This window comes from Lycorma delicatula, chromosome 1 (genome assembly GCF_047948215.1).
Source record: "Lycorma delicatula isolate Av1 chromosome 1, ASM4794821v1, whole genome shotgun sequence".
In the NCBI taxonomy this organism is placed as follows: Eukaryota; Metazoa; Arthropoda; class Insecta; order Hemiptera; family Fulgoridae; genus Lycorma; species Lycorma delicatula.
The window spans coordinates 398,232,985-398,283,925 of record NC_134455.1 but is presented as its reverse complement, the minus strand read 5'-3'; the positions used below and the strand labels follow the sequence as shown (position 1 = coordinate 398,283,925).

At 31.2% G+C, this 50,941-nt stretch overlaps 1 protein-coding gene across 1 annotated transcript; it reads right to left on the bottom strand.

Moving 5' to 3' along the window:
• Positions 1-4,939: 4,939 nt before the first annotated feature.
• LOC142318480 (uncharacterized) lies at positions 4,940-49,442 on the bottom strand. Its single transcript, XM_075355065.1, has 10 exons — positions 49,330-49,442; positions 41,498-41,634; positions 37,670-37,819; positions 33,540-33,694; positions 29,301-29,447; positions 26,134-26,230; positions 20,553-20,836; positions 15,169-15,285; positions 10,943-11,116; positions 4,940-6,094 (listed from the first exon to the last, which is right to left on the bottom strand). The coding sequence occupies exons 2-10, from the start codon at positions 41,632-41,634 to the stop codon at positions 5,433-5,435; spliced, it is 1,923 nt and encodes a 640-aa protein (XP_075211180.1). The 5' UTR covers positions 49,330-49,442; the 3' UTR covers positions 4,940-5,432.
• Positions 49,443-50,941: the final 1,499 nt, after the last annotated feature.

Sequence of the window (50,941 nt, the reverse complement as noted above, 5' to 3'; positions counted from 1 at the left end):
TATTTTATACAGTGAAATAAATATTGTGACAAAAAACAAGTTAAATAACTACAAAAATGTTATCATTAATAATATAAAATCACCTACATCAATTTATAAACAATTAACAAAATAAAAATAATAAATAAATAAATTAAAAATATAACAACTAATAATAATAAACTTTATATTAGAAATACTGTATATAGAAAATTATATACAAATTAAAAAAAAGTTAATTATTTCATACAGCTAATTGTTATTAAAATATATATACTAAACTTATTTTCTAAAAACGTTTAGTATTTTTTTTTTTACAAGGTTTATTAGTCATCTTTAAAAAAAATTGACATTCTGTTCCTTTATAACGTTAAATGACATACGTTAACAACTATCAAATAAATACAAGCAGTCATTACGTTATAATATCACAGATTAGTTTCCCAGACTGAATAAATACTTAAAATTGGATATAAAATTATATAATAAATAATTTAAATACTTAATCTATTTCAAATCAAATAACTTCATAACAAATATTTCAACTGATAATGAGTAAATATAATATCAAAATAAATAGCTGATTAATTAATTAATTTCAATTAATAAATTGAATATAAGTAGTTGGGGATAATAATTGTTTGTTAGTTTCAGTGGTTATTTATATATATATCATCTCGCAGGGAGATGATAAAAACAGAGATTTGATCAATTCACGGAAGATGACAAGTCAGGATACAATGAAGCTGTCTACTGGCCATATAAATAGGTAAAATATACATATATAATTTTTAATTTAACATTAATTAGACGAAGTTAGCGAGCGAATGTTATGTTTGGTTAGGTTATACTGATATAGTGCGCAACATGACATTACATGGAATCAACATAACTACGCTTGCTAACCTTGTCTGATTAACGAGGTTCTTTATCATGCCGCTTGTTCACAATTACTTACTTCCTTTAGAGAAATCACCCAGAGTTATAATTTTAACATCTTCCATCTCCTTAAGGAGATGATCGTTCATCTCCTTAAGGATTTGATCAAATCTTTGTTTTCATTGTTTCCCTGCGACATATATATATATATATATATATATATATATATACAGAATAATTCAAAACTATGTCAATCCCTTGGGAGTTGATTCTACACCAAAAAATAGGAGAATAAAGTTCATATAAACTTAGACCTGAAAAGGCTTTGGCAAGTTATGGCTAGTAAAAGATTTCACCTGGATTTTGGTTCCCCCAAGGAAATTAAGATTTCTTGAAATTCCAAGAAGGTATATTTAGTTGTTTCTTATAGTTTTTAACCTGAAAATATTTTTAAAAAATTGGTCTCAGAATTGTACCTCCATTAGTTTTAAAGATATTTGACATAAACACAAAAATTGGGTGTAAAAAGTAACATGTTTTTGGATTTAATGTAAGAAACCTTTGTTAAATAGTTAATTAAATTTTTTTTTTCAATTAGAAATGTAGAAAATTTAATTCTGAATAGATTTATGTAAATTACTAAGTTGAATACAGGATACTGAAATTTAATTTTATTAAAAAAAAATTAACAGCATAAAATAAATACTTCTGTTCATGGGCTGGAAAGAGCTTTTAACATAAAATGCAATTTAACTTTGAAAACAACAGAAAAATGTCATTAAAGATTAGTAAAAGCATTACTAATTATCTTCAAAGTTGTTCAAAGTGGCCCCCGTTTTGTTCAATACATGATTTTGTTCGATGAATCCATTCTTTTCTAGTGCGTCTCATAATGTTAGGAGTACTCTTAACAATTTCTGCATCTTCTATTATGAGATTCCTTAGCTCATATGGTGTGATAATCCGTTTTGAATATACAATTGAAATCCATCTACATAGAAAAGAATCTGATGGCATGAAGTCACATCATGATTGAGATTTCACTGATCCGTTTTGACCAATCCACTGTCTACCGTGTGTATTATTTAAATAATCCTTTATACTATTAGAAAAATGAGGAGGTGCTCTATCATGTATGAACCACATCTCTAACCTGTTTTCATAAGAAATATCTTCCAATAGGGTGAGTTTCCAAAAAGTTTAAGTAAGCTTCTCCTGTAAGCCTCCATGGTACAAAAAAAAATGGACCGACAAAATCATCACCTAAAACACCAAACCAGACATTAATTGAAAATATATGCTGGAAATGTTGCAGTCTCATGTGGGTCCATCCACATCCACCGAAATATGTGTTAAGAAAATTTACTATTCCATTTCTTGTAAAACATGATTCATCAGTTACTAGAATATGACCTTCAGGAAAATGCGATTATTTACCCATTTTCTAGTTAATCGTCTGCAAAATATCTTCTGTTTATTATGATCTTGCGGTAATAAGCCTTTACCCATGTTTCATGAAACGGGTACAACTGTGCGTTATGAAGTCATGTTATTTTTTACCTTCAATTTTTATGTTTTACATCATATCTTTAAAACTAACGGAGGTACAATTTTTAAACCCATTTTTAAAATATTTTTGGGTCAAAACCCATAAGAACTCACCCCTTAATTTATCTTCCAGAAATTTCAGAAAGTTTTAATTTCCTAGGGGAACCGGAATCCAGGCGAAATGTTTCGCTAGCTGTAACTTGCTAATTCAGGTTAATAATAGTTTTCAGGCCTATCTTTATATGAATTATTTTTCCATTTTTAGCTACAGAATCAGCTATCCAGAGATTGCCATAAGTTTTGAATATATATATATAATATTTATTTGATCAACCTAATTACAGAATAATAAATAAAGTAGAATGACACTTCCTTATTCCAATATGTATGCAAAAGTGCTTTTACGAATCTCTCACATCATCAGTTATCAGTTGCATTAAATTACTTTTACAAATTATTCACAACAAATTACATATTAAAATTAAAAATTATTTTTATATTATATTTAAAATTTAAACATTTTTTTAAAAATTAAAATTAAAAATTTGTAAGTTAAAAATTCCATACATAGAAATGTAATGTCAATTACTAAAATTAAATTAAAAATAAACAAGTAGTTTAATTAAAATAAACATGCATGTGGTCTTGCTAGCCAATGTTACATAGCCATACAGAGTTGAAATATTATAAATTAACAATGTCTGAAGAAGTGCTGCTATCTACAGCAGCTTTTATAATCGTGTCATCTTCATACTCTGAAGGTTGATCAAATTAAATTTACTTTTATATATATATATATATATATATATATATATATATATAGAATCTTTCTAAAATGTCTAAACCCCTATTATTTATATTAATACTGTATTTTTTAATTTCCAATATTTCTAAATTTGTTTTAATATCAGATATTGAATGTGTTATTAATAAGATGATCAGAAACATTAGAGAAACCCAGTTTTCCATTTTTATAATATCTAAAATGTTCATTGAATCTAATTTTAAACGATCTAGTCGTTTTTCAAATATAAATATGGTCACATTCATTGGATTTTTTTTTTTATAAATTCCACTCAAATTGTATAAACCATATGAATCAGTATGTTTATTTTTTTTTTAAATGTATTAAATGGTTATTTGTCTGGTATGCAGGCTTAAAATATATTTTTATCATAAACCTTTGTTATATTTTCAACAATATTATCAGTAAATACGTATTTTAAATATACATTGCCAATTTTTTGTGTATTACTTATTGGTATTATTTATATATATATATTAATGTAAATATGTAAAAGTATTCAATTCCTAAACGTGCTGATCATCCAGTTAATGATACCATCAGCAAAATGGAGCTGTGAACCAAATAGCTAGGATTTCCATGAAAATTTTGAAGGATTTTTCCCCCAATTATGTAATATTTGAGAATGTACATATCCCCTGGCCATCCCCAATTACTCATTCAGGGTGCACATGATTTCTTTCTACGGAGGGGATAAAGAAAAAAGTCTTTCCAAATACCTTAACCAAAAACAATTGAGGCATTAAAAGTATGAATTAGGAAAAAATTGCTCAGTCATTTAAAAAAATATGATGAATAATTTCTTTACTAAGTGCTTACAATAAAATTGAGGTTATCTGATTGATGTTATTTTTAACATCAAAATGCTTCTATATGTACTTTTGTTTGACACAAATAAATTTTTAAAAAATCCATTTTTAATTGTTTAGAGTACCTTTAAAATGGTCCATTTCACTCATATCACCTTTACTTTTAACAAATCGGTTGCAATATATTTTTTTTAATAAATATAATTTTTATGTGTTCCGTTATCCAGTATTCGCATTTCCACTGGTGTGTTATGGGACACCTGTATCTTACAAGCTTTTGCCTCTTCTAACACTACTTATCAGTCATTGATAGAACTATTTGTGTTACTTAGCATTGTTAAGAGCAGTACAAATGTCTTATCTTGTTTAGGCTCCAAACATACTGATCCTACATGTCTGTTATTGCAACAAATTGACAATAAATTATAAATTTACCTTTTTTTTTACCAACTACCAAGGAACTGTAAAACACAGTACGGAAATCAAGTGGAAAATAGGACTCCAATTAAATGATAGTACTATTAATTATTAGCATTATTAATGCTATGAATGTTTATTACCATAAATGCTAGTGACAGGACATATGTAACTAGTACCGCAATCAATATGTTAATCAGAAAGCAGTGTAAGAAGGTATATGGCATTTAAAAAGGTTTGTTTTGAATGAATTAATGTGTAATATGCACATGCTAATGTAAAAGCATTTCTATTATTTTTTTCCTTATTAATAAATGCAAATTTTAGCAATTACTACTTTATAATTTAATATTTTTATGTTCATAACTTAATTTTTTCTTTCTATAATTTAAATTACTATATTTTGAAGATTTAAATAAGTTTTTGTTTAAAAATTTTTTTTTTTTATTTTACAAGAATCCTAAATCATAAAATATATTAATAAATAAAAATTGCAGCGGTTAAAGTTATTGTCATTAAAACTGGTTCTCACTGATTACTGAAGATTAATCATTCAACTACCCCTTACATAAAATGGAATATGCTACAGGTACTTGATGAACCTTCCATTCTGATCCATAATAAACTTCAAAAAATGGCATACAAAATAACTCAAAATAAAATTTTATTATTTGAAAATTACATAGCACTAACCTCAATGATAAAAAGTAAGTAATCTATGTATAACCTTGATAAATCAATTATTGGGGGAAAGACTAATATCTACTGTAATTCCACATTTATTACAACTTTCCAGAGATTCTTCATACATTTACGTGTAAAAATCTCAGCTTACTTGCATATTAGCACCTTATTTAAAATTATAATTTTACTTTTAACATATTAACTTACACCACAACCATATATACAAGTTGCATCAGTAAATTCAGTTTGGGAAAACCGTATTAAATACTACACATTTTTACAAGAAATGACAAAAATTGCAATGAACACAATTAACAATTCGTATTGGAATGTTTGTTAACTTTTGAATAAAGTTCACTGTCGACTTTATAGACGGTTTCATAGTCGGGTGATGTATCATCAGAAGTCGACTGAAGTTTTTCGTAAGGCGGTTCATCTTGTTGTTCGAGACTTTCATAATTTGGATCCGAACTAGAACCTGTACAGACACTTTCGTAATTTGGATCGTAACCAGAATTTGTATCTTTTCTCGATAAGCTAGCGTAATCCGGTTCAGTCTGTAACGCTGGATGAAGGGAACTGTTTTTATTGACGGTCGCGTAACACAATTCTATATCGATTAAAGGACTATCTTGCGGTTTCAATTCTTCATAATTCGGCTCTAAACTACCACCGACTCTAGATACTCTTTCGTATCCGGGGATAAGACTATCGTGACAGGGTTCACTGCTATTGTGCAACGTTTCATAACCGAGAGAAGCCGGTTCTTCGATTTCATGATCGATACTGCTGATCGATTGACTCGATCTTCGTTTTTTAACGACTTTAGCGTACATGTCATCGATTCCAGTCGCTCCACTACTGCTAGATGTAGACGGATCTGGTGGCCGAGGTAACGGTGAATTGGCTTGTCTTTTTTCCGGCTTTGGTGAATTTGGACAAACCCCTGAACTAGCTGCACTAGAAGAAGATGCTGCGTAAACAGTTAAGATAACATTATTTAAGAACAATAAAAATTATATATATAATATAAAATACATTTTACATAAATAAAATCAAGATTTAATACTTAACAAAGAATAATTATATTTAAATAATCAGAATTTAAAAAAGTAAGCTGATAAACTAACTCGGCTAAAACATTCAGATTTATTTTTTTGAAAGTGAATAATCTAGTAATTTTTTCTCATTAAAAAAATATCATAGCACAAGACTAAAAAAACAATAAATTAAGGTAAAAAATATAATGAAAATGGCCCTAAAGATACAACACAAAATGCAACAACCATAAATTAAAATGTGTTAAAGACTCATGATCCACACTGATTAATCTGCGATGAAAGAAATCAAAAAAATCTATCAAACATTAAAATCATTATTAAAAATAATCAACAAAATGCAAATAATGAGAGGATATAAATGTATGAAAAAATAAAATATAAATAAGTTAGTTATTCATTTATGAATGTAAAGAAAATTTGTTTGTTATTTAATATTTTGGTTAAGATCACCGCTCAAAATGCTGTCAGTTCTTAATGGCAGTTAGAATCTATACCATAATGATATAAGACATCAATCAATCAAGATATAATGAACTAGAACAATCAGCATATTGTGGATCACTAGACAACACGAGAAATTTATACATTAACTAAACAGATCCAAATGTAAATGTACAGGATGATTTATTTACGACGACTATCTTGTGCAACAACAATTTCCTCAGTAATTTTAAAATCATTGCAGTTTTTACTTGACTCAATGATTTTCTAATTTGTCCTCAAATCTTGCATCTTTAATTTAACATACTTTCTGACATTGCCAATTGATGAAATTTTTTTTAAGGTTGAATGACAATATAATATTTCACCATTACTTTTCTAAATATTCCCTGTACGGGGGTAAATTAAGGGTGTGGGTGTAATAATTTAACATACTTCCTGACATTGCCTATTGATGACATTTTGCACAGTTACTAAGGTCGGATGACAATACAATATTCCACCATTACTTTTGCAAACATCCCCCTGTACAAGAGTAAATTAAAGGGGCAGGTGTAAAAAATTGCAAAATGGTGATGCGGGATTTTTGGGGTCTTAGATGACATATCTGATGGCCATTTGACATAAAAAAAGTAACAAAAACTTAGTATGGCATTTTTTGTGGTTTTGAATTTGATAAAATTTTGTCATCACTCACCAACACATACACACACACACACACACACACACACACACACACACACACACACACACACACACACACACACACACATATATATATATATATATATATATATATATATAAAATGTATGATAATAATTTGATTAAAGTATGACAAAGAGTATAAAGCAAGTTTTTAAAAATTTTTGTAATATTATTATCACTCACTTTCTCTTGAAAGCTCATAAAACATACAAGGGAATAGAGCACATGGTTAATGAATGTTGGAGTTTTATAAACAGATTGTAGAGATTAACCTAGGTAGCAATTAGGCTCTGATCGAAGATAATTATCGGAGAACTAATGTTGTGTTAAGGTTTACTGTTACTATCAAATGGGTCAGATCCATCTACTGGGTAGTAAGTCAGCTTCGCCGGCGAATCCTATTTCCATGATTTGACCTCTGGACATTACATGATGACACGTGGGTTGTTATGTAGCAGGGTAGAAGAGGGTGAACATGTGAGTTCTCAGCGCCTATAGTTCACTTAAGGAAACGAAATCCTGAGAGAAAAACCCTGCTTGTACAGAACCTAGAAGAAGTCAAACCCTAAACAGATTGACTGTACAGCCAACCGCATGAAACTTCTTCACGACTAGAAATTCAACAAAAATTGACGTATTTACATCATAATTTCTAATCAGATAAACAGATATGCGTTTAAAATTATAGATAGTTACGCATAAATTTGATACTTAAAATGTACTTCCTGAGTGACAATGCATAAAAAACTAAATATCTACCAGTGATTTTTTATATAACTATAACTATTGTACAAAATTCAGCAAATGTACTGGACTGTATGTAGTTCCTCTGACTAACTGTGAAAACCGAACTATTGAACCACCTTCTTTTGATCTGTCAGCACATATAAATTTTGCAAGGAAAAATCATATCCATTATTTCTCATTACATTCCAACACATTCTAGTAATAGCAGTATCTCTGATAAGTTGCAGTCAATTTTAATTTACGACCGATTAAAAAATATCACGATTCTACTTCAGTGTTAAATTTTTTTTTAAATCAATTCATGTAAAACTAACATATACATCTGATCAAGCACTGCATGCTATGAATATACTAGAGAAAAAGAATATTAATGCAAAAAATTATACGTCTATTATTAATAGACGTATAATACGTCTATAATAATATAATACGTATTATATAATATAATATAATACGTCTGATACCATTAAGTGTATTACCATTTCTTGAATTGCTTTTCTGCATACATTACAGATCTGTAAAACAATTTTTCTATCACCCTTAGTTTTAAATAAATTACACTTCAAAAAAAATTAATGGAAAATACAGTTAAAATCTGTAAAATTTATAATGTTGCAAAACCTGTGTTAGAATGATTTTGCTGATACTTTTCTTTTATAAAAATAGCATCATGCACATCCTGAATTAATGTCCAACAATAACTGACTAGCATGTTAGTATTCCATTTCGCTTTATAGCAGCTTTCCATCACCGAAATGTCTTGGTGGAAAAGTTCATCGTATTCGTCAGTTACATTTCCAAGGTTGTCCGCTAAAAAATCCAAATGTGAGTGGAGGAAATGTACTTTCAAAGACATATTACATCCCACAGCTGTATATGAAGTAAGAAGCTGATTAACAATATCGTGGTAATTGTTGGATTTTTGTTTGCAGAGAAAAGTTTTTCTTTAAATGAATCCCAACCTGCACTTTCTACATAATTTAACACAGTTAAATACATTATCTTTGACCAACTCTCTTATTTGAGAATCAAAAAATATTCCTTTTTCAATTTTTCCTTCACTTACATTCGAAAATTTCTGTCTGATATATAAAAATCTGGGATTATTCTTCTTCATTGCTTTTACAACATTTTTCATTAGTCCTAGCTTGATATGGAGAGGAGGTAAAAATATATTTTTCGGTTCAACTAAGGGCTCATGAATAATATTTTTCCCATTTGGAATTAAGTTGTCTCATTTCTTCCACTCTTTGGTAACATATGTTTATCACTAGCTCAGCTGTCCCATTCACAAAGAAAACACATGCACTTAGTCTTAACCGCATGCCTAACAAAATAGCTATAACTTTCAAATCACCACATATGTTCCAGCTATGTTTTTTATAATTTATTTTTTCACGAACGTCTTTCATCAACTCTTTCAAATTAACATTGGTATCGAAGAATATTTGTTACCGTTGTGTGGTAGAATCACTTTTAAACTATAATTGGAGGAATCTATGAAAAGGCGCCAGTCCTCAGGTTTATGAACTTGTTCTAAGTGCAACATAAGCTCATCTTATTTGTGCAATAAACCAAACAATTTCATCAATAAAGTACTGAGAAAGTTCTTTTTGTCGGCTTCTAAAGCCCAAAATTTTTTTATTTTTTTTCAGTAAATTCCAACCTTGCAGTCTTGATGCTAACAGTTCAGCTTGATATTTTGATAAATTTAAATCCCTATTCAGGTCATTTAATTCACCTTGTGATATAACATGTGGCGTATCGGAAGATATTCAAAATCAATATCATTGTTGTCTTCTTCGGTACTGCCTGATTCTTCATCGCTGCTTTTGAAACATACACTCACAGATGCCTCAGGAACTAGAATAATTTCACTGTGAGGTATAGGCATGATTGCAGATTGCAATGAAAGATATTTTACAGTATGTTTACATTTTTTAGAAGTTCCAGCCACACTTGTTAAACATAAGTATTCACGCCAAACCACAGGCACACCAAATGGCAAAGCTTTCCACGTACCTTTCAGCCATCCTCTTAAATATACAGAAAATTTAGTGCGTAATAGATGAGGAGTCCACATCTTATCCGGATCACCAATTTTACACTGAAACTACAAACGATATGATTTTTTAATTAATGGTTTAATGTTTTTGCTATTTGATTTTATGGTAAACTCACAACATGCGTAACAAAAGGCATCCACATCATTTACACAAGTTTGAGGCATTATGACACTGCACTGTTAACAAACTTACGACAGCAATAAGACTGAACAAAATTAATTCATTCCTAAATTCAGTGCTTAATACAAACAACACAACTATGTTTTCAGCTACATGTTTTGACCTCGCACACACACGATTAATCTTGTACATGAAGGATCACTCTTCAGTTTTAGATATGATGTCGTCATATGTGACTATAATATGATTAATTCTTTATCTAGTATTGTTTATAAATTATGTTAACAAAGTTAAACAATAAAAAATGAGCTAACAAAATATGATATAGGAGCTTAAAATGCTAACTATACGTTGAAAAATGAAAAAAAATCCTTTAATTAAAATTTTTCAAAAATTGTGGGTGATAAAAAGATTCTGAGTTCATATTCGTTTTTGGCATCAAAAAACAGATTTTAATTTGTTTTAATGATGCCAGATTTTAATCATGTATTGCATGTTAGGAAACAAAAATTATGTTTATCAGTAGTATTTTTCTTTACTTCAGATAAGAGAAAAACCATAATTAAGTTGAAGAAGATTGAACATATCAATTAATCAATTAGATACAGTTTTGTTTTCCACTATTATTCCATAATACATAATCAACATGATTGCAGATATATATGATTGATGTTAAATACCTTGACGTGAATGCTCATTTTTAAGAGAGCTTATAGGATTAGACGAACTAGTTGTATGTTCAGAATCCTCAATAGTAGCTAAAACTGGTCTTGTTGGTCGGATCTGCGCATATGTTTCACTTCCACTTGTGTATACTGCCTGATTTGGTTCTTCAATGGCAGCATACATTTCATCTGTAAAAGAAAAACATAATAAATAAACTTTCATTCAGTTTTGCTACTATAATAATCATTGATCTCAAAATTATGAAATAATTAAAAAAATATATATATATATATATGTGTGTGTACCACCTTCAGGGTGTGCCTACACCATGGCTCTGTAGCTAGGCCCTCCAGGCAGGTTGCCCGGGTGTGCAGCGTCTCAGAATGGGATTATTAGGTGTCGATTATTGATTACCTCTTGCGAAAAAATAATTTTTTTTGAATGATGAAAATTGATATAATGAAAGTTGAATTAGCAATTTAACTCTAGAAATTGATACTGATGAATCGGGATTTTCCGCTAGTGATCGGTACATTCCGGTGCTTATTTTTGGTTATAGAAAAACTATCACATAAATAAATAAAAAATATGTTAAAAAGTTTTTAAAACACCACTCTTAAATTAAATGAACTAAAAGGTAAAAAATAATTTTATAACGACATCTCAGAATGGATTTAACTGTGAAAGTCACAGTTTTAAGTTAAAATTTTGATATTTTTGCTAATTTTTTCAAATGCATGATGAATGACCTAAAGAGTGGGATGCAAACTCGTATAACAAAGACTTAAAATTACATATCACAATCAAAGCTTGTTGTTAAATACATTCTAAGATAACATCCTAAAATTATTTTTTACCTTTTAGTGCGTTTAATTTAAAAGTGGTATTTTAAAAATTTCTTTTACATATTTTTTTATTTTCTACTTATTAGTGTGTTTAATATAAGAGTGATTTTTAAAAAAGGTTTTTTATATATTTTTTTATTTTATCCTATTTTAATCTTCAGAAGTTTATACTTTACTGCTGCGCTAGCGCACAGGTTTCAGTGTATTTAGCGAAAGATCGGATCGGTAGTCCGTTTTAATATGGGTGAATGCAATCAAAACACACGGCTAAGCGATTTAATTACCAGATAACCAAGATCCAGTCAATCAAGAGTTACCCGATGTATTAAACAGTTAATGCTTGACCTGCTGATACATACACCATTTGAATCGTGAAAATCGGACGAGCAGTTGCTTTGATATTACAGTGGTACCGCCTTGCATCCCCTCCTCAATCTCCGAATAGCACCTCCTGGGACACTTGAAAATATTATCATCTGACAGGTAGTACTGGGAGCGAATGGAATATTGACAAGGGAGGTCGAAAAACATTTACAGAATACTAGGACCGACTGTTTGAGATATTTGCAATTTTTATCAGAAAATTTTGATCCGGTTAAAAAGTAATAAATTTTCCCAAAACTTTGATATATAATATAACAAGTATATACCTGAACACCACAAGACATGTACTAACGAATCAGGATTTTCTGCTAGTGATTGGTACATTTAGTGCTAAGCTAAGGGGGGGCGCACACACACAAATACTGTTTAGTAGGGTAGCATATTTAAAATATAATTATCGATTAACAAAGTTAAGAATGATGAGGTAACATATAGTCAAACAAATTTTTAAATCGTGCAAGATTTCTACTTTGTTTTTCTACAAGCTATTTCACAAAGAAGGAAATCCAAGTAAGATAAATATATTATTAGAACATTTGATTTTTTACTATTTAAAACCCGTTTGAAAACATAAATATTGCAAAGAAATGTAAGAAGATGAGTACTAATGAGGATGAGTATTTTGAAGGAGAATAAGATGTAAGCAATCAAACGCATTTTTTTTTTTTTTAATAGTTTGGTTTTATCTTATGGAGAGCCTTCTTAAGGATGGTGTTTTTCTAAAAAAAAAATTGTGTTATTTAAACTGTTCTTTTCAGCTTTGAAAGAAGCAGAAAGGAGTAACAGTGAGAGTAGACTCCCTCTTACATTCCCTAACTCCTTAAAAAAAAAAAATTTTAGAGAAGTCTCATTTTTAAACATCATCTGACTGTTAATAATTCAGTCCCTCCTCATAAAATATAAAATACTGTCATAATCCAAACGTTCGTTAAGAAATCTTTTGCTTGCGGGACAATAAAAAACATAAAATCGTTTTTGAGTTTGTCATCTTGCCATGAATATTAAACAAAAACACATTTCAAATAACATAAACCTGAAACAATGGAACGTTTAGAAAAATTCCTTTCTTAATAATATATTCAACTCCAAGGGACATATAAAAGGCCCAATTTATTTTGAAGAGGTTCAAAATCCTTTGCCTTTTTCCAGTAAAAGATTACTGGAAAGGGTACAAGACCATAAAACCAGTAAAACCCACAATTAAAAAGGAAAAAGTTGGCTTGTACCAGAAATTACAGTGCTTGTGGTTATGATGACTGGAAAATGGTAATATTCAATGATGAACTGCTCTTTAGTGCAATTCATACTCTTGAGTCCAATGGATCATCACTCCCATTGTAAGTCCAATGTTCAGAAAAGCTATTAGAAGCTGTGGTCACCAAATGACTTCCTTGTACTTCAATTAAATTACATATACACACTTTTTAAAATGAAAAGTACATAAAATTTTATTTCATTAATAACTTGTGATATTTTTTTATTATTACTGAATGATTATTTATTGTAATTTTTTTTTTACAATCAGAGTTTAATAATTATTAATAAATCAAAATATTAAAATTTAAAAAACAGGAGATGAAGTCCGATTCAATATAAGATCCAAATATTTTGTTAATTAAAATTTTATTTGGTTATAACTCTGGAACCGATGAAAATAAGTACCACTTATGAAATATCATTGAAAAGCTCTCAATCCGCACTACAGCGTGGCAGTGGTGGCCCCCAGGGCCCTGCAGTGTCAAGTTGGCATTGGTCATCCTTCGCCGGCACAGTTGAGGCGGTTCTACCCGAGTGATCCCACGCTGGGCAGGCAACTGCTACTGAGTCTGCCAGCCAGGGCGATTGAAGCTCAGTGAGCTGGAGGGGAAGGTAGCGTCCGTGTCCAGTGGCTCCCTCGGCAGACCGGCCAGGCCTGCTGCTCCAGCAGAGATGTTGGCATCTGCCATGAGGTCCCACGCTGAGGCGACCAGGGAACTTCTTTTTCTTCTTGGTCTTCCCCAGATGGTGGTCGACAATGAATTGAAAATTCACTCTCATGCATACTCTTTTACTGGAGCCTGAGAGGTCCAGTAAAACTACAGTGTGGCTGTAGTGCCACTGTGGCGGGAGAACTGCGCGGTGGGAGTGATGTTTGTATCAGTGCGTAGATATACTGTGCACCAACTCACATTATTGCTACCACGTTTGCCCACCGATATTAAATTAGTCATATACTTGGTAACAATACATACATACATACAGATGTCATGCCGAAACTAGTCAAAATGGATTCAGGGATGGTCTAAATGGATATTTCTATTGAAATCTGAAAACCGAAATTTTTCACGATTACAATACTTCCTTGTACGAAGTACAAGGAAATAAAAATGAAGAACCAGTGAGACACGAACATCTTCAGCAGGATATTAAATTCCCTAAAAAAAATATATTTTGGGGCAATTTCATACCTAACGGGCCTGAAAGCTCAGTACTAGTGGAAAGAATAATTATTTGATAAAATACATAGAAATTATAAAAAGTAAAATCGTACCTTTCATTCGAAGATTTGTGTCAGATAAAATACTTTTCAACATGTTCCTTCCCCAACCGTAATTTAAAACTAATCATACTTCAAAAAAGCGTTTGGAAGAAAATAATAAAAATAACCTTGATTGGCCTGGAAATTCTCCAAATTTAGACCTGACTGAGAATTTATGGGGAACACTGAAAAGACACCTCAGCAAGATGGACGCTCAAAATGTGATTAATTGAAAACATTTTAAAGTATGATGTGACCAAAGAAAAACAATTTTTTTTTTTTAAATCAATGGCACAAAGAGTAAAAGGGGATTATATTAAAGCTAAAGAACATATTTCATATAAAAATTTCAATAAAAACCGATATATTTAGAAACTTTTTCAGTTGTCCCAATTAATTTACAATTTACTATGTCACTATGCCATGTTAAATAGCAGGCATGTTTTGAAATATTCTTAATAGTTGTTTATTAAAGAAGTAACAGATTACTTACCAGAATCATCAGAGACAGTGGCATAATGAGAATCCACTAATTCCTGCCTGCGTGCATGTATACGTTCTCCTATTATATTTGACAAAGGCTCTCTGACACTTATACTTGTATATCCCTCTGAAAATGGAAAATTACTAACTTAAAAATATAGGAAATTTGTGATTTTTTTAAAATTAGAAATCAATAGTTTGTCGTTCATAGTTTGCCAAATACATGCATGATTTTGCAATGATACTCACTGGCAGAATTTTAAATTTTAAAAAGATTTTTAATGACAAAAGAGCCTTTCATTTATGTTGTTTACAGTAAACAACACAAATACAAACAGGTATATTAGAATTACCAAAATTATATATAATAATTTAGTATAAACAGTACCGTATGCTAAACTAGATTTCCAACAAGTAGCAATAAAAAATTTACATTAATATCATTTACTTTTAACAGAGGTCAACCAATCAACATTATAGTCTAAATGAATAAAATATTCATATATTTTATATTCTATTAACATAAACCAATAAGCACAAAATATTTAGATAAGACATTTCTTACCTTAATTTTAAAATGATAATACTTTCACAGGATGCCGCATCCTCAGTCAAGACTTAATTCATTTCATTTCATTAATTTTTTTTCTTTTTCAATCATCTGATTGGTTTGATGCAACACTCCAAAATTGCCAATCTAGTGCCAGTCATTTCATTTCGGTATACCCCCCTACATCCTACATCCCTAACAATTTGTTTTAAATATCCCAAACAGTGCCTGCCTGCACAATTTTTCCCATCCCTCCTGTCCCTTCAATATCAAAGGGAATATTCCAGGATACCTTAATATGTGGCCTATAAGTCTGTCTCTTCTTTTAACTATATTTTTCCAAATGCTTCTTTCTTCATCGATTTGCTGCAACACCTCTTCATCTATCACTTTATCCACCTGTCTGACTTTTAACATTCTCCTATAGCATTGCATTTCAAAAGCTTCTAATCTTTTCTTCTCAGGTACTCCAATCAGCCAAGTTTCAGTTCCATAAAAAGCTACGCTCCAAACATATACTTTTAAAAATGTTTTACTGACATTTAAATTAATTTTTGATGTAAACAAATTATATTTCTGACTGAAGGCTCGTTTCGCCTGTGCTTTTCGGCATTTTATATCGCTCCTGCTTCGTCCATCTTTAGTAATTCTACTTCCCAAATAACAAAATTCTTCTATCTCCATAATTTTTTCTCCTCCTATTTTTACATTCACTGGTCCATCGTCAATGTTTTATCAAACTTTCAATTGCATTTATTTAATGTTCAATATATATATATATATATACACACACACACGAGGTGCTACCAAAAAGTTCAGGGAATTTTACCATAAAACTAAAAAAGCTTACCATAACTTATAATTTCTACTGTCTCATTCAAAGTAATCCCCCTTGGGCATTGATACAGTGATCCCTGCAGTTCCCATGATTCCATGCATCCCTGGAAGTCTGCAGGTATAAGTGTTCGAAGCACGTTCTGCGTTTCTTCCTGAATCTCCTCAATTGCGTTAAAACGACGGCCTTTAAATTGAAATTTTGTTTTCGGAAAGAGAAAAATGTTGCACAGGGGAAGGGGGAAGGTCAGGCAAATAGAGTGGGCAGGGAATCACTACTGTCTTTTTGGAAGCCAAGAAATTCCAAACGGCTGGTGATGTGTGCGCGGGCGTGTTGTCATGGTGCAGAACCCAGCTGTTTTTACCCCACAGATCTGAACATTTGCGCGTAATGCTTTCACGTAACCGCTTCAAAACTTCACAATAGAACATCGAATTGACAGTTTGAGCAAGAGGAACAAATTCCTTATGGATAATGCCTTTGATGTCGAAAAAACAATCATCATGGGCTTCACATTGCTGCGAACTTGGCATGCTTTTCTTGGTGACTTCCACTGCGAAGACTGCTGCTTAGTTTCAGGGTCATACCAGTACACTCTCATCACCGATTATGATGTTGGATTTGGGGTCATCTCTTGCTGAATTTTTCAATTCCCTACGGACAGCTACGCGATTTTGTTTCTGGTCGCTGTTCAACAGTCTAGGTACTAATTTTGCAGCAATGCGTCTCATGTTCAAATTGTCCGACAAGATGCGTTGCACGAACCCATATGACATTTGTATGATTGCACAAACATCATGGATTGTTAGTCTACGATGTGCAACAATAGCCTGTCGCACTTTCGCCATGTTTTCTGGTGTTGCGCTTCTTGATGTCTTCTTGAATGCTCATCGTCATCGACTGTCATTCGTCCATCTTTGAATCGTTTGTACCACAAAGAAGTTTTACTTTTACTCATGTTCAAAGTCATACTTTTAACTCATAAAAGTTTTACTTTTACTTTGGAAGCATTTGTCACCAAATGCTTCCAAAAGCATGCGATGAGTTTCTGCACCAATTTTTTTTAAGTATGAAGCAAAATTTGATGTAGGTTCTTTGCCCTTTAAAATCTGCCATTTAGAACATCGCCGAAGCAGTAAAACACAACGTTACACAATCGCATGAAAGTCAACAATGCAGCCTCTCACCGTCACAAATGTTGGAACACTGACTCACAAAGAGTACTGTTAGCCACATCTAGCGGCAGCAGGTCATACCAGCAATGGTTCGTGCGTGAAATTCAATTCCCCAAAGTTTTGGGTAGCACCTCATATATATACTCAAATCTATGAATAGCGAAGCATTGCCGGGGCTACTAGTAATCAGTAAAACTAAATATTTTTCTTTCAATCTTATTTAATGTAATTTAAGTTAAACAATAAATAAAATTTATTAAATTTTACCTCGCATTTTAAAATACATGTTTACAGTATCTGAAGAAGACAAGATCAGTATCTGAAATCGACTTAAGGCGAAATCATTAAACAGTTTTTTTATAAATCATCAATAAAACTAAAACACTTTTCTTTCAAACTTATTTGTTTTAAAGTAATTTAAGATAAAACATAAATAAAGTTGATTAAATTTAATCTCGAATTTTTAAATTCATTTTTACACTATCTAAACAAGACGAGATAGGTATCTGAGATCGACTTTAGGTGAATTTATTAAATAGTTTTATTATAAATCTTATATATGGTATATATAAAAATGAATGTTTGCTTGTTGTCTCGTGTGCGATCCTATACCATTCACCCAATTGCTATGAAACTTTGGTGAGTTGTGCACAAGCCCATGAAGGTTTCTGAATTAGTTTGTAATCACTAGGTGGTGCTGGAGTCGAGATACTTCAAAAAATTGTATTTATGCTCCTATTTGGTTCATATTCATAATATGTGTTATACTCATGGAAGGAATACATCTGCAAAAATTGACCTAGTGGTGCTGGGGGTTTATATTGAAAAATAAAGTTTGGAATGGCTTATGATGGAATGTTAGACCCAGATACATAGATTTTTTTTGACTGAAGCAATTATCACAATTGTTCTTTAATAGCAGTAACATATTGATTGTTCATAGTTACATTTAAGGCATCAGGAAGAAATGCTGGTAAAATTGAGGAGTGTTAAAGTTAAGGAAAACATATAGAAATTTGTGATAACACAGAAGCAAAAGTAATTTTGTTTACAACATTAATGTATTGTCCTGGAAAAGAATTCTGTACAGAAGAATTGAGAAGAGAGTGGAAGAAGTGTTAGGGTTTACTAAAACCAATTTGGTTTTAGGAAAAGTATAGGGACAAGGGAAGCAATTTTAGTGCTCAGATTAATAAGGAAGATTAAAGAAAAAACAAACCGACATACATGACATTTATAGACTTAGAAAAGGTATTTGATAACGTACACTGGAATAACTATAGAGATACAAGATCAATTGCTAACATTTACGGAAACCAAACTGAAACAGTAGTAATCGAAGAACATAAGAAAGAAGCTGTAATAAAAAAGGGAGTTCGACAAGGATGTTCCCTATTGCTGTTACTTTTAATCTTTACATAGAACTAGCAGTTAATGATGTTAAAGAACAATTTAGATCCAGAGTAACAATGCAAGGTGAACCAAGACAAAGATGCTACAATTTGTTAATGATATAATAATAATTCTAGCTGAGAGTAAAAAAATTTAGTAGAAACTATGAACGGCATAGATGAAGTCCTACAACAGAACTACCATGTGAAAATAAACAAGAACAAAATGAAAGTAATGAAATGTAGTAGAAATAATGTAGATGGACCGCTGAATGTAAAAATAGGAATAGGATGATGCCATTCACTTACCTCCCGTTTTCTCTCTGGTGTGTAATACAAAATCCATGTTTCATTGCCAGTAACAATTGAATTAAGGAACTCATCACTTTTTTCGGTGTAGTGCATAAAAATTCCACAGCAGATCCAATTTGGATTTTTTGTGACTTTCCGTTAAGACGCGCGGCACCTGACGTGCACAAACCTTTCTGAAGCCTAATTGGTCATGAACAATGTGACCGATTACAACTCTAGAAACATTAGGAAAAAGAAGGGCCAGGTCAGAAATTTTTGAGCGTCGATCTTTTCTGATTTCATCATTGACGCATTTTAACAAATCTTTAATGATTATCGAGGGCCTCCCTGAACGTTCTTCATCGTGCACATTAATCCTGTTATTTCTAAACCTTTCACATCATTTTCAGATGTTTCTTTCGTTCATTACATTACGATTGTAGACAGCAACCGACTGCCTATGAATTTCAGCCGTTTTAACGTTTTGATGGTTTAAAAAACATATGACTCCATGTATTTCACAGTTGGCGACAACATCAATTTTCGTATTCATTTTATAACATAATAACTCACACATAATCAAAGATACTAACAACACGACAACTAACAGACAACAATGCAATGTGTACATTACTAGCATGGCCATGAACGACACAGATTCGCCAAGCTTAAGGAGAGAAATTTCCCAGTGGTCTTTACTTTATAGATATCCCTCATAATTTACATTATTAATTACTATATACTTTGTTTTCATACAATCTACCTCATCAACAACAAAACAAACTTAAATTATTATTAAGCGCTAAAATAGAGATTATTTACTAATTTTCCTTGCATATTTATTTAAGCTTGAAATTTTGTTTATGAAATCCGGTAGAAACAGAGCAGCACAAACAACATTCATACTTAAATGTTACTTCTTACATCTAATTATAAAAAGCCGTTAAAGAAAATAAAACTAAGTCACTAATTAAAAGACTTAAATAAAGCAAAGCATAACAGAAATACATAAGCTTCCTACATCAAAATAAACCACAAGTGTCATGATGTATTTACTTCAAATTAAAAAAAAAAACAGCACACTATAATACATTCAATAGTACATTTGTTATAAATACGGCCAGTAAAATTTATAAAATGAAAGGTACTCACTACTTGAATCTTGTGAATCTCCACTGAAATGTTGTGGCTGGGTGGAGGGGCCAACAACAGGTGCAACAGAAGATGTCACTACAGTACTTGTGTCTGTGGTAGTAGGCAATGGAGGTGTCATATACGGGAGCTCTTGGTTAGCAGGTATTCCTCCTGCAATCGCTGTAGCAGCAGGTATAGTACAACTATCTAGGCCCGGTAAAGAATTCTGTGATAAAGCTAAAGACTTACGTGTCCGTGGCGGTGCAACTGGGCTAGCCACTCTGTCTTGTAATACTGAACTCCTGGCAAAAACAAAACAAATGCAAATTAATCAAAACAACGGTATAGTTTTTAGATAAAAAAATAGGTACTTCATATAAATTAGAATTACCATACCATAATTATAACCTGTGTTAACTATATAATTATAGTAACATTTTAGTAAATCTTAATATTTTACTAAAATTAAACATATATTACAAATATTTCATTAATAAAAATTTTATTTGGCTAAAACTCTGCAACCAATAAAAATAAGTACCACTTATGATATATCGTTGAAAAGCTTTCAATGAGGGCTTATTACTGCAATTAAGAAAAAGTACAAAAAAATTCAAACCCCCACTTTATTTAGAGGACTGACTGTATACACATTTTTGCCCAGTTGATTGTAATCAAAAGGGAAAATGCACAACTAAATGTTATAAAAGTCCTAAATATAAAATTTCAACATTCTATGGCTAATCTTTTTTGAGTTATGCAAGATACATACGTACAGAAGTCATGCCGAGACTAATCAATATGGATTCAGGGATGATCTAAATGGATATTTCCATTTAAATCTGAAAACCGAAATTTTTCACGATTACAATACTTCTTTACTTTGTACAAGGAAGTAAAAACATCGAAAAGTAGCTAAAACACCAGAAGCAATATTATTTCCAAAAATTGATTAAGAGATGCAACACCCTTTCTTTCTTACCTAAAACTGAAAATCCACCCTTTTGACACACACACTGCGACAAGAGTTTTTTTTATACTGGGACAGTTTACAATGGAGAAGAAATTTCAATTTTGTAAAAGTTAGCAAGAACTTGTGCCTTACATGAGTTCTTGGAATATTAAATTATCTAGATTTCCTAAAAAACTTGTGATGGAATTACATTCAACTGTTTGAAGAATATTTGCAACTTTAATTTCACGTTCAAATTCAAATTAAGGTAAAATATTACTACTAGGAAGAATACCACATTCATGCGTGCAATTAAAAATTCTACTACATATTTTACAGTCTGGAAATTCAGATGTCTACACCTGAATTCTGAAATTAAAGCTTAGGCATTTCCATTGAAAAATCTGCAAAAGTAAAGCAAAGCTGTTTATCAACAAGGGTGAATAAATGATGCATTATTAAAACAGTTGAAATAGAACTTTCATTTTTATAAAAACCAACTGAAATTTAAATTTTAAACACTGATAAACACGATTCAAAATCAAATTCTTATAGTCACAGATGAATTCAAATTTTAAACAAAAATAATTGTTGGGGCATATGCGTTTGGATGTGTATGTGTGATTGCATGTTCTGTTAGTGTAGAGTGGGAGAGAGAGTGCTGGAGTGGGGAGATTGGGCAGGTCGGTGTGGTTAGGTAGTTAGTTAGTGAACGTTGTAGACTAGGGCAGTGCTGAATTCATGAGCACTGTGTGTGTGTGTGTGTGTATATGTGCATGCATCTGCATGTGTGTGTGTGTGTGTGTGTGTGTGCAAGTGAATTTTCAATAATTACAATCAAATTCATTGTGTTCAGTAAATTAATTTTTTTAATCATTAAATGTCACTCAATTTGTTAATCAAGGTGTCTTATAATTTCGTGCACCAGCATCCGGTAGGAACCAGCCTATTAAATTCAAATTGAAAAACAAAATAGTGTTACAGTCCGCTATTAGTGCTGAATAATAATCATAATTTAAACAGTAAAGCATTTACTGAACACGTATCGACAACAATGGACCACAATCAAATTAAATTTCAATTTTATTTAGTAATACCAAAATTTATGATGAAAGTTGTGAAATCCAATTTAAAATATTCTATAATAATTAGCTGATTTAAAAGTATAACAGCTGTCTTAAATTGCATTTTGACTTTTCTATATTTGCTTGACTTTTTTTGGCTTTAAATCAATATTCTCAGAATTTTCTACAATATTTGTCGCTAAGTTTCATTTGTTAAAATTAGCAACTTAACAATGTTATTTTATGCCAAATCTAAAAAATTCTGATGTGGACCACCACATGACTTCCTTGAAGGCCTATTAAATTACATATATACATTTTTAATTGAACATAAAATTTTATTTCAATGATTACTTCTGATTTTTTTTCAGTTTTTTATTTTTATTGTTATTATTAAATTATTATTTATTGTAATTTTTTTACAGAGGTTAATATTTATTAACATATCAATATATTTAAATAAAAAAAAAAAATTAAAAAAAAAGAGGAAATGAAGTTGGATTCAAACTGGTGTGCCTTCCCCTTGTAAGATCCAAATATTTCATTAATAAAAACTTTATTCGACTATAACTCTGGAAGAGATGAAAACAAGTATTATTTATGATAAATCATTGAAAAGCTCTTCAATGCTTATCACTGCAGTTCAAAATCCAATGTTTCATAATTGAAACCCCCGCGTTATTTAGATGACTGACTGTATACACAGTTTTGGGCCAGTCGATTGCAATCAAAAGGGGAGGTGCACCACTAGATGTTACAACAGTCCTAAATCCAAAATGTCAACACTCTATCGCTAATCGTATTTGAGTTATGCAAGATACATAAATATGTACAGACATCATGCCAAAACTAGTCAAATTGGATTCAGGGATGGTCAAAATGGATATTTCCATTGACATCTGAAAACCGAAATTAATTCCTTGTACTTCGTGTACAAGGGAAGTAAAAATTATGAACTTTTGGAGTTTTAAATGGAGTTTTAAACTAAAACAAACTAAGTTGTTCAGGAAACCATTTTTGTAAAATTTTAAGGACAAAACATAAAATACTATAATTTATACTTTTTATTATTATCTTTATCATCATCATTATACTTTATCTTAACTATGTAACTTTTTATTACAAATCCAATAGTTTTATAATAATATTTTTCACTTCTCGTTTACTTTACTGAGCCTTTTTTTTTTTCTTTTCCTGTTTAGCCTCCGGTAATTACCTTTCAGATAATACTTCAGAGGATGAATGAGGATGATATGTATGAGTGTAGTCTTGTACAGTCTCAGTTCGACCATTCCTGAGATGTGTGGTAAATTGAAACCCAACCACCAAAGAACACCGGTAGTGTCCACGATCTAGTATTCAAATCCGTGTAAAAATAATTGACTTTACTAGGACTTGAACGCTGGAACTCTTGACTTCCAAATCAGCTGATTTGCGAAGACGTGTTCACCACTAGACCAACCCAGTGGATTACTTTACTGAGCCTATGTCCAATCAGTTGAACTCTAGCAATTAATCATGTCATGAATTTACTGGCATCCCAGCCATTATGAAACCTAGTAAATACAGTTACTTTTATACAGATTTGAATACTAGATCATGGATACCGGTGTTCTTTGGTGGTTGGGTTTCAATTAACCACACATCTCAGGAGTGTCGAACTGTGACTGTACAAGACTACACTTCACTTACACTCATACATAACATCCTCTAAAGTAATACCTGAACTGTAATTCCCAGAGGCTAAACAGAAAAAGAAAGAAGCCATTATGAAACAATACATTCGGTCCAACCACAGCCATGTAATGAAGTTTGCAATGTAACACTATTTATCAGGACTTTTTGAGTTCAATTTAATCCTATTTAAAATGATGGCTAGAATTTTTTTTAATATTGACTGTCAATCAAAGGTATATATCTTTTTTAAGCATAAAATGTTTGAACCCGAGCACAGCAAAAATGATTTATTTTATTTTATTCTTTTGTAAATATTTTTTTACAGAAAGAATACTTATAGATGTAAAACAATATTTTGCATTATATTCAAATTATAATCTACTATACAAATATTATCTTATTTTTATATACCTAGTCTTCTTACAGTGCCAGGAATCTCAGAGGAGGAACCAATTTTCTTCAAAATTTTTTTATAGACATACTTTTTAAAATTCTTTTTATTACAGAATAAAGGTAACATCTTTCCACATTGAAGTACTTTGTGACAGCTTTGACACTAATACTTTAATAAATGTCTCACTTATAACTGAATGAGAATATAATAAAATTAATTCATTCATTCTAGTATTTTTATTTCACGTTTTAATTATATTTTATAAATAAGTTAGGTGCTACAAATTTTTTATTATAATTGAATAATTTATTTATTTTTTTTTTAACCTGTGGGACCACCATTAGAGGATGAGATTAAATGGCAAAATTGTAGCACGTGAAAACGCCATGCCTGACCAGGATTCGAACCCAGGACCTCCAGATGAAAAGCCGAGACGCTACCATTTGTGCCACAGAGGCCAACACTATAATTGAATAATAAAACATGAAAAACCTCATACAAATTTGTTTTCTTTACAAATAGTCTCTAATTAACTTTCAGCAAAGATTTGTAAAATACGAGTATAAATTAATTATAATTTTAATTATCCTAACAAAAAATCTTGATTAATGTGTGGCAAAAGTAAATAATATTTTTGAAAGTTATTCTTGTAGAAGTTGTGAAAAATTTGTTCAGCATCAGTGTAAAGGAATAATTTTTATAAATTCAAACCAGTCTAGAATGTGTCTATAAAATAAATGGGTAGCGTATATTCTGCAGAAGGTTATGAAGTAAACTTTTAACTTAGCAGTTGAGCAGTAACATGTGTACACACTAAGGTTTCATTCATGTTATTTAAAATTGACTATTAATGAGAAACATTAATTTTCATTTAAAATAGGACTTTTAAAATTTAAAGATCTTCAGCTTTAATCGCATTCACACTCCTGATGATACAGCAGCTCTGTACAGTTCACAGAGCTCCTTTTGGATGCATTCAACTCTTTACACTTCACTCAACTCCTGACGATTCAGCAGCTCCGTACACACTATATAAATAGGCTTTGCACTTCATTCAGACAGTCCTCTACCAGTCTTTTATAAGTCTACTACAAGTCTCCAAGGACCCAACAAGACTTCTTTCACTCATTACAGGATATTATATACATTAATACAATAAATTTACATAAACATTCACAAGTTAATAATGTTATATATGAATGATATTTACGATTCACAATAAAAATAACTATAATCGCAAGTACATAAAGATTTAATTTATTTAAAGATTCAGCACCAAATTTCTATATATGTTGAAATATAAATTTAAATAAATAATAAAAATTACACTGTTTTTTGTGAAGAAAAACACTCTCTTACAAGATCACACTTCTTATAAATTTTCAAAGTAATTAAATAATCTTCACTTATTAAAATTTACTTCAGTCAACTATTTAAAACAACTAAATAAACCTATATGCCTTTAATAATTAGCAACTATCAATCTATTAATGAAAAATATTTTGAACTCACTGTGACGACGTAGATATCGCAGATCCATCACAATCAGCATGGTTTTGTATACCTGCAGGTACACCATTTGCTCTAACCTGTGCGTATGGATGTTCACCTGTAGTAGATAAAAACCAAGCAGCTAAGTAATCAACTTTAATATAATTATATCAACTGAAAAAAAGTTTACCAAGAAATCAAAAAATTCTAAATTTTGCTATTATGGAACTCAAGTTTGGTTTCTTGGCATTTCTCCCGCCGCCACCCCATTTGGTTGCCCTAAAGTACAAGATCGAATGTCTGTGCCATAAACGGCTACTGAGCCTCAAAACAGTTTAGTGACCAGCGTCTTAACTAGCTCCTAGAGCTAATTTAAAAGCGTGGTACCATACACCACTCGCTTGTGTGTCCCAATTGTCATTTATTTACTAAAATGGGTAGGCGCACCCCGTCAACTACTAAAACATATATGACTATCTATAATTAAATTTATCTCGTCAAAGACAGCAATTCGCTGCCACGCCTAGGCCACTGAATGCCAGCAAGTACCTGTCCACCATTAAAGTGCTTGGAGCCTTAATCTGGCCGGTACAGAACTCAAGTCATTTTTTTCTTTGCAGAAGTATAAGAGCTATAAAAATTGTTGCAATTGCAGCACTTACTTTGGTGAACGTACAGTCCCAATCAGCACCAAGTATAATCCTGTTACATATCCACTCTTTCAGTGATCATTTTTGATCAAGCAGAACACATGACCGCTAAGATTTATTGATAAATGTGCTGTGTTTAAGGTAATAGTTTTATATTGGTAATACTGGTGAGGCTGATGCAGGAAATCCTAAGAGTGACTTACAGATATAAATGAGGGAGAAAGCACAAGACTGTTGGAGGTTTACGAAAAATGGACTATGAGGAAAACCTGTTTAATGTATTATTAAATAGTACTAGACTTGAATTGGAAAAAATTCAAGCTGCCCATTACACACAGGCATGATCCAATTTTTAAAGAAAATTTCACAGCCCAGTTTTCATTTATCATTAAATCTAATAACTCAAAATTTTACTTTTCATTTTCGAGTTCTTAGTTTAAATTTGTAGAGAAAGTTTTTCCAAAACTTATAGTATAAATAACAACCTCTTATACTTTGCATTAATCAAGTTAAAAAAATAGTTACACTAAAATAATACATATATATTGAAAAAAAAAGGATTATAAAGGATAAATAATTATTTCCCATACAGATGATCTACTATTAAGAGAAACACCATTACGGGAAAATGGCAAAGAAGGGCTGAAGTCATTTGAAGTGTAGACATGAAGAAGACTGGAGATAGTTAAATGGAAAGAAAAACAGGGTCAAAATGAAGAAGTAAGTAAATGAGAGCAAACTGTATTAATCAGAACAATTCAGAATAAGTAACCAACTATACATGATGAGAAGTTAAAAATGATGATAGTAAAAAAAGGTATCATAAGGATTCCTAAAGACGTAAGAGATGATAGAAAAGAGTAAAAATTAAAGACGAAATGAAAAATTATATATAATAAACCACAGATGTGATGGAAGACTCCTGTATTACATAAATAATAATAACCAGTAATATCTGATACAAAAAATCCAATCTTTAATCATTTTTTTGCGCATGTACACAGTATGGATATCTACAAGTTATACAGCTAACCAAAACATGTGAGATGTGACTATTAAATAATAAGACTAATGCCATTATACAAGAACTGTGCATGCACCAAATTCATACAACTGACAGCTGTGTAACTTGAAGCCTTCTCTTTCGATTGTGCCACTCCAGTTTCTGTAGACATATTAGTCTGGCCGTGGCCTTTATTTGGATAACATCTGTTTTTTTTTTTGCTGAGAAAATGATAACTTGGAAAAATCACTACTGAAACTTATCTTTTATTATAAGTATATAAAAGTAATATAGTAAAGTAAAAAAAGAAAGTAATATAAAAGTATATGGCAATGAATGTTATCACGTGCATGAGTTTCTAGTGGTTTAAGCATTTCCAAGATGGCCGAAAAGACGTTGAAGATGATGTTCACTCGCGTTGCTCTTCCATGTCAAAAACAGATAAAAATATTGGTAATCTGATCCGATCTATTGTCGGTTAACAATTCATGCAATTGCTGAAACTGTAGGATTTGACAAAGAACGCATAAGGCAAATTTTACATAACAATTTTAACATTCAAAAAGTGTACATGAAAATGGTGCCTAAAATTTTCACAATTGGATGAACGAACCTCGTGAAAATGTTTGTTCTGACACTTTGAATGCCGCTGAAAATGACCCAAACTTTTTGGAAAGAGTGATAAAATGTGATGAATCTTGGTTTTTCACTGATGATCCCGAAACTAAGTGTCAATCTATGCATCGAAAGCCCTCAACTTCACCGAGAACTAAAAAAGCTTGAATGAGCAAATCAAAATTCAAAGCGATGATAATTTTTTTTTCAACATTCATGAGATTGTGTACCTTCACTGGATTCCTGAAGGTCAAACTATTAAAATTACTACCTTAGGGTCCCTGGTCAACTCGGTAAAAAGATAATAAGAAAAAACAACCCGAATTGTGGAAGGAAAAGCCACGGTTACTTCATCAGGACAATGCACCAGCTCACCCTGCATTGTCTGTCAAGACGTTTCTAGCCAAGTACAACATCCCAGTGTTAGACCACCTGCCTTACTCGCTTGAACTGGCACCATATAACTTTTTTTTGTTCCCAAAGGTCAAATCTGCATTAAAAGGAACAAAAATTCAGACCGTTGAAGCTGTGAAAGAAAAAGCAGCACGAGTCATGAAAGAGGTCACAGAAGAAGACTTCCAACACAGTTTTGAACAATGAAAAATACGTATGGAGCGTTGCAGGGATAGAGTAGAGGTGTATATTGAAGGGAATAATAACTAAATATTTATAAATTTAAAACATTTTACAGCATTTGTCTCATTATTTAATAGCTGCACCTGGTATTGTACAGTTAAAAAGTTTCTTTTTTCATTCCCTAACCAAAAGGCTGATATCCAATTTTAGTTTCTTAATGATAGGTAAGTTAATTGCCTGTTACCATCCAAAAACAAATAGAATTTAATTTTAATAGATGCTGTTAATTAATATTACATAATTGCATTATTAAACAACTGTTATATAAATGTTGAGATACTCACTCTGTTTTAGTTGATCATAAGGATGTTCTCCCTTAAGACGAGCGTATGGTGAAAGGCTATCTTCAGTCTGTGATGGTGAACCGTAACTGTTATCTGTTATTATCCCAGTCAGGCATTTTTTATCATTTCTAATACTACCACGACCATCTGAAAGAATAAATTATTTCTAAAAGGAAAGTTGCATTGACGCATCACATTACAGGTAATCATTTAAATAATTGGCAAATAAGTTGATAAATTAACACTTGATTTGACTTGTTAAAGGTGAATTAACAATTCACCTTTAACATGACCTTAAGTGGACTTTTATATTCAGACCATCCTCTGTGGTTAGCATCACTAGTATATGATAACATTTTTAAAAAAAACATGTTAATGAGTGACAATCAACTACAATTAATTGCTGAAACTAGTTTAAAGCATTCACTCAGTTGATCATAGGCTATTTCTAAATAAATTATATACATATAATGTTTCCAAAAAGATTCTCTTGTTGCTTGTTTGAAAAAAAAAATTATTAATTAAATAAATAATGTAAAACAAATAATATTAATTAAATAGAATAATAATAGTAGAAAATTACAAATGCATTGAGGAGTTAAGAAAACTCAATATCCTTTGAAATTAACACTTTTCTTTTATATACAAAATTATATGAGTTTTTAATAAAAGAAAAGGATTTGAATCTAGGAAACAGGATTTAGCAAGATCTAACTCTCCTTTTTTAACAGTGAATCAAGAGAGGAAGCACAGGCTGTTTTAATGCGCGATTGGCAACGCAGATGGGATGTGTCCACCAAGGGCAGATGGACACATCAGCTGATACCCCCGAATCGAGGTCTGGGTCAGGAAGAGGTTTGGTGAGACCAACTTCTGGCTAACACAGTTCTTGACAGGGCATGTGATCTTTAGGAGCTACCTATGTGGCCAGAAGAGGGCGGAGGATCCCAACTGCCCTTATTGCGGGGATCCTGACACACCCAAGCATGTGGTACTCCAGTGCCCAAGGTGGGAGGTGCAGCGGCAACGGTGTTGCGAGCACGAAGGCAATTGGTGTAGGGTCCATAGTAGAGACCATGCTGGCAAGTGCGGAGAATTTTCACACGATAGCAACGTTCATGTCGGGATACTAAAAGAAAAAGAAAGGAAGCGAGGGGGTGAGACAACCTTGGCTGGAGTCATCGTCTGTCCATGGGTGAGCGGTGGCGATGAAAGTCAGGAACTCTCAAGCCCCTGAGCTATTAGGACCGAGACCCGGCAGGGGTTTCCCTCAGGGTTACCCCTGTTAGAGGTAGGGACAAAAGACCAAGACCCAGTTACAGAGGTGGGATGGATGGGAACGGCATAGCCAGGCCTGGCTGCCCGCCCTCATGGTTAGAAATGAAGGCACTTCCCGGAGCCGTGTGATGGTTTAATGCTCCGGGAAGCAGGAGAAAAACTCTCTCCTTTTAATCAATGACAAACTGCAGTAGTTTTCCAAAGACAAAAGCTCCTATTCAAATAAGGAATTCATTATTTTTCATTACAGTAAATTCAATTATCAATAATACGATTAAAAATCCAGAACTTCATTAATTGAAAATTATTAAGGTAATTTTAAAAAGATTTACAATTGTGTATTTTAATCAAAGATTCACAAAATATAATATATCAATTTAGGTAGATAATTAATACAAATTAAATATCACCTGTAAGTATTCAAAAATTTTAAATAATATTTAGAAATTTATTATCAATACCAAATGTTTTCAATTACAAACTGATCTTAATTATCTTATGTATACATTTTATTCACAAACACACTTACCTAATTATATGCAGTTATTCTATATTTTAATATTCTCTTTCAAAAAGTCTGAATTTTTGGCATTTTTAAAGGAGTAATTAAATTTTTGTTTCTTCTTCGACACATGTTAGCATATACTATTAAGCAATTTAAAAGTAATAGAGAATTACTTATTTATTCTTCATCAAAATTTCTTAAAACAACTTTTGTTAACATCTCCAATAAACTCAAAGCTAATTTAAAATAATAAGATAATTTAGTACAACCTGGTTTCTTATTTTGAAAATAAAAAACAACCTAACATTACCTGTAACCAGGCATTCTTTGCCTAAAACTGATGCTTGTAGCATTGACTTTATTTAATCTGAAGTTATTCACATAATAATAATAATTTTTAAAAAGTAAAGTAAAGAGATAAACTTTTATTAAGTAATTTTTTTGTTGAAATCTTTTAATTCTGCCCAAATGATTTTCACTTCAGTTCATGCATTGGACAGATGAGTAACAGAGAATGTCTGATCGTGTGCTTGCTTTATGAGATTTTTTATTCTTTGTGATGTTATTGAAATGAATAAATAAATAAATTTTTCACCGTGATCTATACATAACAATGCATTATAAATATTACATCAGGAATGGTAGATATGTTACTCTACAGATAAAGAAAGGAACTGACACACATTTGCCTGGGTGGATCAAGGAAAACCGTGGTAAAACCTTGGCTAGAAATGAAAAGCATATATTCAGATTTTCCTGAAGAGAGTTTGCTCATTTTTCACAGAGATTATTATCAAACTGTATAGACCTGCTGTCTTTGAAGAAAGATTATATTTTTATTTTTTACTAATATATGAAAGAGTAATACAAGCTGTGACGATTAAATAATGAGACTAATGCTGCTGCAGAAGAACTGTGCATGCGCCAAATTCGTACGACCAACAGCTGTGTAGTGTCAAGCCTTCAATTGTTGCCACTCCAGTTTCTGTACAAATATTAGTCTGGCTGTGGCCTTTGGATAACATCTGTTTTTTTTTATTTTAGTGAAAATATGATAAGAATTTTAATAGACCAAAGAGTTGTCGTGAAATTTCATATGAGAAACTTCGAAAAATCACTACTGAAACTTATCTTTTATTAAAAAAATATATGGCAATGAATGTTTATCACGTGCGCGGGTTGTTGAGTGGTTTAAGTGTTTCCAAGATGGTCAAGAAGACGATGTTCGCCTGGGTTTGCCCTTTCACATCAAAAACGAATAAAAATATTGAAAAAATTGGTAATCTTATGCGATCTGACCATCGATTAACTGTTCTTGTGATTGCCAAAATTGTAGGAATTGACAAAATATGCATAAGGCAAATTTTACATAACAATTTTAACAATCAAAAAGTGTGCGCGAAAGTGGTGCCTAAAATTCTCACAATTGAACAAAAAGAAACTCATGAAAATATTTGTTCTGACGCTATGAATGCCATTGAAAATGAACCAAACTTCTTGGAAAGAGTGATAACATGTGATGAATCTTGGTTTTTCACTTATGATCCAGAAACTAAGCATCAATCTATGCATGGGAAAGCCTCAACTTCACCGAGAGCTAAAAAAGCTCAAATGGGCAAATCAAAATTCAATGCGATGATGATTGTTTTTTCAATATTCATGGGATCGTGTACCTTCACTGGGTTCCTGAAGGTCAAAATATTAATCATTACTACCTTGAGGTCCTTGCTCAATTCTGAGAAAAAATAAGAAAAAAAAAGACCAGAATTGTGGATTAAAAGTCACAGGTTCTTCATCAGGACAGCACACCATCTCACACTGCAGTCTGTCAAGACATTTCTAGCCAAGTATAACATCCCAGAGTTAGACCATCTGCCTTATTCACCTGACCTGGCACCATGTGACTTATATCTGTTCCTCAAGATTAAATCTGCATTAAAAGGAACAAGATTTCAGACGTTGAAGCTGTGACAGAAAAAGCGGTACGCATCATGAAAGAACTCACAAACGACTACCAGCAATGTTTTGACGATGGAAAATTCCAGTGGAATGTTGTAGAGATAGAGGAAGGGTGTATATTGAAGGGGATAATAACTAAATATGTATAAATTTAAAATAAAACCTTTTACGGTACCAGTCTCATTATTTAATAGCCACACCTCGTGAAATAACAGCAAAAAATGTAGTATACCAGTTAAGCTACTGCACAGCATGATCCTCGCTAATTTTCACAAAATTACACTGTATTTATTAAATCTCCAAACGTATTTGCTGTTACTTACAATGTTACCAAATGTACATTAACTTTTCTATTTTATGAAAAAGTATAGTCACGACTTCCTCTAAATTAATAGCTAGAACCATTTTATAGTTTTAAAACATCAGTTTAAAAAGAATCTGTAAGCATACATTAACAAATAATAAAGAATTTATAAAAATAACAACTCATTTCATACCGATTTTGTTTTCTTCGACTGTAGCGTACAAGTCTGAACTTGTATCATTATGGTCATTATTTTCCCACAGCGTGTCTCCACTTCCAGGTGGTTGACCAGATTCCACAGGAAGATCTGGAAGGCTTCTAGTTGCTGTTGCAACCCCGCTAGACTGTCTGTATACCCGCAACAATGTTTGAATACCATTAGCTTAACCAAATATCACAAATATAAAAATAAGAACAATAAAACAATATCCCTTAGAGAGTGATAAACAGTTAACGGTTGAGAAATGTTTGATCAAAGAATGCATAATATATTAGCATAATGAAAGCTAATAACAGAAGAAATAATATTTCATGCATTAACATTATACAGAGTGAGCAACATAACACTGAACCCATAACGAAACCGCTACCTCAACACTATTTATGAAAGACTCTCACACAACTTGTGGATGTATATGTTACTACTGATTGTTGCTGCCGTTTGTCAGGTGGTTACATGTCAGTGCATTATACATTTTGCTGTAGTGCAGTATTACAAGTGCAGTTGTGTATGTGTAAAATGCCTTATTCAATCCAGGAGAGGACAGCTATAGTCGATGCCTATATTCGTTCTGGATTCTTTGAAGAATCACGTCAAGTATTTGTGGAAATATTTCCAAATGTCTGATCCGAGCAAAGAGTAGCGCACAAGATTTAGTTAAAAAATGGTGTACAACAGGTTCAGTTTCAAATACAAAACGAAATAGGCGTTTTGTTTAGGAATCCACAGGCCATTCCTGATATTGAAAGAATTACTGTAGGTCCAAAAATAATCACTACACAAGTTATCCCAACAAACCGGTGTTAAATACACATCTTGTCATAAAATTTTTCATGAATTAAAATTGAAACCGTACTGCGTTACAACTGTGCAACAACTGAAAGAGACAGACAAACCGAAACAACCTGATTATTGGAACTGGCATCTCGAAAACATTGTTGGTGGACAGATAGACCCCGATGTCGTATTTCATGTCAGACAAGGGATGGTTTCATTTATCTTGTTAATTCGCAGAACACCAGGTATTGGATGGCAAGGAATCCTCAAGAGATATTTGAGCGTACACTTCACGATGAAAGATTGGTGTTTGGTGTGCCGTTTCCGGTAATCGTATAGTGAGAACAATATTTTTAGACTAGACTATCAATACACAAGTTTATCTCACAATTTTTAAAGAATTCGACGCGCAATTAACTTATAATGAAAAATAATACAGCTTCTTCCAACAAGACGGAGCAACATGTCACACATCAAACGCTTCACTGAAATGCGTTCATGCAGCTTTCACAAATGAACAAGCTGTCAGCAGAGGTTGGTGGACTTTATGTTCACTAGAGTTGTGTACTTGTGATTTTTTTCCTTTGGGGCTAATTAAAGGAGAGAGTTTATGCATCTAATCCCTGCAATATTGATGAACTGAAGGAGAACACTCGATGAGAAATCAACGTAACTGATAACGTTTTGCATCAGACAATTCTTAATATGACCTAGAGTATAAAAGTCGAGCACAAAAGTGCATCGATGCCCAGGGTGGTCATTTTGAACATCTTTTGTAACAATAAGGTAATTAAATGCAACATTTAAATTACATTTTATGTTTTTTTTTTTTATTTAATTTATCGGTATCATTCATAAAATTTCATTCCAACATAACCTACCAATTCTGCAGTAATTACATTATGGGTTCGGTTTTAAGTTACTCACCCTGGATTATATTCATTAAATATCAAATTATTAGAGGAAAGAAAGAATTTTAAGGGGCTGAACAAGATGGTAACTTAATTCTGTTACTGATGTCTCTAAATCACAAAACGTTTTGGAAAATAAGTTGTGTGGAAAAAATTATGAAATACCGATAGCTGTAGCCATCTTCAATAAACTGAACAGTATCAAACTTTGTTAACAATTTGCATCTAGTTTGGGTAACTGAAAAATGATTATGGAGATTTTAAGATGTAATTTCATAATATTCCTTTATCAGGTTTTGTAATTATGCCATGAATTTAAATAATTTAGAATTTTATAAAAACACAATAAATTAAAAGACTTATTCATAATGACTGAAAACTATTTTTTACATTAATTTTGGATCACACGCGCACGCACGGCTATAAATCAGTTTCCATACATGCAGATTTAAATTCATGCAAAACGAAAAAAAATTCACTGCAAAATGAAATTTTATTTTTGCAGTTGGAAGTACTAACGTGATTTAATTACTTTTCAATTATTGTTCAGTTCATTTCCTAAATCTGTACTGAGAGTAAGGGTCATTAACATACATGAAACAAGAATATTTATGTTTCAATGTTAGAAAAAAATAATAAGGATACTGCTGTTATCTGTGATGAATTCTATAACTTTTCCTAATTCTCCAATAACAACTGTTAACAGTTGCAAAGGCAACACCGATATCAACAAAAAATTTCACCAAATGGTACTGGATGACTGACGAATTACAGTTAGAGAGATAGCAGAGGCTGTGGCCATCTAAAGAACATGTTTGTCATATATTAACTGAAGAATTGGATATGCGTAAGCTATCTGCACATTGGGTGCCACTTTTGCTCACTTGGACCAAACACGCATTTGCGGGAACATTTCCAACACCCTGCTGGAACAGTTTAAGCAAAACGAGTCAGATTTTTTGCGATTCATACCTGTAAATGAAATGTGGATCCACCAATACACTACACTCCTGAGACGAAACAACAGTCAAAACAGTAGACTGCAAAGAGTAAACCTGCTCTGAAAAAGATAAAGACGGTTCCATCAGCTGGGAAGGTGATGGCGATTGATTTTTAGGATAGTAATGGAATTTTGTTTATCGATTATCTTCAAAATTATAAAACAATAATGGTACAGTAATTCACATCATTACTTGACAAGCTGAAGGCAGAAATTGCAAAAAAATGACCACAATTGAAGAACAATGTGCTTATCATCAGGACAATTTGCCTGCTCACACTTGGACGGCTACCATGGCTGCTAAAATTAACTAATTGCACTTTGAATTGGTTGACCAATCACTCACCAGATCTGGTCCCAAGCGACTTTTTCTCGTTTTGTAACCTTAAAGTTTCGCTTGGGGGAAAGATTTTCATCGAACGAGGAAGTTATCGCATACGTAAATGCCTATTTTGCGGAGAAAGACGCCAGCTACTATTTGGAAGGGTTAATGAGGTTAGAGCATCGCTGGAAATAGTGTATCGACTTAAAAGGAGACTTTGTTGAAAAATAAAACTATATTTGGGGAAAAAATACGTCTTTCTATGTAAGGCTCAAAACCTTTCAGACAACCTAGGTAAAGCAATTTTACTCTTAAACCGTACTGTTATTATTAATTTTGTTTTTTTTTAAATAGTAAAAACAGTTTACAATTTCTTAAAATTCATTTCTTCATATCACAACAAACATATAACAGTATGTTCAATTTATTTTTACAGTCACTATTAATACGCCTAAATACTGTCATTACACACATTAACAAAAGTTTTTTTTGTAATCAGTCTTTTCACTGGTTTGATACGATTTTCATTCTTTTCTGTTCTAGAATAATTTTTAATTGTTTAATATTTATGCTTCAGTTATTTTCCTTTCTCTATGTTTCATAAATATCAATGATTATCTTCCCTAACATTTTTAAAATTTAAACTTATTCCTAGGGGAAAAAAATTAAAATTTTCTGAATACCTTACGATATGGTCCCACACACTTAAATCTTAATTTTACAAGTTTCTATCATAAACTTCTCCAATTTATCCAATAGCCGCTAAATTTTATATTTAACTAACATATCAAATTTGTAATACCTTTTCAGGATACTATAAACTAACTAAAATACTATAAACTAACTGCATACTAACTAAGGAGAATACTATAAACTTACAAGAACAATAAAAAAAATTGCAAGATTATGCCAAACGTAATGTTTAAAACAGTTTTTAAATCTGCAGATCAAATTTGATTAACTAAGTTGTCATTAAAATAATTAAAAATTTAATACGTACCGTGAAATGTAAAGAGTAGATAAAAAGAACACAATTAAACAGAACAAGAAAAAACAAATGATAAAAACAAAAATAAATAAAAACAAAATTAACCTTTTATTGGTCTCTAACGTCTCCTGCGCAAGTTCAGCAGAGGTTAAGGTAATGGAATTCAGTTGGACAGCAGGAACAGTTGTATTATAACTGACATTTTCATCAGGATTGGTGAGTTTAACCATTCCAGCTAGTCCCATCAATTCATTCCTACAAATGCAGACAAACACAAAACATGGCACTGACAAACACCTACAAAAACACACTATTAAGCAACATTAATATTCGTGCTATGAATATAAAAAAAAAACTTGCGCAACATTCCAGGCTAAATATATAAACAAAAAAAACTATTACTTCTAAGTTATAGATAATATTCAGCAAAATTTTTTATAAGACTTTTTACTGAATGGTAGATAATCACTGGAAATTAGAAACAATCTTACACACAGTCTACTTCTTACTAATATTTAATCAAATGTTAGTACTTTTGTTAACAAAAATAGGGCTGCTTTATTTATATTGGTGTAACTCCAATACAAAAATAAATAAATAAATATATATATAATCAAATAAAAGAAAGCGGAATTCTCAAAACATGTCTAACAACTAAATCAGTTTACAGTTGAATTTTTAAGAATATAATATAATAAGCAGAATTACTCAGGTTTAGAATAGCATAATTAATATCACTTAATAATATATGAAGCTTCAAAAATAAAAATACAGATGTTAAAATAAAAGAATACATGACAATTTCAAAATTAACATCTATTTGTCTGAAATGAATACAGTCAAGGATCTTCATAGTTTACGTACTATTAATTTCCATAGCACAATTTTTTATACATGTCAAACAGTTAAATAATGAATGTCAAAGAAATGAATAACAAATATCACAATAAATTTTAAAGTTTTACTTCGTACAATTCAGAACTAAACAAGAAAAGCATCTATTATATATAAATGTATACATATATATATATATATATATATATATTTTTTTTTTTTTTTTTTTAAATAAAATTTACTCTAACAATCCTGTCATACACCCACATTCCACAGACTGGATCTACTTAGAAAACAAAATTGTTATTAATTAACAATGATCATAAAGTTCCATTTTGGCATTTTAAGATCATAAGGCACATCAAAAGATGAAGATTGTGTCTACTTTTAAAACTACAAAAATAATTTTATTTTTAAGGTAAAATAATTTTACTTAAAAAGTAAGCACTTCGATATTTTATATTTGTCAAGAACCGATGTAGCATGTATCTAGATGTTATCTCTAAAGTAAAGACCGTTTCATTGTAAAAAAATCTATTCTGAAAACTTTATTAATATTTTTTATTTCTCTTAAACTACATACCTTATAAAATACTTCTCTATATAATCGTCTCACGAATTAAGACATTTATTGTAGCAATACACCAGCTTTAATATACCCTCATCATATTCTTCTGCCACCAGTCCATTTAGCCACTGATTAACAGCATTTTTAAATTCATAGTCACCCACAAATCAAAAATTCGTTCAATTTCCCAAACAAATGGTAATCAGAAAGAACGAAGTCCAGACTATATGGTGAGTGATCGTAAATTTCCCATCCAAATGTTCTCAGTAAATAACGTGTTGAACCCGCAATATGCGGACGTGCATTATCATGCAGCAGAACAATGCCGCCGGTCAGCCGCCCACATCAACGATTTTAAATTGTGCCCTGTGACTTACGTAGAGTTTCACAGTAGGCTTCCACATTTATAGTCGTTCCACGCAGCATGAAATCAATCAGCAGTATGCCAAACCGAACCCAAAAGACCGTCTTCAGTCTGCGTCCAAATGACTACTACAGCTTGACCTTTGTTGGTGATTGAGGATGATGCTATTCATTTGACTGCTGTTTTCTCTCTGCCAGGTAATAGAAAATCCACTTTTCATCGTCGGTAACAATCAAATTAAGGAACTCAATCACCCTTTTCTGTGTAGTTCATCAAAAATTCCAAAGCAGATCAGTTGAAACATCAGGAAAAAGAAGGGGCAGGTCAGAAATCATTAAGCGATGATCTTTTCTGATTTCATTATCGACATGTTTCAACAAGTCCTCGATGATTATTGACGGCCTCCGCAAACATTCGTCATGCACATTAATTCTGTTATTTCTAAACCTTTCACACCATTTCTGGACGTTCCGTTCATTCATTACATTATCACTATACACAGCAACCGACTGCCTATGAATTTCAGCCAGCTTAACATTTTGACGGCTTAAAAAATATATGACTTCACATATTTCACAGTTGGCGGAAACATCGACTATACTATTCGTTTTATAACTAATAACTTACACGTAATCAAAGATACTACAGCGTGATAACTTACAGATAACAATGCAGTATGTACATTACTAGTGTGACCATGAACGACAGAGGTTCACCAACCTTATGGAGAGAAATTTCCTAGCGGTCTTTACTTTACATCTTCTCTTACTTCTAATTTTTCCAATAACTTCCGTCCCTTCTCATGACCGTCCAAAAATTCTTAAAAAACTGTAAATTCTTATTTGTGTTTAATCTAAGCACTTACCATTTTACTCAGAATCAAATTCCCTAAAGTTTTTCTTAAAATATTTATGCGTTTATTATTCATTTAACAAATTATTTTACATGAAACATAAAATAGTATGTTTTTCAACCCCAATCTTTCGTTTTTTACCTCAGATTTCTTGAAGACCACAATAAATACAGTTTTGGGACCAATTTTCCAAGTCAGATTTCAAATAAAACCACTAAAGTTATTCTTTAATTTGGTTCACAGTCTGGCATAATTTTACATAAAGTGCAGAGATCAGGGTGAAATCTTTTGCCAGCGTTCCTGAACCTATGAATTTCCTTCTTTATTTTCACCTGCAGAACATGCCATGAAAGTCTGTTATGTTCTTCATGAATCATCCTGAATACAACACCCGCTTCTTTTCCAGTTGCAAAAATTGAGTAGAACAGTGTTATGTTAAACGATAAAAAAAATAAATTAGCGAATAAGAAACAGGTATATGAGAAATAAGACTGAGAATATTCTACAGGTTAATAATCTACGGCAACTATTTTTGAAACATTAAAGTAAAATTGTATCAAAATAAAATCATAAATTATTTGATCTCAGCAAAATGTAATGCGATATAACAGTACACAAAATCAGAAAAAAAGAATAATGGAAACTACAAATTAAAAAATAACACTCGTAACTAATTAAAAATGTAAACTAAAACTAATAAGATGATCATGCATATAACATTTACATAAATATATGATATTCAATGTCAGCCACACACTGTTAATCTGATAAGCAAACAATTTAGTATTCCGTTAAAGGTATACCAATACAGCCAGCTGCTTTTTTCATTAAAAAAATTGTCTAAAAGATAAAAAAGAAGCATTTAAAAATTAAAGCTACCAGAATAAAAGAGAAATAACAATGTTAAGATAAACGTTACTTAAACAAGACACATTTGATTCATTTGAGTAAACGACACACACATTTTGTTTATTATTACAGTTAAAATTTACTAAAACATTTACTACTCGTTAACTATTCCAAATTTGTTAAATCTTCACACAACAATGCAACAAACTAAAAAAAAAAAAAGCACTGGAGTCTTTTTTCCTGACAAGACAAAATGGTAACTATATAATTGTAAAAACAATTTAATAATACTCGTAAAATTTACTTAAAAAAAAATGATTACCTTTAACGAACTTTTATTTTCTTAACTGAAATATATAAATATTTTTTATTAGTAAAATAATTAAAACTACTAACTCAAATTAGACTACTGAAATTAATTAATACTACAATTTATAAAAAAAAGAAGAAAAATTAATTTCTTACTTTGGAGCTTTCTTGCGACATCCACAAACACAACTGAACACAACAGCTATTATTGAACCAAGACTGCACAGTGATACAAGCCATATCACTGATGCTTCAGGCACCATTTCACTCAAATATGATTTAACCGACTTCATCTGTAACAAATTTGATACTACAATAACTGGAAACAATATATATTATTCAATTAATTTTAACACACGTTAAAATTAAATTAATTTCTCTTATAAGATGATATAGTGTTTTATTTTTACTTGCTTTTCCTTAACTCACAATGTTTTTTTTTTCAAAAATGAATTGCACAACTTGACTGGTATAGCCAGGAAAGTTACACAATTCATTGCAGATTTTTTTTTAAACTATATGGCTTGTTTAAGTTTACAAATTTGATGTAACTAGCCAATCTTCTAATTCCAATATTCCACTATTTCATTAATAAATAGTGCAATACTGAAAATAGTAACAATCATGGTATGCAAACTGATTTTCTACTGCTTTCTACTCTAAGTTAAATAAATTACTATACATTAGCATGCAAAGCCCACTCGAGAGTACTCTTGAATAGGCTGAAGAGTAGTAGGAATCAAACCTACAACTTATGCTTTTCCACCTGTTATTATGAATGGTTATATAGTGAACTTAATTCACAGAGAAAAACTGGGACGACACTGTGAAACAGATGTTATATATACCCTTTCTGTAAAGAACTCTACAAATGTCTATTCATTAAAGCAATCATAATCATAACCATAATCTTTTTTAAGATTTGCAAATACCATGAAAGTAACACTGACCAATTTCGAAAATTAATTTGAGTATTAAAACTGCTTCTCATATACCCATATTTTTATATAGGTGTAATAAAAAAAAAATCTGATGTGGACATCACATGACTTCAATGTACACCTATTAAATTACATATACACATTTTTAAAGTACATAAAATTATATTTCGCTAACTTCTGATATTTTTCATATTTTTTTATTTATTGTTATTGTTGAATTACTATTTATTGTAAATTGTTTTTTACAATCAGAGATTAATAAATAAATATATTTAAATTTAAAAAAAAATCAAAAAAAAAAAGATGAAAAAGTCTGATTCAAACCGATATGCCTTCCCCTTGTAAGATCTAAATATTTCATTAATTAAAATTTCATTTGGCTATAACTCTGGAACCGATGAAAATAAGTACCACTTATGATATATCCATTGAAAAACGTTCAATGAGGGCTTATAATTGCAGTTAAGAAAAAGCCCAAAATCCAAAAAAATTGGATTTTGGGCTTTTTTAGAATTTTTGGTAGAGTTGATTGCAATCAAAAGGGGAGATGTACAACTAGATGCTACAACAGTCCTAAATCCAAAATTTAAACATTCTACGGCTAATCATTTTTAACTTATGTGGGATACATACGTACATATGTACAGACATTCATGCCGAAACTAGTGAAAATACATTCAGGGATGATCAAAATGGATATTTCTGTTGAAAACCGAAATTTTTCACGATTACAATACTTCTTTTAATTCATAAAAGGAAGTAATAGTGAGAATTATAACTTTTATCAAAGAATTTTTTTTATTCTTCTGTATTGATATTGTTCCATTCAAAGTAGTCCACCACAGATGAGACACACATATGCCAGCATTTCTTCCAGTCATAAAAACAATTGTGTTAAGCATTTTTTGTATAACCTTAAGTTCACTTATTGATTTTTTCTTTATTTCATCTAATGTCCCATAGGTTACAGAGTGCCATGTCAGGAGAATATGGAGGCTACATCATCAGTATGATGCTTTAAATCGTTAATAGTGAATTAATCATGGTGTGAACTGGAGCTTTATGGTCATGCAAAATTCAAGAATTGTTTGCCCACATTTGTATCCAATTTCTTCAGACTGCCTCTCATAAATTCCAAAAACTGCTCAGGAATACTGTTTGTTGACTGTAAAACCTTGGTCAGGATTCTAATGGACAATGCTATAAAATTAAACTCTGTACGCTTTTTTTGATCTTGGATCTTTAGAAAACTTCCATCGGGATGATTACTTTGTTTTAATATTATAACCACTCATCCATGACCTATTATAATATCTTTAAAAAATTCTCATGTCAGTTAACAATTGTTCTGCAACATTGCTTTTGTTGAAAATTCAAGTTTTCAACAAATTTTCATGCGCAAAATGTCGTCAAGATTGTTTCATACGAACCATAAGAGACATTCCTACCTCTTCAGCAACTTCTCTGGTAGTGATTAAATGATTACACTGATAAACAATTTTTGTTTCCTGACATGCCATACATGATTATAATCTTGTTTTTGATACTGAAAACGAACATGAACTCAGAATCTTTCTATCACCCACCATTTTTGAAAATTTTTTAAATTTCAATTAAAGGATTTTTTTCATTTTTCAATGTATAGTTAGCATTTTAAGATCCTATATTGTATTTTGTTAGCTCATTTTTTATTGTTGATCTTTGTTAACATAATTTGTAAGCTATAAATAAACAATACTAGACAAAGAATCAAATCATATCATGACATATGCACCTATGATTTGGTGTGAACCAAAGGATCATATAATCAATTGTTACTTTTGTTTAACAAGTGTGTCTGGAGTTTCTAAAAAAAACAAACATACTGTAAAATATACGATCTACAATCAGGCCTGTACCTCACAGTGAAATCATTCCAGTTTCTCAGCCTCCTGTGAATGTATGTTTCGACAGCAGCGATGAAGAATCAGGCAGTACTGAAGAAGACAACAATGATTTTGATTTTGAATTATCTTCCAGTAAGCCAAATTCTACTTCACAAGGTGAATTAAATGACTCGGTTAGGGATTTAAATTTATCAAAAAATCAAGCTGAACTGTTAGGATCAAAACTGCAAGGTTGGAATTTACTTAAAAAAATAAACAAAAATTTCAGGTTTTTAAAGCCAACAAAAAGAACTTTCTCAGTATTTTATTAATGAAAATAATTTTGGTTTACTGCACAAATATTGATGAGCTTATGTTGCACTTAGGATAAGTTCATAAACCTGAGGACTGGAGCCTTTTCATAGATTCATCCAAGTGTAGTTTAAAAGTGATTCTACTACACAACGGTAACAGATATCGATCGCTTACGGTAATAATTTGAAAGAAACATACAATGTGATGAAAGACGTTCTTGAAAAAATAAATTATAAAATACATAGCTGGAACTTATATGGTGATTTGAAAGTTAGAGCTGTTTTTTTAGGCATGCAGTTAGGCTATACTAAGTAGATGTGTTTTCTTTGCGAATGGGACAGCCGAGCTAAGGATAAACATTATTATTGTTACCAAAGAGTGGAAGAAACAAGACAACATAACTCCAAATGGGAAAAATATTATTCATGAACCCTTAGTTGAACCCAAAAAAATATTTTTACCCCCTCTATATCAAGCTAGAACTAATGAAAAATTTTGTAAAAGCAATGAAGAATGATAGTCCCGGATTTCTGTACATCAGGCAGAAATCCCAGAATGTAAGTGAAGGAAAACTCAAAGAACGAATATTTGTTGGTCCTCAAATAAGAGAGCTGGTCAAAGTGATGTATTTAACTCGTTAAAGAATGTAGAAAGTGCAGCTTGGGCTTCATTTAAAGATGTTTACAAAAATTTTCTTGGCAAACAAAAATCCGACAATTACCACAATGTTGTTAATCAACTTCTTACTTCATACAGAGCTTTGGGATTTAATGTCTTTGAAAATAAATTTCCTCCACTCACATCTGGATTTTTTCCCGGACAACCTAGGAAACGTAAGTGACGAACACAGTGAACGTTTCCACCAAGACATTTCGGTGGAAAGCCATTATAAAGGGAAATGGAATATTAACATGCTAGCTGATTACAGTTGGACATTAATTCGGAATATGACTGATGCTATTAATAAAAAAAAGCATCCGCAAAATCATTCTAACACAGGTACGGTCGTGCAAAATTATAAATTCTACAGATTTTAACTATTTTTTCCCTTAATTTTTTTTTAAGTGTAATTTATTTAAAACTATGGGTAATAGAAAAATTGTATTTACACTTATGTAATGTACGCAAAAAAGCAACTCAAGAAATGGTATCGCACTTAGAGAAACAACAAATTTTTTTTTGTCTATCAATGTTATTGATCAGAATGTACCTTTATTTTGTTGATATTTTCATTGATCATTTAATTGTTAAGATATTAATACTTTTATAGTTGTCTTCAAAGCCTTTTTGAAATGTTTGTACCACTCGTAAACCCTTACCAAAAAGCCTTCTCTAACATCTTTACCATTTCAGTGTACTTTATTCAATTTTTAATACAAAATTTAATGCAAATTCTTTACTCTGTCATTTGCAAGTAAAATAAATCTTTACTCGTAATAAAATATGTATATTACAGACAATGCTGCCATTGTGTGGGAAAAAGATAAACTCAGTCGAAAAGACTACTATGCAGAATTATAAAGTCTCATTATTTTTTAATCACACCTTGTATATTAGAACTTATCTTCATTTTGTAAATCTTTTACAAAATCTATTCTAAGCACTGACATAGTTAACAATATTGAGACATAAGATGCTGAATTAAAAATGGTAATATATTTCACACAATAATCTGCCCCTGTTGTCTTAAATAGGGCGATAATATTTTATTTAATTCTGAAGTATTTCTTTTCCAAACTTAAATTTTGTGTACTAATCTACAAGGCAGCAGAAAATGTTCAGCCCCTGAAATTTCCCCCAAACACAATTTTTTCGGTCAGAAATTTCCCCAATACTAGGTATCTTAATCTTTTTTTTAATCAAAAAAAGGATCCAAATATCATAAATATATGTAAAAAAAAAGGATTAAAATTTTACCTGTCACCCCAACAAAATTTAGTATCATTTATTATGTTTCAATTATCTTTTATATCGTCATTATTATCATTTTATATGTTTCAACCGACCAGTTGTATGTGATGGGTTATAAAACAAGAAATAATAAAAATTCATGGGTTGCAGACACTTAATTCATTCAAAAAATACAGAAATACAAGTACATCGTACAATTACAATATTTTATATTCACTACATATTTTGTATAAAATATTAACACTATTAAAAGTCACATAACTAGTTCACTATTAAAAGACAACAATACACTTGCAGCCGGCTAACTAATAAACACAAAAAACACTACTGTCTACCCAAAAGCAACTAAATGAATAGTGCAGTAAAGAGGAGACAAGATGCACTCAAGCACGCACACTGGTGACCACAGTCCTATCAGTAATGCGTCCTTTAACTGTCACGATTTGAGTCTAAGAGTCATCGCTCACCAGGAATGACGTTGCTACCTTTGTTCTCATTAAGCCTAATATTCAAGAGGATGAATGTTTCTTTTCAAAACTTGTAAAAAGATCAATTATTCTAGTTAATAATTGTAAAAAGTGATGTGAATACAACATCAGTTGATATTTACATCGCGATTTTAACTTTTCATGACTGGTAAAAATTTCCGTGAATTTTTCCCGGACAACCCAAATTTCCCCCCCAACCGCGTTCGCGTGTTGGAGATATTCTGCTCCTTTGCTAATCTACAGTCTCTCTCTCTTTTTCTGGGTTAACCTCTGGAACCACCATAAGATATTACTTCAGAGGATGAATGAGCGAAGTGTATGAATGTAAATGAAGTGTAGTCTTGGACCAAAATATTATAATTGGTCAGGCCGACCATTCAATAGTGGATGGGTTTCAATTAACCACACACCTTAGGAATGGTTGACCTGAGACTGTACAAGACTACACTTCATTAGTTTATAGCTAATATACACTTCTGTATAGCTGCTGCAACAGTACAGCTATAAGATTTTCAGTTTCAGGGTTTTTGCAGATTTTGATGTTTTAGACCCTCCCCTAGTCCAAAAAAATAAAAAATTTGATAGAAATTTCTGGAAGATGGATCTATATAAATGAAGTGTAGTCTTGTACAGTCTCAGGTCGACCATTCCTGAGACGTGTAGTTAATTGAAACCCACCCACCAAAGTATTGCCTTATATTGTGAGTAATATCTCTGAACTGGCTCAATAAAAATTCTTTGAAAATGGTTCAAAAAATTTCTAAAAAATGGAAATTGATGTTATTAAATTTTGGACAAAATTAAAAAATGGAGAGGGATAGTTTTCACTATTTTTAACTTTTAACTTTACAGTGGTCTAGAAAACTGAAGTTTAATACAATGAAAGTACTTATTTTAAGTTATTTAAAAATTCTGACATTTTAATCGAATTAGGAAGGAGATATTCAATTAAAGAGTTTCTGCCTCATATCTTCTCTTTTTTTTTCATTTAGCCTCCAGAACCACCGTAAGGCATTACTTCAGAGAATGAGATGTATAAATGTAAATGAAGTGTAGTCTTGTACAGTCTCAGGTCAACCATTCCTGAGGTGTGTGGTTAATTGAAACCCAACCACCAAAGAACACCGGTATGTAGTATTCAAAACCATATAAAAGTAACGACTTTAGTAGGATTTGCACCTTAGAACCTCGACTTCAAGATCAGCTGATTTGCGAAGACGAGTCCACCACTAGACCAATCCCGATGGGGTTTTTGCCTCATATCCTGAAAACCAGTGGGCCAAAAACATAATTTGGCTATGTACAACTTGTCTACCTTTGGCCATATTTTCTACCTCATCAGAGAATGGTACCCAAATTTATTTTTTTTATCAATTAACATTATTTTTGGCCTTGTTGAATACCAATGGACCAAATTTGGGTTGACTTAAGTAAATAATTATTCAGATACATAAATTTTAATTCCCCCCAAAAAAAACACGGAGGCAGAATAGAATCAAAATTTAAGATTTCAATTTTTTAAACTTTAATTTTAAGACTCAAAAACAATCTAAGGGTATTTAATATTAATTTAGATCGCATGGGAACTTCAAAAAAAATTATCTCATGGGATTCAAGTGAAGAATTTATCAATTTTTTTTAATTTTCTATAATTTCCAATTTGTATACATTATCTGTTTTTCAAGGTGTAGTTATTAAAAAAACTGTAAAACATTATTAAAAAAAACGTTGTCCGGTAGCTGTCGAGCAAAGGAGTGAAATGGGACCTAAATTTTGTTACTAAAGATTTTTCATTATTTATAAATTATATTCTAAATGCAGTATAATTTTGAAGATAAAAACTCATTTATTTAAGGGAATTGGACCGAATTGAAACCCTTTTTACTGAAGCTTTTAATTTTTTCACAATTAAACTCTAAATATTGCATAATTTTTTTGGTGAAAACATCATTTGATGGAGGAGGTCAAATCAAACCCAAATTTTTCATTAATTGTTTAGCTTTTTTAACAACTGTACTCTAATTATTGCATAATTGTCATCCAAATTTAAAAACCCTCTGATTATGGCAAAGCCTTGAAAATTATGCAACTCTTTGCTAGCTCTTTTTTAAGATGTCGAGAATTTCAGTGTTCAAGTCCTAGTAAAGTCAGTTATTTTTACACGGATCTGAATACTAGATCTTGGACATCAGTGTTCTTTGGCAGTTGGGTTTCAATCACACATCTCAGGAATGGTCAAAATGGGACTGAACAAGACTACTTTTCATTTACACTCTTACATATCGTACTTTGAAGTATTATCTGAAAGGCAATTACCGGAGGCGAAAAAGAAAGGTATCAATATTACTAATTCAAAAATTGTATAAATTTGGACTTTTTTCTTTTCGATAGCCAAAGCAAGTTTTCTCTACAAATAATATTACTCATGTACATAGTTTAATTATATGCAGGAAAATATATAGCTTCACCTTAAATATGTTTCTATAAAGTTGAGTCTTATTAAGAGCCCTTATCTAATCAAAAGGCAGCTTACTCAGTCTTTTCGTAACTGTCTAATTACGGATTAAATTCCACAGGACATCTGTAAAAAAAATTATTATCTAATTTCTAACAAACAAATAACCGAGAGTAATTAATAATAACTATTAAAATACAAACATATCATGAAGTAGGAGAGGAGGTTTATAAGGTGACATATTTAAATATATACTAAGTATAATAGTTTTCAAATCTATATTCTTTAATACAAAAAGTTAAACGGTGATTTTTTCCAACAAATTAGTTTAAAGAAAATAGCATTTTACAAATTTTTACATAATTCACATCAGCTTAATTTCTATGAAAGATTTTACGTTTACATCATTTCTCATGTAATAACAGGCTAACACCCAATTATTTGACAGTTAAAAACAACTAATCGATTCTTTGTAACATATAAAAAAATGACATGCTTGTATTCCGATATAATCTCAGTTAAAACAACTGCATTAAAACATCGTTACAATAAAATTACTTCTTGTAGAAACAGAAATTATACGCATTCAAGTTTGAAGCACTTATAAAAACACAATACATCTACCTGATTTCAAAAGATGTCAACAAAATTTACATAATTTCATTCTTCATTTGTTGATGTTGAACTTTTATTTTTCGAGCTGTGTTTATGCTATGAAAATCGAAAAACATAATTTTCTTTTTGACCTTCTGTCAGTTAGCTTGACTTTGAACAGATATCATTAAAAATATCCTGATCAAATCTTTACCCGAGGTAGCCCTTACTATTAACTTAACATCCCTTAAATTCAGATCTATACCCTTTAATTATTTATGAACTGTTATTCAGGTTTTAAAACCATTTTATCTTCAGAATTATGTGACACAGAAACACAGATCAAGGCTCTGTTCTTTGTCATTACTTTAACTTTATAAATATCATATTTTGCAAACATTATCACTAACCTTAACTTATAGAGATTTTTTCTTGTAAGAAATAATTTTTTTTTAATTGTGCTGCAAAAGAAGGGAAAATTCAAAGAGAAAAAGTTGATTCTCTCCCTTGGTTGCTTTTGTGGCTACATGTTTGCCAAAGTGTTCACATTATAAGTTACTGTTCTGTAATAAATACTGGCTTGGACCTCTCGGTTTATTTTACTTTTCTTTCTTTTAGCGATTCATTTAGATATAAGTTACTTTTTTCAGGATGAAAGTTACTTGTTGGAGTAAAAAGAAAACAATTGTAAAAAAATCTAATAGTCGAATTTAATATCATCTAATTATGAAAAAATGAAAGCCATATATTATTTTTTCTTACTTTAATAACCAATTCTTATTAATACAGTAAGAGAAATAACAAATTTCATAAACTGACCCTGAAACTGAAAAAAAGAGAACAGTAAAAGATGAAATTAAACACTCCTAAATGCAGAATAAAATTAACTACATTTTGATGTAACTTGTTTTAAAATTCGATGGACAATTTATTTTTTTAGCATTAAATTTGTACATCAATACTAGATACAATCAAAAAATTAAAATCCATCCTACCAGTATTTTAATAATCCTACTACATATTCACTAACC

Coding starts and splice junctions, on each gene's coding strand:
- LOC142318480 (XM_075355065.1), bottom strand. CDS start 41,634: ATGAAGTCGGTTAAATCATATTTGAGTGAAATGGTGCCTGAAGCATCA. Junction 29,448..33,539: donor AGTCGAAGAAAACAAAATCG/GTATGAAATGAG, acceptor TTATTCTTTCAG/ATGGTCGTGGTAGTATTAGA. Junction 6,095..10,942: donor AAATGAGCATTCACGTCAAG/GTATTTAACATC, acceptor CTGTTTACGCAG/CATCTTCTTCTAGTGCAGCT.